At 41.1% G+C, this 72,089-nt stretch overlaps 3 protein-coding genes across 3 annotated transcripts in view; 1 reads left to right on the forward strand and 2 right to left on the reverse strand.

Annotated features, from left to right (window-relative positions):
- Nucleotides 1–2,717: 2,717 nt before the first annotated feature.
- On the reverse strand, nt 2,718–16,521 carry LOC139470106 (serine-rich adhesin for platelets-like). The gene is made up of 4 exons (XM_071252400.1): nt 16,485–16,521; nt 14,136–14,157; nt 7,231–10,742; nt 2,718–7,200 (listed from the first exon to the last, which is right to left on the reverse strand). Exons 3-4 carry the CDS (start codon nt 10,736–10,738, stop codon nt 2,936–2,938), a joined length of 7,773 nt encoding a protein of 2,590 aa, XP_071108501.1. The 5' UTR covers nt 10,739–10,742; nt 14,136–14,157; nt 16,485–16,521; the 3' UTR covers nt 2,718–2,935.
- A 12,512-nt stretch (nt 16,522–29,033) lies between these two features.
- On the forward strand, nt 29,034–51,346 carry LOC139470302 (NK-tumor recognition protein-like). The gene is made up of 10 exons (XM_071252663.1): nt 29,034–29,140; nt 30,843–30,993; nt 32,908–33,125; nt 34,451–34,641; nt 36,431–36,642; nt 38,357–43,782; nt 43,948–44,084; nt 44,352–44,417; nt 46,498–46,583; nt 50,128–51,346. The coding sequence occupies exons 1-10, from the start codon at nt 29,138–29,140 to the stop codon at nt 50,193–50,195; spliced, it is 6,558 nt and encodes a 2,185-aa protein (XP_071108764.1). The 5' UTR covers nt 29,034–29,137; the 3' UTR covers nt 50,196–51,346.
- A 5,726-nt stretch (nt 51,347–57,072) lies between these two features.
- LOC139470025 (solute carrier family 28 member 3-like) overlaps nt 57,073–72,089 on the reverse strand; it is a 15,645-nt gene continuing 628 nt past the window's right edge. The window contains exons 2-11 of the mRNA XM_071252317.1: nt 71,667–71,840; nt 68,746–68,890; nt 67,257–67,448; nt 66,132–66,293; nt 63,963–64,088; nt 62,568–62,698; nt 61,397–61,565; nt 59,798–60,061; nt 58,681–58,861; nt 57,073–57,783 (exon numbers count right to left, since the gene is read on the reverse strand). Of these exons, the coding sequence (XP_071108418.1) occupies nt 57,758–57,783; nt 58,681–58,861; nt 59,798–60,061; nt 61,397–61,565; nt 62,568–62,698; nt 63,963–64,088; nt 66,132–66,293; nt 67,257–67,448; nt 68,746–68,890; nt 71,667–71,840 (1,570 nt within the window). The 3' untranslated portion in view covers nt 57,073–57,757. The remainder of the gene's footprint in view (nt 57,784–58,680; nt 58,862–59,797; nt 60,062–61,396; nt 61,566–62,567; nt 62,699–63,962; nt 64,089–66,131; nt 66,294–67,256; nt 67,449–68,745; nt 68,891–71,666; nt 71,841–72,089) is intronic.

The raw sequence follows: 72,089 nt of genomic DNA on the forward strand, positions 1-72,089 counted from the left end.
ACATATATCGCAACCTACTTCCGAGATATGTATTGTATCGTGAGAAGTGTATCATAACATCTCTACATCACTCCCATCACATATAGAGTATTATAGCTAGTGATAATATGTTCAGTTTTCACACAAATCTAAGAAGTTCATTTGTGGTAAGTTTTGACTGAATATTGTCTTGCATATATTTCATATGACTAAATCAGTATGAGCAAGTTTTCATTCGTTGTAAATATTCTTTGTAAAATTGGAGGTAATAAAATATTCCGTGATTATCATCGCTGTTCAGAAGAACAAAACCATACTTCTCAACTTTTGATAAGGAATATGAGTGTTTGATTGTTCGTTAATGCTGTACTCAACAATATTCCAGCCACATGATGATGGACCAGACAATCAAGTGATAGATATCATGAGCAATGATCCTCTCCATCAAGGGAGTGATGACACGCCTTCAAACAAGTCACCGAGCCCGACAATCTCATTCAAATCAGATCTTAGTTCTCGCTACTGCTAAACAAAGATCTGAGGACATCCCATTACGGGTCACGTCAGACCAACCTTTCAGGAACTTTGACCCACCAATGGAATGACTAACATTCGACATCAGCCAATCAGAAGGCAGCTTAATCGAGCGTTACGGCACGAGTTTCAAACTGGCGACTACGCCTTCGAAACATATTTGGACATATACTCAATTAAAGAATTAAAACTGAACAAATGAACATTCTGGAACGGCTAATAGATGGTCTAGATTGTATGAATACAGACATAAAGCCTAAAACTGTCATTCGGAATACCCTGTGTGTGTTTTTGAGGTTGCACGATCAAACGTCACATTCCAACTGTCACTTTCATGATCTGATTGGTCAGTGCTCTGATTGGTCAGATTAAAGGTCGTTCTGACATGACCTGCAATGGGATGTCCTCAGATCTTCATTTAGCAGTAGCAAGAACTAAGATATGATTTTAATGAGATTGTCAAGCCTGACCACCAGTCCTAAATTGCCTCTAATCAACAGCATAGGTTGCTGGGGACCAAATTCTATCTACGTGGAATCCACTTTGGGGTACAGTAAGGTGAGAAGGGCATGAGTATCCAGGTGCAGGCTGTGAGTGACTTGTTTGAACAAACGGTAGTTGATAATGCCATGCAATATCAACAATTCATATCAACACATAAGTATACATTTCCATAAGAGGTATATGTACTCAATGGAATCAAATGCAATATGGTAGACAAAAATTGAAATCCCAGTCCCAAAACAATTCAACAATAAATATGATAAAGACAGAATAATGTTGTCAATGTAAATGAAAAAGACATACTGAAAACATAATACCCAATCAATAAAAAATGTGTCAACATCAAACACACGAAAGGGCAACAAACCAGAGACCATATACGGCGGTGATCAGTTACTAATTAGCCCTGAGGCCTGTCCTTCAGTACAGTCAAGTCTCGTTTGACCAAAACTCGTTAATCCGACAATCAGCTTTATCCGACACTAATGATGGGAACCGATTAAATCAATGCTATTTAGACCCGTTAATCCAACAGTCTCGCATTCCGACTCCGACACACCTTATTTGCCACAAATTACCGAAATCACTCATTAATCAGTCTCGTTAATCCGACACAGTGATCAGCGTACTCCGTGGTCATCTGCCCGCGAATACACAGCCCGTGTTTTGATGCGAGACGAACGAATCGGCTGGTAGTTACATATTTCAACGGCTGCAGAGATAAACTTACTTAACAATAAACAATTAATGATTTGAATAAAGAAAACAGGATAAATCACATGCTTCTGAATAAGTCATACAGTCCGCAAAGTTTGTTTTGTGTTAAACTTTAGAGGTTGCTTGATTCCGCCAACAATGTAACATAACAATATGAATATTTATTTAATACTTTTTATTACGTGTTTGAAACTTATCTATCGTGTAGTTGTCCGATTTTCGATCACTACTAAATTTTGTTTATCCGACATACTCGTTAATCCGACATAATCATATGCAACCATCGATGTCGGATTAACGGGACCTGACTGTATATGGTCTCTGAACAAACACACAGGGTAGTGTCACCATGCAGTGGTTGCTGCACACTCAATACAGAAGACCCTTGTTAATGTGGACTGTAGGATGTGCAACACTATGAAATTAGCCAAGAAACACCACCTTCTGGAGGATTACTTCTGGGAACCTGAATACAGTAGACCCTTGTTAATCTGGATCCTACCTTCTGAAAGATTGCTTTTCAAATGTCTACAAATTAATTAATCCAGTCAATTTCACTGTGAGTCGCGTGTTATGGTTTTACGCCGCTTTTAGCAATATTCCAGCAATATCACATCGGGGAAAACCAGAAATAGGCTTCACACATTGCACCTATGTCGGGAATCGAACCCGGGTCTTCGGGGTGACGAGCTAGGCTACCCGACCGCCCCAATTTCACTGTGAATGGCATCATTTGGATTCACAAGGTTTTACTGTGAATGTTTTGCTTGCATCCAGCACCATCTTTAACTGACTTTTATAAGATGGTTTTCTTTTCACTTACTTAGTTTATGGACACAGCAACTCAAATGTTCAAATATGTGGAATAAAAATACAATTAGGTTAGTCTTACTTTGCTTTTAACTAATTGCTGATATGGCATTCAGTCAACACAGAAAGAACGGTTACTCTTTTCTTAAAAAATGGGTATGACTTGTATGTAATCTTCCAAAAGCCAGGTTTTCCTGTTTAACAGAGGACTAATTCTTTTATTTCACATCCAAACATGGAAAACAATAAAAAGTAAACTATACTTAAATTATTCAGTCAAATCTATCTATAAATGCTTGGTATGCATCAGGTCATATATGAAAAATCCTGCCAAAAATTATTCAGCTTAACCTTTCGGTAAAATAATAATGATATGCCAAAGTTGACAGTTTTACACTTGGGACTTTTCCGACACTAGAATAACTCTGGGTCCACCTGGGTGTCTCTCAATGACCTTCGCCTTGGCAACAGGGGTTGGGATATTCTCAGACACAAGGATGATCCTATGTCCAGACATCTGTTCCGAATGCAATCCTCTTTCAGAATCAGACAGAGATTGCGCATCTGACTCAGCCATGTTATCAGACACTGACATTCCACCATGTTTAGTTGTGCTTGTCTGTGGCCTGCCAACGGTCAAATCACCATTCAGACACGAAGAAACAGTCTCTTGAACACTTGACACACCATCTGTCTCCGATATTGCCATAGGCTTCAGAACAAAAGCTTCATCTGACAATTGATCGTTGCTTTCTTTTGCATGAGCATTTACAGTGTCCATAGAATGTTGCTCAGACTCAACCTCCTTCTTCTCCTCTTTCTCCTCATTTCGGGGTGGACTCCTCCTGTTCTGTTGTTCCCCCTGTATAACATCTTCATCGGTTGCCGCATCAGGCAGCCCTTCACGTTCTGACACTACAATCACTTGGTGTTGTGATGTCAATTCAACCTGCCCATCCACTGCTTCATTGCTTCTTTGAAAGATGGCTACAGCTCCTGAATCTTGTCCTTTCTCTGCAACCGTGATGACTGTCGGCCCATGCAAACTTGTTGACTCTCTGCGATGGCCATGGTTTGGGTTTGCTGCTCTTGTAACTTCAGGCTCATCAACCTTCTCAGACACTCCTCTCTGGGCCTCTGCAACTGTGATGACTGTCGGCCCATGCAAACTTGTTGACTCTCTGGGATGGCCATGGTTTGGATTCGCTGCTCTTGTAACTTCAGGCTCATCAACCTTCTCAGACACTTCTCTCTGGGCCTCTGCAACTGTGATGACTGTCGGCCCATGCAAACTTGTTGACTGTCTGCGATGACCATGGTTTGGATTTGCTGCTCTTGTAACTTCAGACTCATCAACCTGTTCAGACACTCCTCTCTGGGACTCTGCAACTGTGATGACTGTCTGTCCATGCAAACTTGTTGACTCTCTGCGATGGCCATGGTTTGGGTTTGTTGCTCTTGCATCTTCAGACTCATCAACCTTCTCAGACACTCCTCTCTGGGCCTCTGCAACTGTGATGACTGTCGGTAAATGCAAATCTGTTGACTCTCTGCGATGGCCTTGGTTTAGGTTTGTTGCTCTTGCATCTTCAGACTCATCAACCTTCTCAGACACTCCTCTCTGGGCCTCTGCATCTGTGATGACTGTCGGCCCATGCAAACTTGTTGACTGTCTGTGATGGCCATGGTTTGTAATTGCTGCTCTTGTAACTTCAGACTCATCAACCTGTTCAGACACACCTGTCTGGGCTTCTGTCTCTGTAACACGATTAATATTTGCTTGCAATGGTGTTGCAGTCACAGATGTTTCTTTGTGTTCTGACTGATGGGGGTTCAAGTCCACCTGCTTGTCACTATTCTGACGATTGCTTAATTCAGGCATAATTACTTCTGATTTCAAGATAGCCTTTCTTGTGAATCTTTCTCCATGACTGCCTTGTGGTTCAACAACATTTCCAGCCTCTTTAGGTGCCGAATCCAAAGTAAGAATGTCTTCTTCAGGCAGACCTCCATCAACAAAGGTGACAGTTTTTGTATTTCCTGTTTGTTCAGAAAGTGGGTATCCTTCATTCAAGCAAGTCATACCATCAGCACTCATGTTGATATTTTGAAGCTCAGGGACAATGCTGCAGGCAGGAATGTTCAACTCACATTTGTCCTCAAGACCTGTGACTCCACGTTTAGTTCTGTCTTTCTTATCATCTGGAACCTTGGTCACTCTGTCTGCATCATTACCATTCTCTACATTCCTACTTTCAGGCTCATCATGTTCTTCATTCAACACAAGTTGATAGGATGTTTGTTTGGACTTCCCACTCTTTGTATAGTCAATGTCCACTGGTGAATCATCCACAACATCTATCAAAGCATTCATATTTACATTTCCCAAATAATCAGAAAGTTCTGGATTTTCTAGACTGGGATTGGTACAACTGAGAGAGTTGATTACTTTCATATCTCCTTGTCCTTTATGTGTGTTATTGGCGTTAGGTGGTTCTTCTGAAGGTCCAGATGGGTGTGCAAGTGAACAGTAAGTCTCCTCTTCTACATCACCTTGTGGTTCAACAACATTTGACTCGGTTTGATGATATCCAGTCTCCGTGGTAAAAGTCTCCGATTCAGGAATGTTATTGTTTGTAGGTAATCCACCAACAATGTTTTCAGGCATGACTTCATCCCCTCTTGATGAAGCTATCAGTACCTCTTCTGTTTCAATGATAAAGTCACTACTTCCTCTTGACTCCAAAGAAAGCCTTCTATTTGACAGATCTTTCTGAGGCAGGCCTAAAACTGACAGTGGTCTGAATATGCCTGCAGGACTGGCCCCATCCTCCCTAGAAGCTTCTTCACCATCATCATCAGCAGCAGCATCTACTTCACATACAGGGGACTCTTCATGATGCACTGGAACATTTGTTTTTGTTCGAATTGCTGGAACTTCATCATCAATTTCATCAGAAAACTTAGGATCAAGTTTTTCATCAAAGGTATCTTTTACTGTTTGATTCTGAATGTTGCTATCAAACATTTTATAGCTAAGCCTCCAAATATCAGCTGAAATATTAGCTGGAATCAGTTGGTCAGTCCTCGAGTAATGCTCCTCCAATGTGTCAGTTGTGTTTGTCGTACTCATACCAGTAGTGCTTGATTCAGTGGAATCATTCATCAGTGTATCATTGGAAGTTTGAAGTGTAACAGACTCTTCACTTGAAATAAAGGAATGACCTACTTTACTCTCATCAGGATCATCAAAGGAAAAGAAATTCAAGGACTCCTTAGATATCAAAGTGTTTGGCTTTGGCTTTTCTTCCAACTTGTCATCAGGTAAGCACAGATCATTAGTCTTTGAATTAGTCATAACATCATGATCTTGGAACGAAAGAATTTTTCTTTGACGCGAGGAATCACGATTGATGTCATCAGTGTGTGAGTTTCCAAGGACAGGGGGCACATGTGATACCTCACTATCAACAGATGGTGTGGGCGATAAAACACCCGTAAGAACATCTCCAGTCAGAGCAGCATCTCTGCGTATGACACTTCCTCTACGAGCTGCAACATCTCTTCCATACGGTTGCTTTTCTTCTTCAACATCCTGACCTTCAGAAATGTGAGACACTTGTTCCTGAATCATTTCCTTGACATCATATTTTGCATCCTCACCAACAACAGGTGTATAGATATCTGATGATTCACCTTCTGGCTGTGACTTTTTACCAGGCTTTGATTCTTTAGGGACTATCTCTGCATTTGGTTCCAAACAAACACTTCCGGGAACTACATCTGATTCTTTCTCACACAGTTGAACTATCTGTTCCCCAATCTCTTTCGAACATATCTTATCATTGTCGTCACTTGCAGAACCTCTACTGCACACAGAAGCAGACCTCTCAAGCTTCTTCCAAGGTGGACTTTGAACTGGTCTTGGTGTGTTTGTAGTTTCACCCCTTTCCATACTCAAAGACGACCCAGCGCGGACAGGGTATTCTGTTAGCAAGTCCAGATCGGTTGCCTCCTGACTTAAAGGAGTTTTTGTCTCCTCTGAATCTGTTTTGGGCTCTGTGCTTTGGCTTGTCTCAGTGCCATCATCACATCTATAAACAGTTGTCAGAACTTGACTAGTAATATCCTGATGCTCAGATTGTCCAAACATTTCAGGAACCACTGGTTTCATCTCCTCTTGCAGATCAACTCCAGTCTCTCTTGGCTCATTCTCCATGAAAGTATTCACTTTGTCTGTCAGATCTCCTTGACACTGTGCCTCCATTGTCACATCCATCTGTCCTCTGCTTTCATCGAGGAGAACAGTTCCAGCTTCATTCATGCAACCATTACCCTTTGACGAGTCATCATCTCCCATGGTAACAGGCCCTGCCACTGTGGCACACTGTTCTTCAAACGCCTCCTCCACGGTCATATCAGGCATCTGTCTATGGTGTGCTGAGACTGGTCTTTGTATGGGATTAGGTACCGGATTATTTCGCACACAGTGAGCCGAGACTGGCCTTCTTGGATTGTTTTCCCCTGTACTAGGCTTGACGGGGGCACCAAAATCTAAAACAATATTGATATTGTTTTTGACATTTTCATCTTTTGTGGGTGATGGGCTAACAGTGTTGATCTTGGAAATTGTATCATCCTGGTTAACTCCCTGTTCTTCAAGGTGTCCTGTCTTCTGTCCTTCACCTTCGCACAGAATGGCATCAGTTCCCAGAGTCGTGTCGATCTGTCCTCGACTCTCATCATGACTGATGATATCCTTACAATCACTGGTCTGCATCTGGAAGACCTCATCATCTGAACTCCCTGCCTCAATGTGCAACTCATCAGCCATAGCAGTCATTTGTTTCATGTTAGGATCGCCCATCAACAGTGGCGGAACCTTCACACGACAGGCGGAGATGGGTCTTGGAGGTGATACAGAAGGCCTACGTATGCAGTGAGAAGATACTGGTCCCATTGACACAGTTGGATCTGAATAAAAAACTTCATCATCACTTGGTAAATTCAAAGAGGTTTTCTCATGGGATATTTCTGATTTCATGTTTCTTTGGAAATCATCACCTTTATCACATATCTCATCCGTTTTGAGGACACCTAATTCTTTTTTATCATTCAAGTAATGTTCAGTATCACCTCTCTCTTCTACTCTATCTACAGTAGGTTCTGTGGACTCTTGCAGCTGATTTTTTTCATTGTTGAAATTATCATTAGTGACATAATCAGTTGCATTCTTATTCACTTCCACAACATCTTCAGCATTTCCCTCATCAGTTGATTCCTCAAAAGATGCAACAGTCTCATCATTATGATGGCCTCTAGAAGACACAGCTTGACTCGATCCTTGTAGAGAGGAATCATTCATAACAAATCCTCTAGAAGTTGAACAGGAAGAGTCTGATCTTCGAATTCCTGCTTCTGCTGTGATCTCATGATTTTTGTCTGACTCGGCTCCTTCTGAAACAGCTGTGTCAAATTCTTCTCTGCCCTCATTTGGTTCATACTTTACATCTACCTCACTGTTGTGATGAGTCTCTTGTATTTGATCATTGTCATCCTTTGTGGTATTTAAAGGCTCAATGCTTGCTTCATCCCCACCTCTAGAGGAGATGGTTAGATCATGCTGATTTTTATCCACATTTCCTCTTGATCCAGAATGAGAAGTTTCAAGTCTGTCTTCTGTAATCTTATTTCCATCATTTTCAAGATGAATCTCAGCTTCGGCTGGAGCATCAACGTCTCTGACAATCCTCTTCCCATCTCCAGTACAAGTGCTCAAACTGCATGAGCTTTGTCTGTCTTCAGTGTCCACTGGTCTGTCTAATACCTCACATTTCATTTCATCTTCCAATGTTTCAAGATTCAAAAATTCTTCTTCTCCCCTTGATGGCATTTCTGCTGAAGGGGATGGAACTTTGTCACCACTTCCTCGTGAGCAGGAGGAGGTCCTATCATCAGTAATAGGATTCACATCTGTTGTCACAGCAGTAGGTCTATTCATCATATCAGCTTCATAAACTTCAGCTACTTCAAAGAAATCTTCATCATCCAGAAGATCTTGTGTCAGATCCAACACAGCCGTTTGTTCTGACTTATCACTCTGAGCAGAAGCTGGTCCACCTGAAGGATTCGTCTTCCAGGCAGTTATTCTTGAACCTCTGACACTAGACAGGGTGGCCTGGCTAGTCACAGAATTAGCTCGACTTGTAATGACCTCTTGGTATGTAGGGTTTGTCTCTCCTAGTGCTCTGGTTGCACTACAATATGAAGAAGCATCACTGTTCTTCCTCTTAGCAGGAGCTGCCCCCCTGCACAGCTCTTCATCCACCTCATGCAGCTCATCAGTTTCTTCCCTTGTAAATATCTGCTCAGGTTTGGTGTAAACTTCAGGATCTGTATCCGAGTCAACAAGGGTCTCTCCATCTGATCCTCTCTCCTCTGGAACATGCATGTACTCATTCGTAAACTTCTTGTACCTTGATGAAGAATCGCTTTTGTATGTTTCAGAAAGGTTGTTAAGGAAATTGCCTCTGTATTCTTCCGTCGTTCCATCCATGTCAGAGAAAATTCTATCCCCTCTGGGATCCTCTTCAAAACAAGTCAACTCCACAGCTCCCCGGCATACATCATCAAAACTCTCAGACAAGTTGCTATTCTTTGCATCTTCTCCATCAACTTCAGGATTACTCTTCACTACCTCAATGGCAGTATCAGCTGAAGCTGGCTCTTCCACTGTAACATTCTCCGGTGATACTGTCCAGACCTCAGAGGAGACCACAGATGGTTGATCATTCGTGTCAGGTGATTCGGTCTGTTGTTGATTGTTAGTGTGAAGTGATTCAGTCTCTTGTTGATTGTCAGTGTGAAGTGATTCAGTCGGTTGTTGGTCATTTGTGTTAGATGATTCAGACTCTTTTTGATCTTTTGTTTGAGCTGATTCAAGCTGAGAAGTGTCCACTGTTGCAGTTTGATCTTTGTGACCATCACTGCATGTGTTTTCATGTACAATCTCATCACTCCCTGCAGCTAGTGGGGCATCCTTGTCTCCTCGGGTCTCCCAGAAGCTATCCTCATTAGATTCATTCCCAAGAGTTTTGGGGCTATCATCCAGCTGCTTCTCTGTTCCAGGAGCTCCATGTAGTTCTGTGTCATTCGTGTCCTGGGTCTTCTCAGCCTCACCAGCTCTGTCATAAGCAACATACTCTTCAGAGCTCAAAACATCAGCTCTGTTCTCTGAATCAATTGCACTTCCAACATATCTTCCATTTTGTTCTTCAGAGTCAAACACGGAGTCAGACATATTGTCATCTTTGAAGAGATGGACAGTGCTGTTTGGCAGTGAAGATGCAGCATTATCTTCATCAACAGATTTCAGTGTAACAGTTTCACTTCTGTTTCTGTGCCTTCTCCGGAGGCTTGGGAAGGACTCTTCTGATTCTATGGAAAAGCTTGTTTGACAGATTTTAGTTTTCAGGTCTTGTATCGAGGTTGACCTGTAACTTTCAATGGTTGAGCTTACTCCTATGTTTCTGTTTCGATTCCTGGTATTTTTGTCTTCATAATTCATTTCTGAGTCCACCGACACAGTAGTATCTGAGCCATGCAATGATAACTCCAGGTCTTCATATTTCTTCCTCCTCTTCTTTTTTATCCCATGCCGAGAGGACCTTGGAGTCTGGGTTTCCTGATCAACAAAGGCATCACTGGTGGAGGTAGTAGTGGCATCAGGAGTCATCTGTTCTCGATGTCTTCTAGGAGTTTGTGTGGCAGAGTCTCTTGGTGTCTGAGTGTAGTTGTCAAATCTGGGCAGAAGATCAGTAGTGGAACTAGCTCTGTCTAATTTCAGAGATCTCGGAGAATACAGTTCTTTATCTTCAGCATCGACAAGAAAGGCATTTCTGACTAAAGGCACATATCGATGTTCAGCAAGTCTGGCAGACCCTGGTCTTGCTTGAGACAAAAATGCCTGGATGCAAGGAGGTTCTTGCATGGTGTGTCTCAACTGCTGAGGAGGGGGATGGGGCTGGCGAGTGGATGCTTGGCACAGCGAAGTGGACACGATCTTGTAGGTGGAGGTCAAGTCTGAGTTGAAGGAGGAGGAAGAGTAACGGCTAGACATGGATGAATCGGATGACCGCATGGAATGATTTGACCGAGGACTGACTAGATCCATTGAGCTGATTGGGGGAAGCATGCCTCTGAAAAAACAGAAAGGATGTGTTTAAGGACTAGCCAACAGGTAGGAACATTTCAGTGTTCTTGTACCACAGCAGTGGATTGTATACTTAAGGTGCTTCCTCATGAGTCATAGCCTTGTTTGTTTGCTATTGCCTAACACAACTCTCGGCAATATACCAGCTATTTGATTGCAGGCTGTAATCAAATCTGGACTACAAAATGCAGTGATATCCACTCCATCATGAAACATACAATCAACCAAGTCACCGAGTCTGACCACCCGATCCATTAAGTCGCCCTTTACGATCAGCATAGGTTGCTGGGGACATTATCCTGAATCCCATGTCAGAACAAACCAACTATGTACCTGCACATTGTCGAAGTGAATGTTATTAAACTGCAGACAGAGAAACAGCTGCTACATCAGAATGGCCAGCTAATTTATGTTTGTTTGTTTGTTGTTTAACGCAGCATTCAGCAACAGTCCAGCCATATGATGGCGGTCTGTCAATAATCGAGTCTGGACCAGACAATCCAGTGACTGATATCGATTCACGTAATTCGGATACAATAACATGCATAAACAAAGTCAGCGAGACTGACCACCTGATCCTGTTAGTCGCCTTTTATGACAAGCATAGTCACCTTTTACGGCAAGCATGGGTTGCTGAAGACCTATTCTACCCCGCAATCTTCATGGGTCAATTGGACACTGGACCAAACTGTTGTGTCAGAATGACACCCAATCAGTCAGGTGAAACAATGTATCCACCAAATCCCCATTCTTTTGGGCTCTTATGACAAGTACGACATCTTCATCTTATTCGTTGCTTCTAAGCACTCAGCAATATTCCAGCTACATCACGGCAGCCTGGTAATAATCAGGGCCAGAAAATTGATGTCATATGCAAAAACATATGCAAACATATGTCATATGCAGACAAACAAGTGATTGGTATAACAATGACCCATCGTCGGGATACGATGATGGAGTCAACCAAGTCACCAAACTAACTACCTGATCCATTTAATCACCTCTTGTGACTGGCAAAGGTTGCTGGGGACCAATGCATGATAAATTGTTAATACAGGGATTCATTAAGGATCTTGGCAGTCAAGTTGGGGAAAAGAATCACGTATTTTGCTCAAGTTCTTGTTTCTTACATTCAGAGGTATTTTACCAATGTATTCTCAGCATTGCATTCAAGGCCAATCTCATTAAAATCAGATCCTAGTTTTTGCTACTGCTAAACAAAGATCTGAAGACATCCCATTAGGGGAACGACCTTTTATCCAACCAATCAGTGTGTTGCTTACCAGATTATGAAAGTGACTGTCGGAATGGGATTTCTAATCATGCAGGCTCGAATACTTTAAAATGGGGTATTCCGAACGATAGTTACTGGTTTAACGACTGAATCCTTACATTCTAGACCATCTATTAGTCATTCTAGAATGTTTTTTTGTTCAGGTTTCAAATTTGTCAAAGATGTTTCGAAGCGTAGTCGCCAATATGAAATTTATGCTGTAAAGCACGAGAAAGCTGGTTTCTGATTGGTCATTCCATTGGTCGGTCAAAGTTCTCGCAAGGTCGGCCTGACGTGACCCGTAATGGGATGTCCTCAGATCTTTGTTTAGCGGTAGTGAGAACTACGGTCTGATTTGAATGAGATTGATTCAAGGCAAGACTCTACAACTAAGCATTAAAGCCTCTTCCTCTACATCACGTTTATTGTCCACATTATCAGTAAAGCACGAGTCACTACAAAGCCAGTAACAACAGTTATCACTAGAGTGACATGAATTGGGAACTTTGCAAACATTTGTGCTAATGTGTGGCCGAATATTGGCTTCCGTGAAGGCCTATATAAATCCCTGTAATAAAACATTTTTTCACCATACAGATTCAGATAAATAGCATCTCATGATAACTACACATAGCATATATCAAAGACATTACAAGCAAGGAGTGAGTGAGTGAGTGAGTTGGGTTTAACGCCGCTTTTAACAGTATTCCAGTTATATCACGGCGTGTCGGCTTAATGGGGGAGGAAAGCCCGAAGTGATGCAGGTCTCAGACGTTTATCACTTGGGTGAAACCCACGAGCACGGGTATGGTGCTGACAAACCTAGAAACATATTCGGGGTGAACAGGGATTCGAACCCACAATCATAGGTTTCTGGCATGCCCAAGGGACGAAACTCTGCACAGCGAATTGCGGCACCTTAGACAACTGGGCCACCCGTGCCCCCTACAAGCAGGGAAGCTGCAGCAATACTGAAAGCAGCTAAGTGAAAGCACATGCTCATATAAAAAGTGAAAAATGAAAGTACCATTCTAAATGAAAGCAAAGCAAAGCAAAGCAAAGCAAAGCAAAGCTAGAATGAAAAGCACAATCATAAGCTCAACAAATATTATACATACGTAAATCATGAAATTAATGCATCACCAAATTAATATGAGTGTTGACCCCTGTCCTTGTCATGGAATTAATGAGAGTAACCCTGTATTTTAACTGTATTAAAAAACTTTTCCAAACGACAACACCATTACATACATCTGAAACATTATTTCATTTTTCTTTAAATCTCAAAACATTTACTCATTTTGGGAAAAACCCAACAGAGTGATAAAAAGATGAATGAAAAGATATTGGTTACCCAATGAAAAATGTAATAACCCAACTAAAATAGAAACCTTCAAGTAAAAACTCAATTGCTTAAAAAGTTATCTGGAGCTCGGCGTGGGTGAGCAGTGTTTCGTTTTTGATCATCAGATTATTTGACAAAGTTACTAAAATCAAAGATGCCGTCATCCTCAGCGAATGCCACAACAACTTGACCAACTTGTGTACTCGAACTGACCACACCTGATGTGGACATAGGTCTGTCTAAATCTAGCACTCAATTACATTGTTTAATAGGAGCCATGACAGATTAACTATAGTAACATGAAAAACTTGGGTGGTCCTAAACTTCTTTTGTGTAGTACATGGTATTTTTGGCTCAAATGCAGTACCCCTGACATGACAACAGATAAAAATGTCACTTTAAATCTCATTAAAATCAGATCTTAGTTCTCGTACCGCTAAACAAATCTTTGCTTAGAGGTAGTGAGAACTTAGATCTGATTTTACTGAGATTGATGACACTCTCTGAAAAGATAAAGAGACAATCCCATTTCTCCAATTATTTGATGCTCACTAATTTCATAATTTACAGTATCGCTTAAATAAAAAGAAAATAAATGTTGCCAATAGACCAGATCTACATCTCCGGTTATAATAAGCATAAAGTGAAAATGAAAAAATTATGAATAATCTCTACAAGATTATCCTCATCGAAATTAAACAGCATAGGGTAGACTATGAGTTCTAGGAGCCATGCGTGGTTAGAGGCATGTTGTGTCTTACCTAGCCTCGAGTTTCCTTCACCCTGAAAACATTGTTATCATCACCATTTCAGAGCATAAAACACTTTCTACCTTTTCCATGTCAGACATATTCCTAAACAAAACAAAGCAAAGTCATACTACATAAAGATGTTGACAACACTCATCTCTATTACATATGATAAACATTTATTGATAAACAGACAGTCCAAATGTTTGAATGAAAAGAATATCCAAACCATTCAAAACCATCCCCTATGATGCAGGGTATAATATCTCCATGTAATGATATGTACAATGTTACGTACACTTTACTCATTCCCTATTATAATTTCATTTGGAAAGTTACCATCTCTGTATGTCACATCAGAAACTTTACACAGCAGCGTTCCAGTTTACCAGTAATTAAAAGTAAAATTAGGATTGGGTCGGTAATTTCTGTGACTGGCAGTCCCTGTGGACCGGGAAATTAAGTACCTTATAAATATTTGTTGATCAAAACATCAGTGATATTCAAAGAAGTATATTTTTCGAACGATGTCAGCTTATCTGTTACCCTCAGGGTTTCCCTTTGTCTATTTTTTGTGCAAGGAAATAACATTTTCCTTTGCTTCGAGGTTAAATATATATTTGTAGCCACTTAGTCTAAAAAAAAATAATTTAAATAGAAAATTGTGACTAAACTTTGTGTGAATGACATGTAGATCTAACTAAGTTACTTCAGAGATTACATTGGATATGATATTGAAAGAATTAAAACCAGGTAATTCTCATGGTGTTTTTTTTAAGTTTAAAGTTGGGACTGGCAAAAATTAGTGGGGACTGTAAATTTTTTCAAGTTGCCAGTCCGTCAGAAATGGTGTTTTTCAATGTTTTTTTTGGTTTGTTGTTTAACGCAGCACTCAGCAATATTCCATCTATATGACAGCGGTCTGTGTAAATAATCAAGTCAAGACCAGACAATCCAGTGGTTGATATCATGAGCATCAATCCACGCAGGTTTTTCCATGTGTCCCACGGAGGTAGGGAAGGAGTGCATTGACAAGAAATAAGTCATTATACAATGGAGACATCATACACTACATTATTGAGGATGATTAATACTTCTACTTGAAAACAATTCTTTCACCATGAAGCCCATCCAACAGAGATGAAGTACACGACATTCAAATAGACAACACATACTAGAAATATCACAACACTGCTCTGTGATACTCTGACACAACACTGAAAAGTGTGTTTACCATGTTTACAAAGCATAATACTTAAAACAATGTCTGTTTACAAGATTCAGATTAAGGCTTGCAAAAATAAAAGAATTGGTTCTCAGGCCATGGCTTTTGAGTGAGTGAGTTGGGTTTAACGCTGCTTTTAACAGTATTCCAGTTATATTGCGTCTTGTCAGCTTAATGTAGGAGGAAAGCCCGAAGTGATGCAGGTCTCAGATGTTTACCACTTCGGTGAAACCCACGAGTACGGGTATGGTGCTCCATGGCTTTTGAAAATAAAGTGCGGGTGGGCAGTGGTTTGTTTTTTTCTTAGTTGTTCAAACTAGTATGTAACCAAAAAAACAGTAGTGTAACCAAATACAGCCAACCTGGGAAAGGCCCTCCCAATGTGTATTCCTTGATGAGTAAATTACTGGAATACAGTATTTGACTCCCTTTGGCCTTGGAATATTTAAGGATTTTGGGGTGTTTTTTCTTAAAATGGAAATAAAACGAAATGTGCAGTGAACTTTATGATGATGCGGGCGGTGCCTGAGAACCAAGACTATTACTTTACTTTTTCTCCATAATGCCAAAATCCGTTTTGTCTTTTTTCAGCCAAAAAATTTTGGGGTCTGAATTTATTTTCAGCCAAATAAAAAATGGGGTTAAAGACCAATTTCAGACCAGACCCCATTATTTATTTTGACTGAAAAAGGCAAATAGGATTCCAGACGTCCTGACACATGTATAATAAAGTGTTCACCTTTTGACTTTACACTTCAGATCTGATTGAATGATGAGGATGAACTACATCTATCATAAGTAAAACATCAACCGAAGCCGAAAAAACAATGTGTTGTCATGATAAAAATAAAAATGAATAAGGCACCATCTAATACCATTTAATAATTTACACAAAATTTAGTTTTTTTAAAGATGTATTTCACTGTAAACAAACAGACATTGTCCAAATTAATACAATGCCCCAGGGTGTGAGATTTTCGACTGGCACTTTGACCAAAGGGCACCAGAACACGTAATTTTAATCACAGATTACAATAAGGACTCTTCACATTGATTCCAAATTCTTGATATTTTGAAGATCATATAACCCCAAACCAACATTGGAAGCACTTGTCGTGTATGACAGATATACTCACCGAGTCTTTCCACCGACGGTGTCTCTGTAGTCCTCACTTCTCACTGTTGACACTGACGCCGCAGTTCTCACCGATTGAACAGAGCCCTTCTCCGAGCCTTTCTCAGAAGGTATTGTTGTGCCCTGTGGAGATAGGATGGGCGAGTGAGATGCGATTATCACCTCTTTGAAAATTTAATCTGTTAACACCACTTTGAATACCGTAAATCTTGAAATTAACGGGAGCGAAAAATGCACGTGGTCTTTGCTCACCATTTATATCTCCAAAATGACTATCAACAATAAGACGGCCTCACTGCACACTTTGGAAAGCAGAAATTCCAACTTGAGTATAAACACAAACACGGTTTGCTGAGCAGCAGTTGTAACAAGTACCAAGTACAAGTACCAATGTCATTCAAAGAATAGGAATTACACAATGGGCATCCAGTGAGTTATTACTGCTGGGGTCAAGAGTTCTACCCACTCATGTCAAGCTTGTTGACACCTTCGCATACCAATCAGTGAACTGTTGTTGGTTCAATTATTTTATTGCCTTTGAACTTCCTTAGTGCCAGTCAACAGAGTAAACATATAAACTGTGTGCTGTTTTTTTTGGAAAACACTGTTTATTGTTTTTACGGAAGTGCTCTACTCAGTGCTAATATGTGGTGCTATTTGCTGTTTGATTGGATTAAGGTAAGGATATGTATCATTCCACTGGGGATGTGGTGAGGGGAGTCGCATTGATTTTGAGTCGCATTTTTGGCTAGGGGTCAGCTGTCGTATTAATTTGGAGATGCATTAATTTCCAGATTTACAGTATATTATCTGTAATATCACGGCATGTTAGCTTAATATGGGAAGAAAATATGTGATGCAGGTTGCAGACACTGCCACCCTGATGACAGCCTCAATATATTAACATCCAGGTGAATCTGAAATTCAAGCAGAACCTGGTCTAGGCAAGGGACATAACTCTCCTGCTTCTCCCATCCTTTGTGAAGCAGGAAACAGACAGATGGATTGTTGTTTGTTTGTTTGTTGTTTAACGCCACACTCAGCAATATTCCAGCTATATGACGGCGGTCTGTACATAATCGAGTCTGAACCAGACAATCCAGTGATTGATATCATGAGCATCAATCCTTGCAATGGGATACAATGACATGCATCAACCAAGTCAGCGAGCCTGACTACCTGATCCTGTTAGTCGCCTCCTAAGACAAGCATAGTCGCCTTTTAGGGCAAGCATGGGTTGCTGAAGACGTGTTCTACCCCGGATCTTCACGGGTCTGCTGCATATTAATTTCCATAATCATACATGCAGAAATGGTTTGAATAACGTAAAACTTGACATTTACAATAAGGCCACTGTAGCAGCTATGTTTAAAATCAGATTGGAATTATATGAGCAACTTTAAGAGACACTATAGCTGGGATCTTTCAGACAAAGGCGAGCTCAAGAATTCTTGGTTTTCCTCCTTACCCGTTTCAGCTCTTGAAGTCTCTTGGAGTATTCTTTTCTTCCTGTCTGAAGTCCTGCAAGGAAAGACACATGAAATGACAGCTGGGTAAACACAAAGAATATTGAACTGTGTTAGAATTAAAAAAAGATGAGTTGTTGCTGATATGGGATTCATCTGGACATGCTCAGAGGCCAATATTCTGCTCCATGTCTGCAGCAAATGTCAGTAAACCTTTCCCAATTTGAAATCAAAATTTCCCAATTCCTGTTAATAAAGTTCCAACTAATCAGCTAATGTGACATGTATTTCACAGCACCGATAAAAAGGAAGAGGCTTCAATGCTTAGTTTTACATTATTACATTGATTGCATGTCATAAACTTCTGAATTTAACCAAATAAGAACTTTTATGATACCCATTTTGAACAAAGTAATGATTATTCTTTCCTAATTTATCTGCCAATATATTGGTTCCGTGCAGGTCTAGATAATCTGATTAACCCTGAGAAGGATCACTGAATTAATGTTGCAAAGATGTGATGTTCTAAAGTTTAGTGACGGCCAGCTGATCATGCTGAGTGAGTGAGTTGGGTTTGACGCTGCTTTTAACAGAATTCCGGTTATATCGCAGCGTATCAGCTTTGTTTGGGAGGCAAGCCAGAAGTGATGCAGGTCTCAGGCGTTTACCACTTCGGTGAAACCCACAAGCACGGGTATGGTGCTGACAAACCTCAAATCATAATCGGGGCGAACCGGGATTCGAACCAACAATCATAGATTTCTGATGTGCCCAAGGGACACAACTCTGCACAGCGAATTGCAGCACCTTAGACTACTGGGCAACCTGTGCCCCCCGATCATGCTGAGAGTGACTCCCCACAGATATACTAAATATATCAAGATACAAGTATCTGAGACATGGCGCCATGACCATTTCTGCTTGGATCATGAAGTAGCATCAAAATCGCCTGGAACAACATATATTCAGTTTTGGTGAGGTGAGGTGAAATGGTGTTAAACGTCGCGTCCAAGATTATTGCACTTATATAGCGACTGCATGGACATGTGTGTGTTTGTGCGGCTGCTTGTACAAGTCCGGACTGATGCCGATTTATAGTGCTAGCTCACTGAGATACCATGCCGCAGTCTAACATGAATACCCCACTCAGACACAGTATACTGACTCCAAGGTGACCAGTCCTTGTTTTAGCCCCTTAATGCCGAGCGCCAGACAGGTTAACAACAAGTACCATCTTTTAACGTCTTTTGGTATGACGCGGCCGGGGATCGAACCCCGAACCTTACGCTCTCCAGGCGGACGCTCTACCACTAGACCACGGAGGCGGTCTTATTGAGTTTTGGACTTCTCATGGCTCCACTCATTCACAAGATGTCTGTGGTCCTCTTACCCTCTTTGATGTAATAATCCACATATTTCTTGGTGTGCAGGGCTGACCCAACATGACAGGTGTAGTTTTGGACCTTGCCGTTCTCCGTGACGTGGGGGATGTCCGAGCTGTTAGGTCGGTACCGATGGATGACCTGTAGCTTGTCCAGGGCTTGACCATCCTGGACACAACATCAACAACAACCATCATCTATAAGTCAACAGCTAAAATTGTGAATGTTTTTCTTTGTTGTTTTATGCTGCACTCAGCACTATTCAAGTTATATCAAGGAGGCTGTCTGTAACAGTCTGAACAATCAAACTTGTAAAGTCATATTTACTGTAGTTTGACTGTTATATGCCAACAAAAGTTTTGCGATCAGGAAAACAGAAGACTCAAAGCGACTGGTCAAATTGTTCTATACGTAAAAAATATCCGGCAATAGCGATCAGCTGTACCAAAGTGCAATGCTTATAGTTATTATTATTATAAATATATAAAATAACTAAAATAGCATGAAATTGGAATGTAATATTCCTGATGAAATAATAGTTTCAGATACAATTCTTCTGATCATTGCATCAACGTTCCTTAAAGTTAAAATACTGGGTTATTTTTAACCCAATCACCAATAGATTGGGAGAAAATGGCTCTTCAGCTGATGGCCGTTTCTCATACACACAGTAATCTTAATCTCTGCATATAAAACAACGCCTAGCAGAACAGGATATACAATTTAAATGGGAAATCATAATATATGGTGATATTTTATCTCAAACTTCAAATTTGTATCAACCAAGTTTGTTATCAACTGTTCGTTTACCTGAATTCACTGAAAAGACGTAAAAAGATACTAAAAATAAATACTCTTGAACAAAATACTGAATCACCTTAAGGGGGCGGTGCATTATACTTGGGTGCTCACTATGCTCAAGAAATAATGTAATGAATTGATGGTAGCTATGAATCAAAACTTCAAAATATTATGTGGAGGGTGAATGAGTGAGTGATTTGGGTTTAACGCTGCTTTTAACAGTATTCCAGTTACTGTAAAACAGGAATTTAATGCGACATGAAAATAATGTCAGCTCTTGATTTTAGACATAATTGCGCATTTTAAAAATGCGAGTGCCCATACTGCAGAGAACTACTGCCGTTAAACATGCAGTACATGGTGTCAGTGTGAGGCCACTGGACGACTATTCTGAAGGTACTTACGAAGACATTGCTGGCATATTCAGAGAGACGAACAGCTTCCTTCTTTGCCACAACAGACCGGGATGTTTTCTTCAGCTTGGGAGAGATGGACAGCTTCATATCAGTGGAACTGGAAGTACTGAAACAGAGACATTAACATTGCAAGATCCTTCATAGAGGTTGTTTGTTTGTTTGTTTGTTTGTTTAACGCCGCATTCAGCAATATTCCAGCTATATGACCGTGGGCGCCGCGGTCTGTAAGTAATCGAGTCTGGACCAGACAATCCAGTGATTAACAACATGAGCATCAATCCACGTAGACTAACATTTAGTCTCTGAAATCTTATATTACACAATATCCTTCTCGACTCTTAAAATAAATAAAAAATCCCTATGCTGATTGTGGAATAGAGCTAGCGTGAGCTGGCTAGACATGCTTTTGTATGTATTTCTAGACTATTTTTCTCTCATAAAATAAATATATTCCACGGTCATGGTGCAGGACTACAATCCATGCATTTGGGATTGATGACATGCATCAGCTAAGTATAGCAATATGCTTTGTTTGTTGTTTAATGTCAAACTCAGCAATATTTCAAATATATATATGACAGCGGCCTGTTAATAATCTAGTTTGGACCTGACAATCCTGTGATTGATATTGTGAGCAATAGTCCACACTGACAGGGAATTAGGACACATAATCAATCAAGGCACCGAGTCTGACCACCAGATTCATTTGGTCACCCCTTACAACCAGCAAAGATTGCTGGGGACCGATTCTAACCTATAATCCCCACAGAGTACATCTCTTACGACAAGAAGGAGCTTGCTAGGAGTTAATCTCTCTACTGGCTGGCGACCAGTTATCGCTGTGGACCAATTATCGCCAACCCCTCCTTATAGCATGCACTTGATCGCATCTTGTTTTACTTTTGCTCGATTTCAATAGAAGAGAGAAATATTTATAAAAAAATGATAAACAAATCTGACTCTTGTGAAGAAAAATCACGCATAAACAAACATCCAGCAGCACAATGATGCACATTCAGTTCTGTCATAGCTTACTATCTGTCTGTTATTTCTTCCCTACATTACAATTCTAAAACCTATTTCAGCTATCTTTTCAGAAATGCATAGCCCTGAAAATACCCTAAAAACCATAGTCGACACTGTCGACATAGTGTTGAGGATAAGTTGGTTGGCTATGTGTAGTTGGTTGGTTGGTTTTTTGTTTAATGCCGCACTCAGCAATATTCCAGCTATATGACGGCATATTGGGATCGATGACATGCATCAACCAAGTCAGCGAGCCTGAACACCCGATCCCGTTAGTCGCCTTTTATGACAAGCATAGTCACTTTTTACTGCAAGCATGGGTTGCTGAAGACCTATTCTATCCCGGAATCTTCAGGGGTCCTTCTAAGCATGTGTAGATCGAATTTGGGGGATCTTGGTGTACGTCAGTTTGCAGACAACAAAGCATTTCTCATTACTTGTAAGGAATACAAAAATTGACTGTGATACCAGAGAAAATAGGAAATGTAATTTGTATAACTGAAGCTATGTGTGTGATCATGTGGCCGAGTTGTTTCGACGATGGCAATACCAGGTACAGTTGGTTGAAGGGAAATTTCTGTTTCCACTGTTTTGATTCCCAATTGCCGCGTTATAACCATCTTCCCGAGGCAAGAGAGTTAACTGACTATAAAAGACCAGTTTCCACCCTTGCCGAACTAGGCTCGTATAATGGAGTTACATTTTGGCTGGACTAACGAGTCTATGCATAGTCCAATCAAAATCGCGCAACAAAACCGATTTCGGTCGATTGCAGGATTTGCAAACCATGTGCACCGCCAACTCGTTGTCAACAGTTATTTTCCAAATCTTTTCATGTTTTTAAACAAGGTGCTCACGTGATTTGATGCATTTCGGAATGTAAGACCGGTTTTATCACAATATAGATCTTGATTATCCATCAGATCGTCCTGACTGGGCGCCACCATTTTGTGTGAAGTAAAACCAAAGGAATACGAGAGGTGGAATCTGATTGGTCCATATCTGCTTAGAGGGGACATATATGGTAATAGCCACTGGTGGCGCTAGATCGAGCCCAGTAATTCCAGCCTACTTCGGCAAGGGTGGAAACTGGACTTTTAAAGTCAGCTAACTCTCTTGCTTCGGGAAGATGCTTTATAACAGAAATCTACTAGAACTTTTTCCACAGACAGAAAAACGTGCATTTGCTTATAGTTTCACACAAACCAAAGCTATTGGCACAGCTGACATTGTACACGGAATATTTTAGAAATTACCTGAAAAAAGATAGCGATAACAGGTCAGTGACCAGTACAGGTTTATTTGTGTATTTCAGTTCCACCCTGTCTCGGAGTGGTCGGGTAGCCTAGCGGTTAAAGTGTTCGCTCATCACGCCGAGGACCCGGGTTCGATTTCCAACATGGGTACAACGTGTGAAGCCCATTTCTGGAGTCCCCCGCAGTGATATTCCTGGAATATTGCTAAAAGCGGCATAAAACCAAACTCACTCACTCCACCCTGTCTCACCTCTCATCCTTCTCATCAACAAGCTTCATCCATGTCTCCCTATTCACAACCATCACATCTCTGTCCTTCCCCTTGTCCACCTCTCCCCTCCTGTCCGTATCAGACTGTGGCTTCCATTTGTCTGTGCCACTGCGTGACACGTCAAACTTCTTATCTTTGGCTACTTTTCTTTCCTTGGAAGCGTCTTGTTTTCTGGACTTGTGGTCGACCTTCACCTTTCCATCAGGGCTCTTCCTCCGGAGGCTTCTTCTCTGCGGACTTTTTGAAGGAGGTGCTGGGACTTGGTCGAGGTCCGAGGTCTCCATTACTCTCTGTAGGAGGTCATACTTCTGCTGTAAACGACACAATTGTTTTAGGAGGTCGAAATTAAGGATACAAGTCACGGAAACCTTGTCATAAGTGAATGGGTACCCGGTAGGATGAGATGGCAACATGGTTGTTAACCTTCTAGCCTTTAACAGGCAGCTTGGGTTGTATACTCCCCAGGGAGCTGAGAACGATTCTTGAGTGCACACTGATCCAGTGACCAGGGAAATAATAGCGCTTTGAGCATGGCCCTGAGTGGTGTGGAAATATAATGGCCTATTATCATTATAACTCTAAATCAAGGATTTCAGGGGTAGAAATTGGCACAAGTCCTATAGTCCTTGCCCAATAGTTAAGGTATCATAAAGACTAGTAGATATTCACTACATGTTATCATTAAAGGACTAGTGGATTAAAACTGTTAGTTTCTATTGCTGGATTTTATCAAGGATTCAGAACGAAGCACAATTGGCAAGCAAGTTGGGAAAAATTGATACTTTGTTCAAAATTGTGACTTTTTACAAGTTTTAATTTTGAAAACTGGAGAGAGCCAATAATTGTTGTATGCCTCATTCTGCAATATTATCAATATCAACCTGTAAATAACTGAGCCACTAACAGGCAAACTGGTAGATGATAGCAGAGAATAACATAGGATTTCAAATAAGCAACATTGTAACATGATGGTGAGGTTAGATGAAATTAGGTTTAACGTCCATCCAAGATTATTGCACTTTTTTTAGACGTCCATGCACGTGTGTGTGTGGCTGCTTGTACTAGTCTGGACTGATGCCGATTTATAGTGCAAGCCCACTGAGATACCATGCCGCAGTTTGACATGAACACCCCACTCAGACACAGTATACTGACTCTGAGCCAATCAGTCCTTGTTTTAGCCCCTTAATGCCAAGCTCCAGACAGGGTAAAAACAAGTACCATCTTTTAACATCTTTTTCATATGACGCGGCCGGGGTTCAAACCCCAGACCTTCCGCTCTCCGGGCGGACGCTCTACCACTAGGCCACGGAGGCGGTCACTTGTAACATGTAGAGCAGCAAGTTCAGGGTATAAAACAGCCTACCATTTTCTTCGTGGTTCTGTAACACCCAGCTGGCTGGAACCTTGTCTCCCTTCTCTCCTTATTCATGTACACCTCCCTATAGTGAACACAGACAACATTCCTGTCTTAAACGGTCGAACTCAAACAATACACCAAAGTTAGGGCTGTAAAGTGACAAGGTCTCAGACAGATTTGTTTTATCAAGTGTGCCACAGGATACAAGTATGAAGGTCCTAAGGATTTCAAGAGAATAGAATACTTTTGATCAACCTTCATACTCAGTGACTGTCACTTCAACATGAACTAGATAATCAGCAGCTGGAATCTAGAATGTTCGCCTCCCAGTGAATGTCACTTCAACATGAACTAGATAATCACCAGCCGGATTCTAGAATGTTCGCCTCCCAGTGAATGTCACTTCAACATAAGCTAGATAATCAGCAGCTAGAATCTAGAATGTTCGCCTTCATCCTTTTCGTTGCGATTCATAACATTCTATTCAATTTCTTAATCATAAATAAGTAAATTTTACAAAAATTGCATATTTATATATTTATCCCATCTCACACTATGCATTTCTTCTTATTCCTCAATCCTGATCTGGAAACGTCCTAGAACAGCGTCTCCAGCTTAAAAAAAAACAACCCACCCCAACACATTCCACACATCACTAAATCACCAAAGACTGTATCAGATCACCAAAAACATCCTTCCATGATGGCTGAGAGAGAGAGCAATTACCGTGCAACGCCAAGATGGAAGCCACTGCTCTCGTCTCATGAGAAGAAACTGGGGGGTTGTAGAAGGGGAGCAATGAGGTCGTCAAGTTGGAACAGGTGAACGGTCAGTTCTTTAAGTAGAATAAATTCTGGATCCTTGTCTGTAACGAGCTCTGGACCAAGGGCAAAGATGCTGTCAAGTGTCCGACCAATAACGATCTGAGAAATCAGAAGGGCTCTGGTATCTTCATCTTCCCAAAGCAAGGGAGTTAACTGACTATAAAAGTCCAGTTTCCACCCTTGCCGAACTAGGCTGGTATTATGGAGTTACATTTTGGCTGGGCTAACGAGTCTATGCATTGTCCAATCAAATTCGGGCACCGAAATCCGGTTTTTAAAATGTCGTGCAGATTTCTGTCGATTGCAGGATTTGCAAAGCATGTGCACCGCCAACTCGTTGTCAACAGATATTTTCCAAGTCTTTTCATGTTTTTAATCAAGGTGCTCACGTGATTTGATGCACTTCGCTATGTAAGACCCGTTTTATCACAATATAGATCTTGATTATCAATCAGATCGTTTTGACTAGGCGCCACCATTTTGTTTGAAACAAATGCAAGTGATATGAGAGGTGGAATCTGATTGGTCCATAGGTGAGGCTTAGAAAGAACATAACTTGTAATAACCACTGGTGGCGGTACAGTCGAGCCCAGTAATTCCAGCCAGCAAGGTTGGAAACTGGACTTATAGTCAGGAAGATGTGTTATCTTTGGACAAAGGAAAATCCCTTTGATTATGGTGGTCAGAGGAATCCCGGCAGTCAAAAGAAGTTGAACGAGTCCGGGAGCTAAGTCAAACAACATCCTCCCAACGGTCTCGTGACTGCCGTCGGTCTGGAGAACTTTGACGATACGATGCATGAAACTGACAACCTTGAGAAGTCTGTCGATCCTGATAGAAATGTTGATCTGAAGAAGAATGACGATCTTGTGACTGATGACAATCAGTGTATCGAGCTGGTGAAGTCAGCGGTTGAGTTCTTGATCAGATGATGTGTCGATGTGTCGATGTGTTGATCTGTCGATGTATCAATATGTTGATAAAAAGAAGAGTGGAGATCCCTCAGGGTTTGATCTGTTGAAATGTCGATCTGCCGATCCTCAGAGGTACAATCTGGCGAAATGTTGACATGGTAGTCCATCAAAAGAACAGCAACTTGTCAATAATGGTGAAGCATGTCGATCTGGCAATCCGTCGATCTCTCTGTCGTTTACGCTCTATTGAAGGATGACGATCTCCGTCGATAATCCCTTGCTCAAGAAAGATCATCCTGTTGGTCAGTAGGGCTGTCGCCATTAGAAAGCCTGAGAGGTGAATCTACATGCTCAGAGTGCTGCCGGGAGCAATGATGTTCAGATTCACGAGCTGGGAGGAGGAAAAGGCAACCCTCTGCTGACAGCTGAGACTTTCCCAACACTGTCCCCTTCAAGGGCGTGGTCCGCACAGAGGCGGGAAGGTCGGCAAGTCAAAAATGAGCCGGGAGCAAGTCCTCCTCAGTGGAAAGTTATGCAACCCATTGCCGAAATAGACGTTTCTTTTTACTTTTTGCAAGAAGATGAAGGCAGTCACATGGGACAACACAATATGTTTGGGTTTCTTTGCGGACGAAGGACCATGGTCGGAAACTTTACACAAACGCCTTGCACCAATGATCCACCGTATGTTTTGAACACTTGAGAGAAGGTAAGTTTTGAAAGACGATTCAGACAGGTTAACACACTGCTGACATATTGTGTATCAATATCACACACTCCACGACAATCACAACAAAAAGGAAGTGGGTCAAGTGGAGAAAACAGTCTGAGCAGAGGGGGGCGTGAAGACTCAATATCATATCATATGTTCATGGCAATGGTAGACAGAAGTGATTTCCTTGTAAAACCAAAAATCAAAAAGTATTTTCTTTTAGGTAAAAGTCTTTAACACCAGGCGATAGAATTGAGAATGAGGCTGCTGGATATGTCAGGTGATGAGAATGCAGGGGTTGTGTCGCATGGGATTTGCAGTGTTGACTTTGTGATGTATGGGATGTGTAGGGGTGGGTTGTTTTGTTAAAAGCCAGAAATTCTGTTCTAGGACATATCCACACCTGTATCGAAGAATAAGAAGAAATGCATAGTGTGAGATAGGATAAGTTTGAACATTTGAACTATGGAAGTAATTGTTCGCACAGTGAAACCAAAGCTTGACCATGTTTACTGAAATAGCTTGTCTGGTTATTAATGATATGATAAAAATCCATTTGACCACCCTTTTCTTTTCCCCAACGATATGGGAACAGTTACTGTTATACAATTGCATCCAACATTTAACAAGCTGCAAAAAAGAACTTTCTGTATGGGAAAATAGAAATCAAAATAATGTAAACAATTGGACAATTAACATGATAAAGAAAGATCTTGTATAACGATGAACTAATAAACTGACTACTGGAATCATGAGGACAGGGTGTAGCTACATTTTCAAGACTCTACAGAAGAACCACGAGCTTCAGAAAAAATGTCTTAAATCAGTTTGGCAAACCCTTTGAAAAAGGACGTAACAATAGACTTGACAAACCCAATAAATGACATTTTTTTCATACGATATCAAAGACCAAGATCGCAGTTCTTTTTAAAACAAGCCTTGCACAATATTTTTTATGTTGATGGTATTAGATTAACGGCTACGCCTTACAATACTGGCCCATAAATCTGCATTAAGTGAGGTAGGGTCATTACATTCCAGATAATAGCAGGGTGAGTGTGTATATATATATATATATATATACCCCATTGTTAGGCAGCAGTCAAATGTGTGATTATGGTAGCATTTGTTGTAGTGACAAATGACTGGTCGTCAGGAAGTTATTGGTTCATAAAGTCTGCACTTGTTCCATTGATAATCTGTTAGATTGAAATTGTATTTTTTTATAGTTAAGAAATGTTATGGAATACTTCAGGTCATAATAAAAAGAAAGAAATCGCCAGAATCTAGATCAAAATTCACACGTATTTTTTTCCAGAGTTGCATTATTTCCATTTTCTTAATTATAGATAAATATATATTTTTAAGGAGGACCGTACATATACATCGTGACGTGCTGTAATTAGAATTTAGTAAGGACGACCATTCATTAAAATCGCTATCATGTCTTTTAAATTCCTTTTTCAGTCACCAAACAGGTGCGTGAATTCGAAAAGAACAAAATTCAACAGACACTTTCGAAATACTTTCAAACAAAAGAATAGAATCACCGCTAACTGACGATGCAGTGGGAAGCAGGAAAAGGAAAACAGTCACCGATGAACTTCAATACATGAGAGAAAAACATGAAGAGGTTTTCGACATGGCCATTTAGCCTAGTTGATACTCACAGCTTCCTAGCAACAAGGTTTGCCACGTCTTTCAGATCTCCTGGAGTGAATGTCATCTTGATTTTTTGCTTCTTTCTAAACTTCCACTTTATGTTTTTGCTTTTTCCACATGACTAGCGCTATTTCCCGTTTATTTTATGAGGGAAACGTTTTGTTAAACAAGGTTTGACATTTCCACGACGACAGAAGACGCCATGTTGTGACCTACAAATCACGTGACTAAATCTGAGCGCAAATATAAATCATTTACTGTAAATAAATTACTTGACCCTAGTATCCGCTAATATTTGTATAAATATCATCTGTGATATGAATTGTAAATTTTAAGATGAAAATAATATTTATCGAATAATAACTTGGCTCTGTATGTAACTGAGTAAACCACGATATGAGGGATGGGGCGTTTGCGCATTTCAGCTGTAGAACTGCTAGATTCTGGGCGGCAGATTCAAGTAAAATGGCGGTGTTCGATGTCCGTTACGAAGGAATGCCGTGATCGGTTGTATTCCCGATCGTTGAACTGTTAAAGCATCGGATTTTTAACAACATAACAAAAATGGTTTGTGGTCCATCTAACATAGATTCATTTACAATTAGCGGTTTGGACGCTTATTAGCCTGATCGAGGGAGTCTCCGTGGTGACTGACAACGTTCGAATCGTGGACAATGTTTTGAATTGAAAAGTGAAATGTCAACACGTTAGTTACTGAGATCTTCAGTGATCATAAGTTTCAATCGGTGTCAAACGAACGACTGATTTAAATGTAATCATTGGTTTGAAATTTATATTTTGTACATTTTCCAATTATCTTCAAGTAAATTGTCAACTATAGAATAAAAATCAGAATTGTTTTGCTGTGGAAGTCCATTTGCATACAAATCGCATCTCACCTATCCATGTCTTTCTATTTCATACAAGGATCAGTTACTTTTGAACATCATGTCAACTCTGCAGTAATATTTCAGCTTAATTCATGGTTAATAATGCTTTTGGGGTCATTATTAACATAGTGACACGCTAAAGAATGTACACCAGGTAGTCAGGACGCAATACAAAGGATGCAGGAGAAAATGGCCCCAGACAATTTGGAGAAAATAGACCCCAATTTCTGTGAAAATGACCACAAATTTTGAAGAAAATGGACCCAGATATTCGAGAAACAAAACTAACATATCTGTATTGACTTATTTTATTTATTGTTTAGACATTTAGTGTACTTATTGAGAGGGTATTCTGGAATTTCACATGGTTTCCAAGTCTATCTCCAATTCTAACTCCAACATAATGGATGGCACTGCACTCAGTCAGTATTCATGAAACTGTCATCTTCCCAATACTGGATCATGTCTGTACAGTGTGACAGCAACTCCAGGTTCACATACTTTGTGAATCCATCCCTGACAAGAGTCACAGGAAAAAACCTTCTGATTTCATATAAAGTATTTTTTTCGAGGTAGCAAGTGGGAAAAAAACAAAATCATGCCAATATTTTAGATAGCCAAAAGCATTTGAAATTATCTTTTATCAAAAAACTATTGTAACATGTACATATCATTGCACTGGTCCTGGAATTGTATATTAGTGGAAACTGTACTTGATTTTTGTTATTTGTGCCTTGAACAATGATGCAATTTATGTTACTAGATTATGTACATGATGTAGGTATATCCTTGCTTATCCAATGAGCATTGTCAACTGAAATAAAATACTAATTACATTAACATGATTAATATTTTTGTATTTCCGTTCATTGTCGACTTTAGGAGGATTTATTTGCAAGTACAGTTATTAGCATGATCCTAGATCAACTGTTATTTATTTTTGTGTCTACATACATGTAGCAATAGAATTTACTCGCCACAAGATATTTTAGTCAAGGTAGTCATTTGGCTACCTCTGTTATCCCTACATGATAATGCAGCTGTCTGATGTGGTTTGTGGTGTTATAACAGTTATTACTTTCAGGGGGGCACGGGTGGCCCAGTTGTCTAAGGGGCGCAATTCGCTTTGCAGAGTTGCGTCCCTTGGGCACGCCAGAAACCTATGATTGTGTGTTCGAATCCCGGTTCGCCCCGATTATGTTTCTAGGTTTGTCAGCACCATACCCATGCTCGTGGGTTTCACCGAAGTGGTAAACGTCTGAGACCTGCATCATTTCGGGCTTTCCTCCCACATTAAGCTGACATGCTGTGATATAACTGGAATACTGTTAAAAATGGCGTTAAAACCAACTCACTCCCTCACTCACTATTACTTTCAGGACACATCGGATGACAACATGGGTGGTGCCCGGGAAGATGGCGGTGACAAACGTTTGAAACTGAAGAGAATCAAGAAAAAGAAGTCTAAGTTTGACCTGAACCTCTCGACAAATAACAAGATGTCCTTCTCAGCCAGAATGAATATTACAGGTATTCTGTGAAATTTGTATTGACTTTGTTAGTTAATCAGTGTCTAAATTAAAGATGTGTCCTTGAACTTTTCTGCTGATGTGTTTAAATTTGAGATAGGAACTATGATCAAGATATTTTATTGGTAAATCAGTGTAAAGTAACATGATAAACAGGATCAATAAATCTTATTATTTTCTTAGCCTCGAACATGTAAAAAAAGAAAGGATGCATTTACACAAATCATTGAAAATTTAAGGTGCTTATACTTATATTTAAGATATGGCCTACTTGACTTGAGGAAACATGTTTTTAATTGTTGAAGGGTAGTGTAGTGGTTAACAACGTATTGTTGACGTAATGGTTGTGATTGTTGCTATACCAGCCCCTGTGGGGATTCAAAGTTGAACATGGTTCACAGCAACCTACGGTGTTCACAATAGGCGACTACATAGATAGAGTGGTCAGACTAGGTGACGTGGTTGATAGTGTTAGTGTTCCCGCTGGCTTTTGAAACTGCCAGTTCTTGTAGACTGGCAACTCAAAATTACCATTCCCCGTAAATTTTTGCCAGTCTTAACTTTCAACAAATAAAAAAACGTATGAAAATTATTTGGTTTTAATCCAAATCAACATTATGTTCAGTGCAAAGATGTCATGTCTGAAGTAACTTAGTGAGATCTATACATCATTCACAAAAACTTCAGTCACAATTTTCTCTTCATTTTCTTTTTATATTTTGAGACGAAGTTGCTACAAATGGATATTTAACCTAGAAATAGACAAAGGTAAACCATGATGGTAACAGAAACACAGCTGACTTTGTTTGAAAAAAGTACTCATATGAATATCACCGATGTTTTGTTCAATGACAAAGATTTATAACATGTATAAGGTACTTTTTTTGCCGGTCCACAGGGACTTGCAGCCACATGAATTACTGGTCCAAGCCTGATTAAAAAAATGGTAATTACCGGTAAACAGGAACCAGTGTGTCAACCAGTGTGTCAACCCCCTGACAGCGGGGATTGCTGTTCATAATAGCAATCACTGGATTGTCTGATTCAGACTGAATTATTTGAGGCTGCCATCACATGGCTGGAATATTGCTATTATAATGTACCGTATTTGACGTAATAAGCGCCCACGGCGATATTTGCTAATATATTGTCTAGTGAACAATGCCAATTAGCACCCCTTCCGATTGATCAATGTACATTATTCGCGTATATTATGTACTCGTGTGTTATATGCACCCTTAATTATGGGCATATAAATTCTGGAAAAATGTATCTCTCGTATATAAACATTTCAGGCTGTCACCATAAACCACGAATTATCTTTCAACTCTTTCTGTCTTTTTCACCAAAATAATATTCCAATAAGAGACCCCTATTTCTAATTTTGAGAGCACCCTGGGCGCTTCTTGCGTCGAATACGGTACCTGTGATAGTGGGTTTCACCAAAATGGTGGACATTTGCAGCCTACATCACTTTGTGCTTTCCCCCAACTCACTGACTTGATAATTATCATGACTATACACCCCATGTAGATTCAGGTTAGAATTAGCCCCAGCAACCCATGCTTGCCGTAAGAGGTTTAACGAGATTGGGTGGTCAGGCTCGATGATTTGGTTGATGCATGTCATTGATCCCAATTGTGTGGATCGATGCTCATGATGTTAATCACTGGATAGTCTGGTCCAGACTCTATTATTTACAGAACGCCGTCATATAGCTGGAATATTGCTGAGTCTGGTGTTAAACAACAACTATCAGGATTGGGTGGTCAAGGCTTGCTGACTTGGTCAATGCTCATAATATCAATCGAAAGGATTGTCTGGTCCAGACTTGATTATCTAAGACCATCTTCATACAGCTGGAATATTGCATAGCTCGGCGTTATTCCAATAAACAACTGTTTATTATACACAGCAGCCAACTCGTCTGTGGTCAAGGCGTCCCTCCGAGCAAACAACAAGGCATTGGCCCAGTCGCTGGAGAAGGTTCGTCAGGACCTCCGTGTGTCGTACGAGGTGAACAACGAGATGAAGAAGGAGTTCCAGGACCTCCAGTTGCGCCTCATGAACCTGGAGCGAGTTGCAGGACTGAAGGACGACAGTCTGGAGAAGGAGGTCCAGCGCAGGATGGAGGTAACCATAGTAACATGACGGGGAGCATTCGGATCAACATGATGCTGTGAATAGGATGTTCAGGGTTAGAAATACATTGTTATTTTCACCAGTCCACAAAAAGAGTTGACATCTACCTAATGGTAAATGTGGAAGTCCATATGTAAAAGTCACTTGTCCTTCCTGAATTTTACCAGCCTAAGACGAGTGGACATATGTTAATTTCGAACCCTGATATACTGCATCACTTCTCTTTGTCTGTACCCCATGTTGTTTGTCTGTACCCCATGTTGATATACAATGTGCTTAGGACCTTGTATCATCTGGGGGCTCGGGTGGCCCAGTTGTCTTCGCTGTGTAGAGTTGCCTCCCTTGGGCACGCCAGAAACCTATGATTTTGGGTTCGAATCCCGGTTCGCCCCGATTATGTTTCTAGGTTTGTCAGCACCATACCCGTGCTTGTGGGTTTCACCGAAGTGGTAAACGTCCAAGACCTGCATCACTTCGGGCTTTCCTCCCACATTAAGCTGACATGCTGTGATATAACTGAAATACTGTTAAAAGCGGCGTTAAACCCATCTCACTTACTCACTCTTGTGTCATCTTACTGACAATATGTTTTTGGATATGTTTAACATAGTTATCATTTAGGAAATAAACAAGTGGGAGTTGTTTATCGTACAATAAAACACTGCAGAATATACCATGAGCATGGTACATTAGTTAAACGTTCATCTATCAATAACAGTAAAATATGTCGACTGAAATAGAGTGAAGAATGAAACAAGTTCCGCTATAGTCCCTTTGATGATTGTGTAGGAACTAGAACCGATCGAAAGATATGTTGTCAAATACGTAGCATTCCTGTGACATGCTGTTATGGAGCCATGATCTATCAGTTTATGGCCAGCTGTCTTTAAGTCCATCCCACTGACGACCGCCTCCGTGGTCTAGTAGTAGAGCTTCCGCGCGGAGAGCGGAAGGTCCAGGGTTCGATCCCCGGCCGCGTCATACCAAAAGACGTTAAAAGATGGTACTTGTTGTTACCCTGTCTGGCGCTAGGCATTAAGGGGCTTAAGGACTGGTCTGCTCAGGGTCAGTATACTGACTCATCATGTTCATGTTAAACTGCGGCATGGTATCTCAGTGAGCTAGCACTATAAATCGGCATCAGTCCGGACTAGAACAAGCAGCCACACGGGCACGCACGTGCATGCACGTCGCTTGGACGTGACGTTAAACCTCATTTCACCTCACCTCACCTCACCTCACCTCACCTCACCTCACCTCACCTTAATTCTCCGTCAAGATCTTGTGGGGAGTTTATATCCATAACCTGCTTGCAGGATAAGACTCAGCAGCTGAAGTACATCCTGAGCAAAGTGAGTGTCCATCTCCTGGATGCTGGCAGCTGTCTGCAGGATGCCCTTGACAAGTGTATGGACCCCAGTCGGCTGTCCGTGGCCTCCAGCGCCCGCAACTCCTCCCTAGGCACATCTGATGATGCCTTCTCTCCCATCAACAGTGGAGCCACAAGGTCAGACCCCAGATAAGCTGCATGTTTGTGTACATTACGTAAACTAAATCACCTGTGTACCGATACAGCGATACAGTATTGTATCTCGATACAAAGGCCACGTTACAATGCATTGATTTACAACCTCTGTGTCATGTGTATCTCGATGCATACGATATGTCTATTATAAGTTATATTTGTCGAAAAACATGTCAATAATATCAGATTTAAAATGCTGAATGGAACTGTTCAACAACCAGCTATAATAGTATTATATACACAATTTTAAGAACAAATTATTCCGGATTGTGATTCACTAGCAAAAAGAAACAAATAACAATTTGTGAAACATAATTGCTCTATCGGAACGAATCATATCGCATCCATAGTATGGGGCTATGTATCATACCACAACCCCTCCATATCTTTACATATGAATAAATAACCATACCAAATTAATGTGCAGTTGCTTGCCTACAAGTACAACATGAAGAAAGTTGATAATCCAGTCGTGTTACAACACTGCAGAATAATCTAAGTAGCTTTTTCAATTTACATGCACACATCTTACTGACTGAATGCTCATCTTCCCCAGGCAAGAATGTCCACTAGAATTTTTATCAAAGTCTTGTTTCCACCCTTGCCACATCAAGTCCTTTCCTGTGCTCAAACCTGTGAAGATCCAGGTTAGCATGGATAGAACAGGTCTTCAGCAACCCATGCTTGCCGTCAAAGGCGACTATGCTTGTTGAAAGAGGCGACTAACGGGATCGGGTGGTCAGGCTCGCTGACTTGGTTGATGCATGTCATCGTATCCCAATTGCGTGGATCAATGCTCATGATATTGACCACTGGATTTTCTGGTCCAGACCACTGTCATATAGCCGGAATATTGCTGAATGCGGCGTTAAACAAACAAACAAACCAAATTATACATGTGTCACTGGGGGAGACTCATGTTCAACATTCATTGATACACTCCTACACTTTATGCCCTCTTACTTTTAGCTTTTGAAGTTTACAGCTAATAATAGATAGAAGTTTATCTCACTGTATGTAGATGTTGGGGGGGGGGGTGTCAAACATTAGTTCAAAAGTTGTCAAGTACATTTTAAAACTGAGTGCATAAGATAGATCAGTGTTTGAAACCATGTCTGCCTCCTGGTGAAATAGTATGTTGATGCTCAACAAAATGGCTAAATGCAGGAATTTACTTTTTCATCATTTGTACTATGAATATGTTCATCTCAGGACTATCGGAAACCATTGGCTGGAATATTGCTGAATGTTCTGTAAACAAGAAACGCAGAAAAGCATCTACTAAATGATGAGGGTCTTCTTGTTAAACAGGTGATAGCATTCTAATCAATGTCTGATTCCTTTAACATGTTCAAGTTTACACAGTGGCCCAGTCGTCTGAGGTGCTGCGATTCGTTATGCAGAGTTGCGTCCCTTGTGCACGCCAGAAACCCATATCTGTGCTCGTGGGTTTCACCGAAGTGGTAAACGTCTGAGACCTGCATCACTTCCGGCTTTCCACCCACATTAAGCTGACAGTCTGCGATATAACTGGAATACTGTTAAAAGCGGCGTTAAACCCACTCACTCACTCACTCACTCACACACACACACACACACTCTCACACTCTCACTCACTCACTCACTCACTCACTCACTCACTCAAACAAACAACACAAGATTGTAAAACATTAATATGACATATGATGTATGTATTCATCATGCAAGCCCATATTAACATTACTCTACTCTGTGGCCATAGCTCACAAAATAAAATCCAACTGTGTTTCAGCTCGATCTACTACAATCCGAACACATTTTCTCGTGTGTCAGTCACCCGACCCCAGCCCGTGGAGACCGTGGACCCCACCCCCATGGAGGCTGACGCCCTACAGCTGCAGGGTGTGGACACTGTCCGCCAGGTGCAGGAAATGACCATGATTCTGGAACAGTCTGTGCTGGGGGAGGCCAACCTCAAGGACGAGTGTCAAGACCTCCCTGCTGGTGAGTCCGCTGTGGTCAACACTGATCAAGGCTTTGATATTGCAGACCAGGGTTAGCTCGGGGCTGGTACAATTTTATGTGGGCTAGTACAAATTACTCGATTTCCCCGACGTTTTGCCATTACAGGGCCATTTTACCTTTACTCAATCCGGGGTAGAATAGGTCTTCAGCAACCAATGCTTGCCGTAAAAGGCAACTTTGCTTGTCGTAAAAGGCGACTAACGGGATCGGGTAGTCGGGCTTGCTGACTTGGTTGATGCATGCCATCGTATCTCAATTCCATGGATCGATGCTCATGATGTCAATCACTGGATTGTCTTGTCCAGACTCGATTATTTACAGACCACCGTCATATAGCTGGAATATTGCTGAGTGCGCTGTTAAACAACAAAGAAACAAACAAATAGTAAAGCTTTTGAGTTAAGTTCTATCCCTGCCACCTCAGTGGTTGAAGGTTTGATCCCTGGCTACATCATGCCAAAAGATGGTACTTGTTGTTACCCTGCCTGGTGTTCACCAATAGTTTTGCTCGGATGTAGTATTCTGAATTAAATATCCATGTTAAGCTGAGGCATGGTATCTCAATGGGCTTACACTATAAAGACAGCATCAGCCCGGACCATGAATGGTCATTGCTATATTAGTGCAATAATATTAATGTGACGATAAACCTCATGTCAACTCAGCTTTGCCAGTTTCCTGTTCAACTTTGCAATCTCTAGCCCCTCATCAATTAGTTATTACCACAAAAGTGAACTTTAAAAATGGATTCCAGATCTCAAACACCACAACTATTGTTTCTTATCGGGGCAGTGTTTTGTTGGGTTTTTTTATTGTTGTTTATTGTTGTTTGGTGTTTTTTTCAAAATAAGGCTCCAACATGGGTACCAAAGTTATTACCAAACATTTAGTCAGGTCAGTGCAAAATTAGTCAGATGGAGGTAAATCCCCAACTGTGTTAAACAGGTGTTTAATGTACTACTCAGACTTCTTTAGGTAATCTTGATGGGTGCTCTCCTCCTTCTGACCCCGCCATCAAAATGTCCACAAATCTCATCTTCTCGAGGCAAGAGAGTTATAAAAGTCCAGTTTCCACCCTTGCCGAACTAGGCTGGAATTACTGGGCTCAATCGTAGCGCCACCAGTGGCTATTACCAGTTTTGTCTCTTCTAAGCCTCTCCTATGGACCAATCAGATTTCACCTCTCGTATCACTTGCGTTTGCTTCACACAAAATGGTGGCGCCCGGTCAAGACAATCTGATCGATAATCAAGATCTATATTTTTGATAAAACGGGTTTTACATCGTGAAATGCATGAAATCACGCAAGCACCTTCATTAAAAACATGAAAAGATTTGGAAAATATCTGCTGACAGTGAGTTGGCGGGGCATATGCTTTGCAAATCCTGCAATCGACCGAAATCTGCACGAAAGTTTCCGAACCGGATTTCGATTTCATTGCATGATTTTGATTGGACTATGCATAGACTCGTTAGTCCAGCCAAAATGTAACTCCATAATACCCGCCTAGTTCGGCAAGGGTGGAAACGTGACTTTTATAGTCAGTTAACTCCCTTGCCTCGGGAAGATGACAAATCTATGACTTGCAGCTCTTTGGGCTATCAGTCTGTGTCTGTTCGTAATATGACACAGCAAAGGAGTAACACATAAAGCATGGATGTCTCAGGAAATATTTTTTTCTCACTTTTTCAGTTTCAGAAGATCCAATGATAACTGAGACTGAATCTGAGGATAAAGGTTCCTCCAGCATCACGGATAAACTCTCACCCAAATTCATCATTGAAGAAGCCCAAAGAAACGGGCGTTCTAAAAGCAGGCAAAAGGCAGTGTCCAATTCTAACAAAGATTTTATCAAGAGCCCTGAAGCATCAAGTATGAAGACTTCGGAGCTCAAAAGAGATCGCCGGGGAACATTTGTCGTTCCTGCTCCCCCGCCCCAACTAGAAGCTGCGCCTACGGAAGACAGTAGTAAACAGGATCGAAGAGGTACATTCGTTGTAAACAAACCTTTACTAGAAAACGAAGAAAAGCCAAAGAAGGACCCGAAGAGAGAGACATTTGTCTTGAGCAGAAGCCCAGCAGCCCCAGCTCAGTTGATTAAATCTGTGAAGACAGATCAGGAAGTATTCAAAGTCCCTCTCCCCGTTTGTGATCCTGATGATGTCACTGTGTATCTGAACAGTGATATGGAGCTGACAGAGGTGATTAACATAGAACAGATTTCTGTGGCCAGACCAGCCGACATTCTGCCTCCTGAAGATGAGAATCCTAAATCTGAAGTGAAGGATAAGACCAAAACTGGGAGTGGAAAACCAACACAGACCATCGAGAAATCAAAATCTAAGATTGCTAAATCAACCTCTCTTACATCAATATCAGCCAAAGAGAAGAAGGATGTCAAATTGTCCAAGAGTGATTCTGATATTAGTAAGGAGTCAGATGACTCCAGCAAACCTGCTGTTGTCCTTCAGCTGCGGAAACCAGGCAAGATTGTTTTTACTGCGTCACGGAAAGATTACGATGGTAGCAGGAAAGCTATTCCATCCAGGTTGCCCTCAAGGCCGAGAACTAAAAGTAAGAAGGAAATGAAAGATATCAAGGACTCCATCGCTGCAAACTATCCTTCACCAAAGAACATCTTTGACTTCCATGACAAGACACCTGTCCATCTTGCAGAGAAGAGTAGGGTCCAGCCATCGGTCTATGATATCTCCATAAATGACTCGACTGTCCAGCCATCAGTGGACAAGCCTGAAGGGAAAGATAATCAGATAAATGGAGAAACTACAAAGAAAGGTGACCAAAAATGTGATTCTGTAAGTGTCACTTATAACATGCCTTTGAAAGGGAGCCCAGATGAGAAGAAAGTTGGCGCTAGAAGTCGATCAAGGAGCCGGGGACCTACTTCCAGGTCAAAGAGTCGGAGTAGAAAGCCGACTTCAGATCCTGAAGTTGAAGGTGAGCCTGACAAAGAAGGATCGACAGGTCGACGTGGGAGGTCACGCAGTCGGGCCAGGAAAGAAGATGCAGGTCATGAAGAGATGGATGTTGATGAAGGAGATGAGAAGTGTAATGGTAGAGGTCGGTCCAGGTCAAGAGGTCTGATGACAAGGTCAAGGTCACAAAGTAGAAAACGACAGCCTGCTGATGAGGATGTTGAAATGATTGATGCAAATAGTGAAACCATGCCAGACCAAAAGGAGGAAGGTGGTTTGGGAGAAAAGGTTCAGACATCTGGGAGGGGGAAAGGCCAGTCAGTTTCAGAAGATGCCAAAGAGGGTCCAGATGCACAGATGTCAAACACGGAAGCTGGAGAGGTTCTTGAAAGAGCACATGAGAAGCCAAAGAACTCTAAGATGGCAAATAATGAAACTGAATCAATACAACCTGTTTGTGTAATAGATTCTTCTAAAGCAACATTTGTATCCTCACGAAATGGCAGAAGCAAGAAGCGCAAACCAGAGGATCAGACAGAAGAGTCCGCAAAATGTAAAGAGGATGAGAATGACAAACAGGAATTGGGAGACAAAAGTAGCAAGTGTTTGGCTGCAGAATCCAAAGATGCAGATCCAGAGTCAATACAACCTGTAGGCAGGGCTTCACGAGCTGCCAAGACTAAAGCCAAACATATCAACAAACTCCAGGCTGATGGGTGCAGTGACGATGAAGCTGAGTCTGTTACAGATAAGAAGAAGAAGGCTGTGGAATCAGATGGTGATTGGCAGGATGATGAGGCAGAAATGGACGAAAGCCTCACTATGATTGGTGACTTACAGCCTGTGTCATCACGAGATTTTATTGCAAAACTCAGCTCGTCTAGACCTGCGGTTAAGACATCAGAGGAGGAAGAGGACACTGTAGAAATTCAACCAATTAGGAAATCCTCGAGAAGCATAGGCAGAAGGCAGAGGTTACCGTCGGAGTCTGACGATGAGGTGATTCCTCCAACACAGACCAAGTCAGATGATGCCAAGAGGAGTGTGGCCTCTGCAACAGATGAAGAACTGGAAGATGATGATGTCGGGAACAAGACCAAAGTGGTACCAGCAACAGATGATGAAGGCAATAGTGAAGAGGATGCAGTGATGAAGAAGACAGACAAGCTTCAGAAGAAGAAAGAAACTTCGGCCCTGAAGCAACCCGATGTTGGTCAAAAGAGTGACGTAGAAAAGGAGACATTGAAAAATGATATCAGAGATGATGCTAAAAGTCGGAATGGGAAGCCAACACAGGAGGATGCTGCTACATCAGTTAGTGCACATCAGTTACCCGTGAAGGGAAAGCCTGAACCATCAAAGGGCAGATCTATGGAACTGAAGAAGGTTGAAAGACAACAGACTAAAAGTAAGAAATATGATGTAAAGGATCTCCTCCAAGCATTCACTGAATTTGATGATCCTGACCACAGTTTGCGGTTAAACGCAACCTGTAGAAACGACAGTGTTGTAATAGCAGAATCGATCAAGAATTATTCTGCTTCTGCTGATAAGAGTGCTAAAGTCATTGTGCCTTTGGATGAGATGGAAGATCCTGGGGAGGAAGAGGAAGTTTATCATCTTCCTCTCAAAGGCAGCCCAAAAGAAAGTGGAAAAGGAAGAGGTCAGTCCAGGTCAAAAGGTCGTAGTCGTAGCAAGAAGAGGACTGAATCTGAAGACTTTGATTTCAAGCAGAACAGCAGAGAAGGAAAGAAGGACAAAAAGAATGGATCTAAAAATGTTGAAAGTGGGACGTATTCATTACCTTTGAAAGGAAGCCCTGATGAAACGAAGAGAAAAGAATCCAGATCACGAAGTAAGTCAAGATCAAGAGTAGAGAGAGGTGGTCAACGCAAGAACTATATTGAAGTAGATTCTGATGATGAAGAACAGCCAGGAGACTCAAGCAGCATTTCTAGAACTAAGGTTGACAAAGGTAAAAATGTTGAAATTGAGACATTATCTTTAAAAGGAAATCCAGAGGAACCTAAGAAAAAAGACACAAAATCTCAGAGCAGGTCCAAAGTAGAGAAAGAACGCAGTCAACGCAAGAACTATATTGAAGCAGATTCTGATGATGAAGATGAAATAGAATTAAGAAAACCAAGCAGCATTGATTCTACAGCTGACAAAGCTAAACAATTAAAGGTAAAAGAGACAAGCAAACATTCTAAAGATGTTCATGAGCCTGGCAACAAGGCAGAAAGTGAGACTTATTCGTTACCTTTGAAAGGGAGTCCAGATGTAGCAAAAAGGAAAGACTCAAGATCTAGAAGCAAGTCACGGTCAAGAGTAGAGAGAGGTAAAGTTCAGCGCAAGAAGTATACTGAAGTAGATTCTGAAGATGAAGTAGAGTTAGAAGAATCAAGTGGATGTTCTGGAAAGATTGAACAACCCAGCAATAAGTCAAGTAGTGAGACTTATTCATTACCTTTGAAAGGGAGTCCAGATGTCCCAAAAAAGAAAGACTCAAGATCTCGGAGCAAGTCACGGTCAAGAGTAGAGAGAGGTAAAGTTCAGCGCAAGAATTATACTGAAGTAGATTCTGATAATGAAGATGAAATACAATTGAAAGAATCAAGCAGCATTTCTGATTCTAAGGTTGATAAACAAAAGAAAAATGGAGAAGAAAGTGGGACATATTCCTTGCCTTTAAAAGGAAGTCCAGATGAATCAAAGAAAAAGGACTCAAGGTCTCGGAGCAGGTCAAGGTCAAGAGTAGAGAGAGGTAAAGGTCAACGCAAGAAGTACATTGAAGTAGATTCTGATGATGAAGATGAAGTAGAGTTAAAAGAAACAAGTGGATGTTCTGGAAAGATTGAACAACCCAGCAATAAGTCAAGTAGTGAGACGTATTCATTACCTTTGAAAGGGAGTCCAGATGTCCCCAAAAAGAAGGACTCAAGATCCCGAAGCAAGTCACGGTCAAGAGTAGAGAGAGGTAAAGTTCAGCACAAGAATTATACTGAAGTAGATTCTGATAATGAAGATGAAATACAATTGAAAGAATCAAGCAGCATTTCTGATTCTAAGGTTGATAAACAAAAGAAAAATGGAGAAGAAAGTGGGACATATTCCTTGCCTTTAAAAGGAAGTCCAGATGAATCAAAGAAAAAGGACTCAAGGTCTCGGAGCAGGTCAAGGTCAAGAGTAGAGAGAGGTAAAGGTCAACGCAAGAAGTACATTGAAGTAGATTCTGATGATGAAGATGAAGTAGAGTTAAAAGAAACAAGTGGATGTTCTGGAAAGATTGAACAACCCAGCAATAAGTCAAGTAGTGAGACGTATTCATTACCTTTGAAAGGGAGTCCAGATGTCCCCAAAAAGAAGGACTCAAGATCCCGAAGCAAGTCACGGTCAAGAGTAGAGAGAGGTAAAGTTCAGCACAAGAATTATACTGAAGTAGATTCTGATAATGAAGATGAAATACAATTGAAAGAATCAAGCAGCATTTCTGATTCTAAGGTTGATAAACAAAAGAAAAATGGAGAAGAAAGTGGGACATATTCCTTGCCTTTAAAAGGAAGTCCAGATGAATCAAAGAAAAAGGACTCAAGGTCTCGGAGCAGGTCAAGGTCAAGAGTAGAGAGAGGTAAAGGTCAACGCAAGAAGTACATTGAAGTAGATTCTGATGATGAAGATGAAGTAGAGTTAAAAGAAACAAGTGGATGTTCTGGAAAGATTGAACAACCCAGCAATAAGTCAAGTAGTGAGACGTATTCATTACCTTTGAAAGGGAGTCCAGATGTCCCAAAAAAGAAAGACTCAAGATCTCGAAGCAAGTCACGGTCAAGGGTAGAGAAAGATCGCAGTCAAAGTAGAAAACGTGGAGTTGACAATGCAGCAACACCCGAAAGAAACAAAGGGAATGACTCAAAATCCCATTCAAGACGAGAAAGTCTTCAGATCACATTTGATGCCGAGCCCCCAGAAGATAGTGGTAAGAGGAGTGTTAAGAAACTACAAAAAAGAAAATCAGATGAGGAGATCTCTCAGACCCCGACTGAGGAGAAGACAAAAACAGATAAGAAGACAAATCCATCATCTGGAAGTAAAAGTGCCAAGTCAACAGGGAAGAAATCAGCCAAGAAAAAGTTAGAGGTGGCAGCTGACAAACCTGCCCGCAGCAAAGAAAGCCAACAGGTTAGTGTGCAGTGTAATTAGTGTTCTTCCACGACATTGATGAATGCTTGATTCTGATTGGTCAAAAAGAGGTTTCCTTTTTGTAACATGTGTGAAGCCCATTTCTGGTGTCACCCACCATGATATTGCCGGAATATTGTCTTCATCACTTGTTCATGGTTCTAGGCTGAGCTGAAGATGATGTTCAATGAGCTGAAGCGCAAGTTGTCCATGCTTCCCAACCCTGCGGAGAGGATGTCACTCGCGGGGACGGAGAAGGAGAATGGAGATTTGAAGAGGAAGAGAGAGTCCGAGGAAATCGGGTAAAATCCTCCTCGATTTCAACCAAGAATACTGACATGTCTAGTTCGTCCTTGACTGGGGGTACTGTCCCTCTATCATAAACATGAACATTTTTACATCTCTTCTGGTAATATTTAGGAGGGCTAAAGTTGCAACTGTGTGTTATGATTGCAGCAATGGTTACTGATAGTGTCTAAAAATGCTGAAAATAATTCAAAACATGGCAGCTGTATTGAATGTGTTGTATGTTTACTTCCTACAACAACCCATGTTTACTTCCCCTGCAGGGAGGGAGGTATGAAGAGGTCATGCAGAACTGGTGCAGTCAGTTACAAGGAACCTTCAATGAACGCGTGAGTACAACTTTGTCCACATGTGCAACATTTTCTTTATAAGAAAACTAATTCAATACCATAATTCTTAATTGTGTTGCAAGACATGTAATGCTTTCTATCCTGGAGTTGTTTGGCGCCGAGTCTCCTGAAAGTCTGTTGTCATGATCAGATGTAGCTACAGCAGGGGGCACGGGTGGCCCAGTCGTCTAAGGCGCCGCGATTCGCTGTGCAGAGTTGCGTCTCTTGGGCACGCCAGAAACCTATGATTGTGGGTTCGAATCCCGGTTTGCCCCAATTATGTTTCTAGGTTTGTCAGCACCATACCCGCGCTCGTGGGTTTCATTGGTGTGGTAAACGTCCGAGACCTGCATCACTTTGGGCTTTCCTCCCACATTAAGCCGACACGCCGCGATATAACTGGAATACTGTTAAAAGCGGCGTTAAACCCAACTCACTCACTCACTCATGTAGCTACAGCAACTTGTGTTATTGTTTATTCCAGAGCGCAATCTCATTTAAATCAGATCTTAGTTCTCGCTATCGCTAAACAAAGATCTGAGGACATCCCATTACGGGTCACGTCAGACCAACCTTGCACGAAACTTTGACCGACCAATGGACTGACCAATCAGAAGGCAGCTTTCTCGTGCTTTACGGCACAAATTTCAAATTGGCGACTATGCTTCGAAACATATTTTGACAAATTCTCGATTACAAATTTGAAAGCTGCACAAAAAGGACATTCTGGAATGGCTAATGGATGGTCTAGATAGTAAGGATTCAGTCGTTAAACCTTTAACTATCATTCAGAATACCCCATGTTTAAGTTTTCGAGATTCATGATTAGAAATCACATTCCGACTGTCACTTTCATAATCTTGTAAGCGATGCACTGATTGGTCAGATGAAAGGTAGTTCTGACGTGATCCTTAATGGGATGTCTTCAGATCTTTGTTTAGCGTTAGCTAGAACTAAGCTCTGATTTTAATGAGATTGTCCAGAGGGCAAGTGGAAACCATATTTGACTAGTCCTCAGAGTTTGTAGCTAGGTCTTGAACAAGACAGTGATCTTTTACTGTGTTGACATTTTCTGTCAGTTTTCTTCACTTCCAATTTGTAGCAAAATTGAAGCATTGAGAATTGGTTCACGATTATAGCCTTCCAATTGAAGCATTGAGAATTGGTTCAGGATTATAGCCTTCCAATTGAAGCATTGAGAATTGGTTCACGATTATAGCCTTCCAATGGAAGCATTGAGAATTAGTTCAGGATTATAGCCTTCCAATTGAAGCATTGAGAATTGGTTCAGGATTATAGCCTTCCAATTGAAGCATTGAGAATTGGTTCAGGATTATAGCCTTCCAATTGAAGCATTGAGAATTGGTTCAGGATTATAGCCTTCCAATGCTGTATCAGCACAATTTAGTAGTCTGGGCTAGCGGACTAGCCTGAGTTAAAGGTTGGATAGTAGCTGTTGTGTTGATATGATTCTGTTTTAGTTCTGGGAATACTGATATCCCTGTTGTCTGAGGCTCAGCACCTGGGCCCACTTGCACAAAGCAATCTTAGCGCTAAGATGATCGTAACTCCCATACTTTAACATAGGCTTACAATAGTCATAGCGCTAAGATCGCTTTGTGCAAGTGGGCCCTGGACAAGATCAATTCCTTTGAGTTTCGTTGTGCCAAGATAATGTGGTTGAAGCACCAAATCCCTGAATCACCCTGATTATCCTTGTTTATCATCTTCACCAGCACTAAACCTGTTTGACTGTTTCTTCACCAGCACTAAACCTGTTTGACTGTTTCTTCACCAATGTTGTAAACTAAACTAATAAAACTTAAGACGATACAAAATCAATTATATCACATTAATGCAGCACAACCCTGCCTACTCTGCCTACTTTCAACCAATCAGGAAACAGTTCTCCATAAGTAGGTGTGGCTTATTTTATTCAAATTGCTTGGTTAGCTAATCAAATGCCATGGAATCATCTCCATTTTTTATTTTATTTTTTTTTTATATAAAAAATTATTTGTTTATTTTATAAACAATGGAAGTACTGTTCTGTTAAATGTAATTTGCTTTTGTGTTTCAGGAAGCTTCGTCGAGGGGATCCAGGCACATCCCACTACTGCACAAGCTCATCACTGAAGCTGTTCAAATCTCCCAAGGCAGCTAAAAGTAAGTCGCATGCATTTCAGGGATTAATTAAGCAGGGTTCACTCTAGGAATGTTCTGACATATGCCCTTTTTGTGAAAATTTCATATGTTCCAGAGGTATACCCACACATGCCCATACAGCAGAATGTTAAAATGTCCCATTGTATTTGAAAATGTGGACCTTTTTGTTTCTCAAATGTTGTGGCTAAAAGCGTAAGGCCCCACCCAAGAATTATCCCTGATTACGTACCATTTGTTTGCACTCATTGTTCCACTGTTGTCACAAAATAGCAGGTAGAAAATATGCATAGTCTGCTAGTAGGCCATGAACATTAGACAAAAATAACAACTTTGAAAAAATAGTAGAAAGCTGAAATTTTGTCTGGAGACCTTCAGACATTCATACTGATGTTCCTGGCACAAAGTTGGCATTTTCAATAAATAATACTTCAAATGCTTTTAAAAGAAATCCTAATTATAGCACGAGGTTGAATCAAGTAGTGTGGGAAAGCTTATAAAAAGAGCTTTCATTTGATATATTGCATGATATCATGAATGTAACACTATAAATTTCATATCATTTTACAAAATAATGGCAGCCATTTTTTTAAATGCCGCCATTGGCAATTTGGGGAACTTTGTGCCAGGGGCAAGGTCTCCAGAAAAATTCAGCTTTCTACTATTTCTTTTCCAGATTATACCTAATGATCTTGGCCTACAGTGTAAAACCTATATGTTTTATTCCTGTGATTTGAACTTTGACACTGTTTTGACTTTTGATGCTATCATGGTCTTCTGGTGTCGGGGTCTTCATGTGGGGATTGCAGGTTAGCCTCGGTTCCCAGCAACCATTGCTGTTCATTAGTGGTCTTAATGGGTCGGGTCGTCAGACCTCATTGATAGTGTGTCATGTACGTATTCAGTGTGGATCGTTGCTCACAACATCAATCACTAGATCGGTGCTGTACCCTGACGATGTTGAATGTTGTTCATGATATCAATCACTGGATCGTCTAGTCCAGAGTTGATTATTTACAAGCTGCCATCATTTAGCTGAATATTGCTAATAATCTTGGACGCAACGTGAAACACCATTTCACCTCTACATTTTCCTTCTCCAACCACTCCTTCAAGCTAATCCTGGTAATTTCGTTATAAACACTGCTCTGGCAAAAATAGGGTTTCACATTGAACAGTTACTCCAGTTGTTAACACAGATGACAAACGATTTGTACCTCTAGGAACACTTTCAGATAGGACCCGTGAAGATCCGGGGTAGAATAGTTCTTTAGCAACCCATGCTTGCCGTAAAAGGCAACTAACAGGATCGGGTGGTCAGGCTCGCTGACTTGATTGATGCATGTCATCGATCCCAATTGCGTGGATCGATGCTCATGATGTCAATCACTGGATTGTCTGGTCCAGACTCGATTATTTACAGACCGCTGTCATATAGTTGGAATATTGCTGAGTGCGGCCTTAAGCAAACAAAACAAAAACTTTCATAAAGGAAGTGTGATCATGTTATATGTCTGAGTCATTGTTCCTACTGCAGCGGGAGTCCCAAAGAAAAGAGTTAAGAAGGAATATGATGGTGACCAAATCTGTTAATGTTTGTTTTCGTTTCATTATGTTCATGTTGGTGCAAAACTCTGCATGTTTTCATGTCCTCTAATCCTGTCACAAGTAACCATCATTCCCCATCCTCATCATTTCCTCAAATCGTCTGCAGTTTGGTATTTACCCAAAAGATGAATCCTTTTGTCAGATCATCTTCGGTTTAGTGTATTATTTGTCCATTGTGTTATAAATACCCTGCACGTTTTCGCCACCATTGCTTCATTTTGACATCATCATCTCCATCCCTTTCTCCTCTGAAACGTTGGTGTTAATAGACTCGTGAAGATCCGGGATCACTGGATTGTCTGGTCCAGATTCGATTATTTACAGACCGCCGTCATATAGCTGGAATATTACTGAGTGCGATAAACAACAACAACATTTATATTCTTCACTTATCCAGGGACTAGCATCTGCTCAAATGTGAGCACACATTACTGTCAAATAAAATCCATAGGAGTGTCGTCTTTATTAAGAAATCTTTGCAAATAATAAGTTCTTACAAATATTTTTAGGTACGGGGTATGTAAATGCACATGACTGCATATTCATGGTTGCAAAAAATACAGTGATCGCTTGCTTCAACGCTACTTTTTGGGTGCAAATAATTAATGAGCGTTATAGACAGTAAGCCTTTTAACCCAGGTGGAGTTGTTTTTTGGTAAATATTTGATTCTAGTGACCACGAATTACAAATTCAATTCATGAAGGGATATGGTTCGATTCACCGAATAGGTGAGAGGATCGTAACAGCTCTACTGGATACACATTTCTGTGTTGTGTTAAACCCTGATTTTGGTCTTTCCTCCAGCATTAAACTGACACAGTGATATAACTGGAATACTGTTCAGAGAACAAGGAATTGTGAAACAACTGAATGACAGTACATTAGATGCACTCCTGCTTGTTAGTCTAATATCAGGCTTTAAGCTTAAGTCTGTAAAAAAAAATGAATAAAAGAATTGGTTCTCAGGCAATGACTTTTGAAAATATAGTGCAGGCACCCTTTTTGTTGTTTTGTTGCTTGTTCAAACTAGTATGTAACCAAATAAACAGTGTGTACCATCAACCTTATTTTTAATTAATAAGATAATTTCATTTTATTTTTAAATCGAAGTAAAACCAAAACATGTAGCAGACTTTATGCGGGCAGTGCATGAAAACCAAGACTTTTATTTTTATTTTTTTCAGCCTAATGTTTACTTTTTATCATGATTGCGTTGAATGTTTGAGTTATACTTGCATGGTTACAGTGAACAATTTATTCACATTTCTGTATTTGCACTTTTGACTAACCATTACTGTATCTTTCACCTGGTACCGGGTAATTCTTATTATAAAGTGCAGTGTGGTTCAGTTTGTATTAGAAGTTTCACAGATTGAAATATCTGGAACCAGTGTAACAGACTGAAGCTTTCGCTTCAGACAGTCTTTCATTGTGGAAGTTACAGCCAAGGCTAGTTCTTCCCCATCCCTGGCCAGGACTCTCTATTATTCAAAAAGTTCACTATTACATTTAGCATGTTCAGTTAGATGTGGATACTTGTACCTTTTTCTTTTCTAATCCAAATAATGTATATAGGCTTTTTTCAATTGTTTAAGTGAAGTTCTGGGGTAGAATAGGTCTTCAGCAACCCATGCTTGCTGTAAAAGGCGACTATGCTTGTCGTAAGAAGCGACTAACGGAATCGGGTGGTCAGGCTCGCTGGCTTGGTTCATGTATCACATCCCAATAGCGTGGATCTGCTGATAATATCAATCACTGGATTGTCTGGTCCAGACTTGATTATTTACAGACTGATGTCATATTGCAGAGTGTGGCGTTAAACAACAAACAAACACACTTTTGCTACTGTTTTGTCAATTTCATAAACTGAACAATTCAAATTGTGATACCTTTCTGTCAAATTTTGGTTAATAATGGTTACATGTTTATTCCTTCCAGATGAAAGAGACGGTCTTGGAGTCAGCGTTCTTGACAATATTTCCAACACAGTGGATAGCAGTAATTGACAGATCGGCAGTACTCACGAGGACCTGGCCAGTCGTTCTGCCTCATAGGGGGACTTGAAGTAGAAGCTGATGAATGAAACACTGTAAAACATTCAAAGACGTGTCTGTGTACCTGGGTTACATCTCGGAATCTAAATCACCTGGAGGGTGTTTCACTAAATTGGTAAAACGTGTGAGACCGGCATCACTTGTGACTTTCCTCCCACACCAAGCTGACACATTGTGATGTAACTGGGATACTGTTCAAAGTGGCATAACTAGAAGGTTCCATTGTTGCTGGCTTGATTTGTAACTGTCCCTTCATGGAGAACTTGTTGAGATGTCCCTGGTTGGAATCCAGACTTATTTATCAAATCTTTTAGTTGTGCTTCAATCTAATTAAAATCAATTCTTAGTTCTCGCAACCGCTAAACAAAGATCTGAGGACATCCCATTGCAGGTCATGTCAGATCAACCTTTCATCTGACCGATCAGACCATCGCTTATCAGATGATCATAAAAGTGACAGTTGGAATGTGATTTTGGATCATGAAACCTCGAAAAAACACAGGGTATTTTGAACGACAGTTATGGGTTTTATGTCTGTATTCATACAATCTAGACCAGCTATTAGCCGTTCCAGAATGTTCTTTTGTTCAGTTTTTATTTTTAAATTGAGTATATGTCAAAATATGTTTCAAAGTGTAGTTGCCAGTTTGAAACCTGTGTCGTAAAGCTCAATTAAGCTGCCTTCTGATTGGCTATTGTCAACTTCTTGTTAGTCATTCCACTGGTCAGTCAAAGGTCGCAAAAGGTCGGTCTTACTTGTCCCGAAATGGGATGTCCTTAGATCTTTGTTTTGCATTACAAGAACAAGGATCTGATTTTAATGAGATTGAGTTGTGCTTCTATCTGCTGGTGAGGTTACTGTTGTTAATGAACTTCTGATTCATCCATCCTAACATGTGACCATGATCTATAAATAGTGCTCAAGTTTTGCAGAGAGGAGTATCTACAAGAGTATGTACAGTACTATTTAACCCTACGTAGTGATTCTTTTATATCTTTGAGCCCTTATTTATCATTTTATTATAAATTGATTTTTTACCACTTCTCCAAAACTGAAAGGATGAACACGAAACTTTGGGAGGATGATTATCATGAAGATAGAGTTCTTGAACCCAACAATACAGAAACTGGGGTAGAATAGGTCTTCAGCAACCCATTCTTGCTGTAAAAGGCGACTATGCTTGTCTTAAGAGGCGACTAACAGGATCGGGTGGTCAGGCTTGCTGACTTGGTTAATTCATGTCATCGTATCCCAATTGCTTGGATCGATGCTCATGATGTGAAATCACTGGATTTTCTGGTCCAGACTCGATTATTTACAGACCACTATCATATGGCTGGAATATTGCTGAGTGAATCGTTAAAAAATAAACAAACAAACAAACAGAAAGCTAGGCTACAGACCTGAAAGGGGTAACCTGAACATACAATAGATTTGAGTTCATATTTCTAAGGGCCTGAGACCCCGTGTACAGTAAAAAAAGTATTTTGCAATTTATTTTCGTACAATTTTCCATGTTGTGCCTGTCATGTGTACATACTTATGATTATATATAGTTGTATCAGTTTGTTTTATACTCGTATTAAGCATTGTATCACGTGCACTGAATGTTCCTGGAGTCATTACTGTCATCTTCCCGAGGCAAGGGAGTTAACTGACTATAAAAGTCCTGTTTCCACCCTTGCCGAACTAGGCTGGTATTATGGAGTTACATTTTGGCTGGACTAACAAGTCTATGCATAGTCCAATCAAAATCATGCAATGAAATCGACATCCGGTTCATAAACTGTCATTCAGATTTCGGTCGATTGCAGGATTTGCAAAAAGTGCACCACCAACTCGTCCACAGATATTTTCCATGTTTTTAATCAAGATGCTTACGTAATTTAATGCACTTCGCTACTAAGACCAGTTTTATCACAACAGATCTTGATTATCAATCAGATCGTCTTGACTAGGCGCTGCGATCAAGCCCAGGAATTTCAGCCTAGTTCGGCAAGGGTGGAAACTGGACTTTTATAGTCAGTTAACTCCCTTGCCTTGGGGAAAATGTACTCTCGTATCCGGCACACCTAATGATGGTAGCACTACAAGTAATGTAAGACTGTGTAGGAGACAGACTGGTCTTAGCACTAAGAGCTTACTGTGTTGTGGCTAGACATGTAGGCAGAGAAGAAGGTATAGCATGTTTTTATCCTTATGGTTTTGACAACTTTTTATGTAATATTTATATGCATTATTGTATTTATTCTGTATAGTAATCATATTTTTATGTTCATCTTTGTCAGCATCACTTATAACTGTTGATGAAGACTTGTATGGTTATGGTAGTCAGATAATGTTTAGGGCCTAGTTCCACAAAGTGACTAACAGTGTAGTGGATAGAGTGCCTGGAGAGCAGGTCAGTGGTTCCATCCATCCACATACCAAAAGGCATTAAAACAGCGATAGAAAATGGCACTAGTCCTATAGTCCTTGCCAAATTTTCCAAAAAGTTAACGTATCATAGGGGGCACGGGTGGCCCAGTTGTCTTAGGCGCCGCGATTCGCTGTGCAGAGTTGCGTCCCTTGGGCACACCAGAAACCTATGATTGTGGGTTCGAATCCCAGTTCGCTCTGATTATGTTTCTAGGTTTATCAGCACCATACCCGTGCTCGTGGGTTTCACCGAATTGGTAAAAGTCTGAGACCTGGATCATTTAGGGCTTTCCTCCCACAAGCTGACACACCGTGATATAACTGGAATACTGTTGAAAGCGGTGTTAAACCAACTCACTCACTAATGTGTCATAAGGACTAGTAGAAATTTGCCATTTTTAAGTGGACTAAAAATGTTAGTTTCTATCGCTGTAGAAAATGGTACTTGTTGGTATGCTGTGCCTGAGCAGGGTTTTCATGTTAAACTGTAGGATGGTATCACCGTGGGCTGGCACTATAAGACTGGTATTAGTCCGGGCGAGTACAAGCAGCCACACACGTCACAATAGAAGTGGAATAATCTTTAGCACAATGTTAAGCCCATTTCACCTGATAGATTATTAGTCTATGTAAGATTATTAGTCTATGTAAGATTATTAGTCTATGTAAGATCATTACCGATAGTCTATGTAAGATTGCTACCTGGAACAAAGTCCTAAGCAGAGAGTTACACAGTGTGTTCAGTTCTGTTTGGGAGCCAGTTGACTGCACCTATGGCAAGGTGGATTAGATTTCTTGAACACCAGCATGGATTTGAGTATGGTACAGCAAAGATTATGCTCAGCTCTCCTCCACGAACTGAAATGGTGTCCCTTTTTATTTTCTTATAAAGTGCTTTTGGATAACGGTGTATTATATGTTGTATTTTAACAGTGAATATTCAAAGGATGCTTAGCAATCAGTTGTGTATTGAAATGGAAAGCTTTGGTTTATTTCAAGTACTTTTCATTCATTCATTCATTCATTCATTCATTCATTCATTTTGTATGTGTGTAAACTCAATTCATCAGTCCTATATCAAATCAAGTGGATATTCGAAATATCTTCCATATATAGCTAAATAGAGAATCTCACCCTCGTGTCTTTTGATATCAAATATATCAACACTCGTTGATAAAATTGGTAAAACTCTGAGGGTTGAGTTGATAAAAGTGTTGATATATTTGATATCCAAAGACACGAGGGTGAGATTTTATTTATCATCCAACATCATTCTTCCACATTTTTTCCCGTTTCTAGACAGTAATAAGCAGTGTCTTAAATGTAAAAAGTACTGCTAACAGCTTCAGTAGCAGAGCCGTTAGTAATGTCATTTGTTTGTGACGTCATGGTAACCAAGACGAGCAACTTTGTTATTTTTGTGCCAGGCTTTTTTCTTTTTTTTTAAAGCATAATTATTTTTGTCAAGAATTTTCAGCGACAATATATTTTTTAGATAAAATCCTAGTCCCCGACCCACCCCGGAATATCAAATGGTCAACCCCTTACCATGTCTGACATTAGTTTCCTGCAGTACTGGGGTCACGGGTGGCCCACTCGTCTAAGGCGTCGCGATTTGCTGTGCAGAGTTGCGTCCCTTGTGCGCCAGAAACCTATGATTGTGGGTTCGAATCCCAGTTCGCCCCGATTATGTTTCTAGGTTTGTCAGCACCATACCCGTGCTCGTGGGGACAATTGAAATGATGTTGACCTTTTTATGAACATGTAAGGATCACAGCAGCTATTAGCATATTTTATCAATTGAGATTGTCTTTACTTTCCTTTATCCTCCTCTTCTGTCTTCACTGTCCACCCTTTCTATTCCAATGTTGAACATATGTATGTATCGGTGAATGTAGCTTACTGTGAATGTCTGTCAGAACACTGTGTCAGGCTAATAAATGGTAGACTAGCAAGTCTGTGTTTTTACTTATTATCCCCCACCACAATTAGAAGAGGGATATCGGAATGGGTGCTGTCTGTCTGTCCGTCACGTTTCGTTTCTGGAGCAGAACCTAAAAACCATGAGAGCTATCTGATTGGTTTGTTGGTTGGTTGTTTAACGCCGCACTCAGCAATATTCCAGCTATATGACGGCGGTCTGTAAATAATCGAATCTGGACCAGACAATCAAGTGATTAATATGAGCATCAATCCACGCATTTGGAATCGACCAAGTCAGCGAGCCTGACCACCCGATCCGTTTAGTCGCCTTTTACGGCAAGCATGGGTTGCTGAAGACCTATTCTAACCCTGATCTTTGAGAGCTATTTGAACCAAACTTTGCACACAGATATGTCCAGTGGTGAACTATTGCCTTTTGATAATTTGGGATTTTTTTTTTTTAAAAATTTCGACTTTCCATAGCAACAACTTTGACTTCGGGGCTAATGAGTTGCACACAACCCGACATGTCATATTGGCGGGGATATAAGTATTTCATGCGGATATATGTATTTCATGCTTGTTTCTTATTGGGATATTTTGGCATCAGGTTGTGTATGATTTAATCCGGTTTGGGGACTTGTCCCTGTGAATGATATAAGTACTTTGAAACTTCACCTGGGGTGTTGAGGAAGCCAAGTGTTTAATGGGGTGGATCGTCTGGAGAGATCATTTTCGCCCATGCTATCAGTCACTGGCTTGTTTGGTCCAGACACTCTTATAGCATGTGGTCATGTAGTCATTATGTTGCCCACATAGAGCTTACTTTCTCACGTTTCTAGAAGCACCACTCTAACTTCTACTGATTTGACCAGCAGAAATTTGAACAATCAGTCAATCTGGTCTTGTACTGAAAACCCAGATTACAATCCTTGGTTTGTCAGCATCATACCTGGGGCCATGGGTTTCCGCGAGGTGGTGTGTATCTAAGACCTGCATCTCTTTTCTCCCTTTGTAACTGAAATTCTGCTCAAAGAAGGGTTAAACCTACTCTTTCAAGAGGAATATTTCTCCTGCAGCCCTTGTGCTCAGAATACTTCATGACATTGCGGGAATTCATCGGCATGCTTATCGTTGCCCATGCGTTCAACCAACCACCCGATTAACAGGTTCTTACTGCTGGGTATGTTACCTCTTGTTCTGCAATTGTGCAGTATACATATTGATCTTCCATTTGGTATTTAATGTATTTTAACCATTTAATGACAGAATATTGTCAAGTTTTACAGAAATAGTGCATTTTAGTTAAGAAAAGTAAAACCTGACGAATGTACATTTATTGATCATGATTCTTTGCAACGTTGAGTCATGCGCTCTTTATTCCAGATAGATCAGATGAGTTCATACATTTGACGGAAATATAACGCAAAAATGTCTACAAAATGTGAAAATACAAATCTTCCAAGCCTTTATATTGGTAAAAACCTCAAACATGAACATTTGATTTGATATACAAATACATTTTGACATAGAGCATCTGTGTTGATGGTGAACGTATACCAGATGAAAGATCCTTTTGACATGAGACTAGCATTGTCTGGGACCTGTGAAGATCCTGGGTAGAATAGGTCTTCAGCAACCCATGTCTGCTGAAAGAGGCGACTAACGGGATCGGGTGGCAAGGCTCGCTGACTTGGTTGATGCATGTCATCGTATCCTAATTGTGTAGATCGATGCTCATGATGTCAATCACTGGATTGTCTGGTCCAGACTACCGTCATATAGCTGGAATATTGTGTGCTAGTGCGGCGTTAAACAACAAACAAACAAAGGATTGTCTCCGAGCACGTCACCATGAATCATTTGCCGCTATGGGATACGTGAAATATCAGAAGGCACCTGAGGAGGGAGGGCACTCCTCAACATTACATGGCTTGGGATAGGATATAAATACAAATTCCCGATAAAGTAAGGACATGTCAATGATCATCTTCCCGAGGCAAGGGAGTTAACCGACTTTAAAAGTCCAGTTTCCGAACTAGCCCGGAATTCCTGGATGGTAGCGCCACCAGTGGTTATTACGAGTTATGTCCCTTCTAAGCCTCTCCTATGGACCAATCAGATTCCACCTCTCGCATCACTTGCATTTGTTTCAAACAAAATGGCGGCGCACAGTCAAGACAATCTGATGGATAATCAAGATCTACTATGTGATAAAACGGGTCTATCATCGCGAAGTGCATGAAATCACATGAGCATCTTGATCAAAAACATGAAAAGACTTGGAAAATATCTGTTAACAACGAGTTGGCGGTGCACATGCTTTGCAAATCCTGCAATCGACCGAAATCTGCATGACAGTTAACTAACCGGATTTCGATTTCGTTGCGCGATTTTGATTGGACTATGCATAGACTCGTTACAGAATGTAACTCCATAATACCAGCCTAGTTCGGCAAGGGTGGAAACTGAACTTATATAGTCAGTTAACTCTGTTGCCTCGGGATGCTGGTCAATGATAGATAACGACGATTTGACTATAGCTGCATTTGTAGAAAAGGACATAAGAACCTTGTGCGAAGACAGCAAACCACGAATGGCTATTATTGAGTGGTCAAACCAACGTTCATGTACCGATTGTGTATCATCCAACGTAACTTTATGCTGCCACAGTACGGATGAAGATGTGAAACAGCTGTTCATGCATTATGCATATGGCCTTAAGGAAGGTAAACTACTCAAAAGAAGTTAAGGACCACCCGATTCCTTCATATACCTGTAGTTAATATGGCATGGCACAAGATACGAAATTTGGATTTTGAATCAAGATTGATGGTGCTTCCGATTGGAGATTTGTTCTATTTAAGTATGTGACAATGTCTCCGGTGGTGTCGGGGTCAGATATGGTGATGGGCATACCGTATTACCTCAGTTGAGAAACCGCGGCATTAAAAAAATGGTTTATTTTAGACCCGGCCTGTATTCCTTTCTTTCTGACACCGGAAGTGACGTGAGGGCTGGCTTAGTTTAGTAACTTTATAGTCTTTGAAAGCAATGGTGAGAAATTACTAGATGACCCGACTCTCACTTTTAAACATTTTCACTATCGTTATGCCCATTTCGTTTGTCCCAACCGATGGTTCGAGTCTGTGTGGTGGCATCACAATACAGCTTAAAGTTCACCACTGTAGAAAAGGCCTGTAACCAAAAAACAGATGTCACTCAAGGCATGAAAGTTGAATTCAATTATTGCATACACATTCTCTAAAAATGTGTCATCTAGCATGTCAAGTTGTGCATTGTTTATGTTTTAACAGACCCGTGAAGATCCGGGGTAGAATAGGTCTTCATCAACCCATGCTTGCCGTAAAAGGCGACAATGCTTGACGTAAGTGGCGACTTATGGGATCGGGTGGTCAGGCTTGCTGACTTGGTTGATGCATGTCATCGTATCCCATTTGCGTGGATCGATGCTCATGATGTCAGTCACTGTAGTGTCTGGTCCAGACTCGATTATTTACAGACCGACGTCATATAGCTGGAATATTGCTGAGTGTGGCATTAAACAACAAACACACTGTGTCTGAGAAGTGTTTTGTCTGTGGCATTTTTATCAGAGTACTGCGTTTCTGAAACTACAGTAGAGTACGTTTATAATGAACACGCTTATAACGAACTGACAGATATAAGGAACTGATTTTTTTGTCCCGACTGTTTGCTATAGTTATGATGTATATATGCTTATAACGAACTACGGTTATAACAAACTAAAGTTAGTGGTCCCTTCGAGTTCGTTATAACCGTAGTTTACTGTATTGCACTGCCGTGACTTTATTTTCTATCTTAGTAATGCATATATATTCAAATTAAAAGGACAAAACCCTTTTCATAATCATAAGAAATTTCTGCTAAAAGCAGCTATTGTACAACTCCAACTATATCATGAGCATGTGTTAATGAATCACTCTCAAATAGTGATGGTACCGGGTGTTCACGTAGTATATTATTTCCTGATCCCAAACACATGCAAAGACAAGTCAATTGTTCACCTGAAAAAAAGTTCACGGGAACATCTAGTTACGAAGAGGTACGCACCTGCAATGCACGCCGTCAAAAAGCAGGCCACGTTGCCTGCAATCATGGCCCTCAGAGCTAAGGCTGTTAGATCTGACTTTCTAGACGGAGCCATGGCTCCTAATCCGCCAATCTGGATCCCCATGGAGCCGAGATTGCTAAACCCACACAAGGCATACGTTGCGATAACCTGAGACCGGGGCTTTGGGAATAAAAGAAAACAGTGTCACATTCTGTTCATTTTTCTGCAATTTATAAAATAAAATCTCCCTATTGTTCGTCGTGCATAAAACAAGAGATAAATCATGGAAAAAACGTTATTAATGTATTGCATTGTCGTGTAATATCCAATAAAATAGTAACTGCAGGCACGGCTAGAAATGTGGCCTAGGGTCAGTGCCAGGATCCGCTGAGTTTGACCCATGAAGATTTTGGGGTAGAATAGGTCTTCAGCAACCCATGCTTGCCGTAATAGGCGACTTTGCTTGTCGTAAGAGACGACTAACGGGATCGGGTGGTCAGGCTCGCTGACTTGGGTGAAGCATGTTTTTGCACCCTAATTGTGTGGATCGATGCTCATGATGTCAATCACTAGAATTCAGACTCGATAATTTACAGACCGCCGTCATGTAGCTGGAAAACTGCTGACTGCAGCGTTAAACAACAAACAAACCATACACTGCTAATGGGTTTGAAGCTGCTTTTAACAGTAATCCAGTTATGTCGGTTGAAACCCACGAGCACGGGTATGGTGCTAACAAACCCAGAAACATAATCGGGGCGAACCGGGATTCGAACCCACAACCATAGGTTTCTGGCGTGCCCAAGAGACGCAACTCTGCACAGCCTTAGACGACTGGGCCACCCGTGCCCCCCTTAATGTGGGAGGAAAGCCCTCAGTGATTTAGGTCTTGGACGTTTAGCTCTTTGGTGAAACCCACGAGCACGGATATGCTACAGACAAACCGAGAAACATAACTGGGATTCGAACCACGATCATAGTTTTCTGGCGTGCCGAGGGGAACGCATCTCTGCACAGCGAATTGAGGCGCCGGGCCACGCGTCCTATATGAAGAAGTCATTACAAAGTGGAAATTGAGTTTACAATGTAAACATAGCGTTATTTATTAATTCTTACCAGCATAATTCCTCCAACTAATGTTGTGCCCCAATCCGTCAAGTATATGTCATCATTGGATTTGGTTACCCACGTGGCGTTGGGCAGTGACGCTGTGTAGTTGTCAAATATGTGGCCGTTATCTATCAGCTTCCCCATCTCAATGTACGCCACGAACTCATTGGTAAATGTCTTGAAGCCAATCAGCCTGGCCATGCGGCGACAGTCCACGGGGTCAATACCCATGACAAAACTGATTGGGTAGAACACATAGGAGCAGATCAGCTGTGGGAAAGAATAAACACACTTTGTATCAAAGACATGTGGCTAGTTGTCATGGAAACCCGGTTCGGTACAGATGCTATATTTTTAATCTTTCATTGACATTTGTCATGTGAGTGAGCTACTGGTTTCAGCCATCTTCTCGAGGCAAGGGCATTAACTGAATTTAAAGTCCAGTTTCCACCCTTGCCCAGCTCGGATGGAATACCTGGGCTCGATCGTAGCGCCACCAGTGGCTATATAGAGAATACGACACTCATTCTCGTTAGATACCATTTTTACAAAACGACTTTCTATGGTATCTGACCGAGCGAAAGAGGACACTGATGGCACAACCGGATCATTACAAGTAAGTCTAGATATCTGTGCAGATAGTTTAAACTGACTTCATTTCACCACGCTTATCCTTTTACGTTAAATCAAATTGGAAGTTGCGAAAGTGGTCGGTTGCATCACGCTCATAGGGACCCTCGGACTAATGAACGGTAGTCGAACATTGTAAATGGATATAGCTCGATTATTATAATGTCTGTGGAAGCTCAATGCATAACTTATATAGGATGCAAACCGAATTTAACGCGTGTGACTATCTTGTTTGGTTTAATAAAGTGTTTGTTAATATCCCTCGCTCACATGAGATTGCTTCAGTTCCACCTTGTAGTTGTAAAATGAATGACGTCTCGCGATTTTTTATGAATGAAAAAAGTAGTCCCGGTGTGACAGAGGTCACGGTTATCCAATCAAAACGAATAAAATAAGGTCAGCCTTGTACGATACACGTGTCATATGGAAACATTTGATTGAAATTCGAGGTCACTAGATCTTGCTTAGGGATCGACCATTTAGTTTGGGGGGTTTTGTGAGACACAGACGTTTGTTCGGTTTTGGTACCCACATCACATCCGGACATTTTATTTCATTTTGTAAAACTTGAGGCAAATTGATAATCCCTCACCCCCCACAAACAAAAAAACAACAAGAAAAACAGAAACACACACAGAGAAACAAAACAGTCTTTAGAGGAAGGTCGTTAAAAAAGTCATTAAAAGGACGTTGGGATGGGGGTCGGGGGATGTGGTGGTCATCCATCATACGCATTAGGACAATTATCTTCAGTGCATCACTGCATCAAACACCAATGACACGGCCCAACGGCATGGATCTTTGCTAAAGAAGAGTATCACTAGATTATCTGGTTCAGACGCGATAATTTACAGGATGCCCTAAAATAGATGGATTTTTTGCCGATTGCGTCGTGAAAAACAAAACAAAAGGGACGAGCGCTCGTGTTATACATGTGAGCGAATTAGGCAGAGTCTCGTGTGGAGATATACATACTGGGAAGGTCAGATCTTCAATGCCGACTCTGTCTCCCAGAAATATCAATGACGCGTCGACGAGTTGGAGCAACGCCAGGAACGCCATGACGTTGACAGCGACGTTGGCAACAAGACTGATTGAGACAGACGCCCCGTTGGACGCTGCCTCGATGACGTTATTTGGGGTGCTGGGGGAGACAAAGTGTTTTTATCAAGTTAGGAGAGAGAGGCTTAAGTGATGCAGTTAATCGACGTTTACCATTTTGGTGAAACCTACGGAATGGTGCTGAAATGGGTAAGTCTTGCAAAGGAGTGAGTGAGTATGGTTTTACGCCGCTTTTAGCAATATTCCAGCAATATCACGGCGGGGGACACCAGAAATGGGCTTTACACATTGTACTCACGTCGGAAATCGAACCCGGGTCTTCGGCGTGACGAGCAAACGCTTTAACCACTAGGCTACCCGACCGCCCCCTTTCAAAGGAAATTTATGACCCAAAGACGGAAAACAAGGAAAACAAAATTGATTAAAGACGGAGTATTATGAAACTAGCCCATCTGCAGTGTTGCTCCCCAGACACGAGTCAGCTGATAGGTATTCACGGTGACATCTCCGTTATTGCACAAATCGTACCACCTTGGTGCCACCATCTTGGCTGTGTTTCATCACTCAAGTAAACGCGGCCTCTCATTAAAAGATGCTTGGACATCTTCCACAAATTCAAAAATGCTTTTCCATTTTAACCAATCTGACATATTTCTTATAAGGGGCGGTCGGGTAGCCCAGTGGTTAAGCTTTCGCTCGTCACGCCGAAGACCCGGGTTCGATTCCGGCATTGGTACAACGTGTGAAGCCCATTTCTGGGCTCTTATCCCACCTCGTCCTATGGATATGTTTTTGGTTCAATGTGTTTCTATGGTGGCGGTCATCTTCGGAAACAAGTGAGTGAGTGAGTATGGTTTTACGCCGCTTTTAGCAATATTCCAGCAATATCACGGCGGGGGACACCAGAAATGGGCTTCACACATTGTACCCATGTCGGGAATCGAACCCGTGTCTTCGGCGGGACAAGCGAACGCTTTACCCATTAGGCTACCCGACCGCCCCTTCGGGAACAAGAAATATATGAATTGTAAGAACCACTTGTACACATCTCTGGGTCTTTAATGCATGTAGTGTGAGGACCTACTCCATCTGCAGCTTGTACACATCATCTGGGTCGATGTCCGACTCCTCCGTCTCGGGGTAGGTCAGTTTGGAGATGGCCAGAGCGGCCGGAGCGGACATCACGGACGCCGCGAGGAGATGGTTGGCCTTCACCTTGAGAAGATAAGAGCGAAACATATATTCATTATTAAAATACAACATACAAAATAACAGTAACCAGGAAATATCCTGAATTACATGTGCGAATTTGTGTTTTGCTGATTAGAATACTTGCGATCATTGAGTGACTGTATGATACACGTAGACATGTAATAATTTCCTCATGACCTTATATAATAAACGGAAGAAAAGAAGTAATATTGAAACGTTTGCCATTTACCAACTACATATCATAAGTTATGGCGTCTTTAGTTGCCGCATACGGTGTCCTATTAGGTTAGCAGAAACATATATGAGCCGGGCCAAATATTTTTCTGCTAACCTAATATGACCGCTGAAGACACCATAACGAATTTATTGTCATGTCAAAACGTAGACTAACATCTAGTCTCTGAAATGAACATATCGTACAAAAAAAACTAGTTGTTCAATTATCTTAATAAAAAAAGGGAGCCTCAGAGACTCTCTTCACTGCAGTAATCTAGACTTGCCAAACATTATAGACTTGCATGGGCTGTATTTGATATATATTTGTATCACGGTCTGTAAGACAGACTAGTCAAAACGTACAACCAGCACTAACGACAGGACCAGTACATATGTTTCCGATACAACGCTTTAATGTTAAAACATAAACGTTAACAATGGTATATAACGTACTAAAGGTGAATGATTAAACAAGTATTATAGCTAAAATGGATAGAATTTTCATAAAAACGTAGCATCCATCTTGGCAAGATAATTCCCGCCAAAATTTTGACGGTCTGTTAAAAACTTCGATGAGTGTAAACAGCCCAACTTGGACCAAGAAAACGTGGCCAAAGTTTTCTTTGACTAAATTTTTTATCAAAGTTTTTGATAGTATAACGGGGGCTCTAGTGACCTCCGTTGTAAGCTTTTTTTATCAATAAAGTCACGAACGTGGTTTCTTTAACATTAATGTCTTTGCGCATCACAATTAATGATATTAAAACACAAAAACGAATAACGAATTTCTGTACCAGAATTTTCATTTGAAAGATGTGAGGTTGGTGTTTGAAAATCCAAGATGGCTGTCACTGACGGTATACGACTCATATTAAGTCAGTAACAACCATCTTGGATTAGTACTGACGGTATACGGGCTCATATGGGGTCAGTAGTTCTGCTCTCTGATTGGTCAATCTCACTTTGAGGCATACTAAAGATCCTTACACATGTGTGACGTTCATAGAGCTGTATGACGTGAAAGTTATAGAAGGCAACCCTGTCAGCTCACCCCGTACGTGACGTACGCGCCAAGAACACTCCCGGATACGGTGGCGAAACCCCCGGTCATGACGGCGTGTAACTCTGACTTCGTCATCAACGGCAAAAATGGACGTATCATAAGAGGGCACTCGGTCTGAAATTAAAATAATCTAACAATCAAAAGTTGCAAAAGAATGTAAGAAGAAAATTGAAATACTAACAGGACAGTGAAACTAACATCACTGTCCAGGGAACCACAGGTCAACAACATATCTTGAAACCAAGACAACATCACTGGAAACCAAGACAACATCACTGGAAACCAAGACACCAACAACATCACTGGAAACCAAGACAACAACAACATCACTGGAAACCAAGACAACATCACTGCAAACAAAGACAACATCACTGGAAACAAAGACAACATCACTGCAAACAAAGACAACATCACTGGAAACAAAGACAACATCACTGAAAACCACGACGACATTACTGGAAACCAAGACAACATCACTTGAAACAAAGACAACATCACTGCAAACCAAGACAACATCACTTGTTACCAAGACAACATCACATGAAACCAAGATAACATCACTAGAAACCAAGACAATATCTCTAGAAACCAAGACAACATCCGTGGAAACCAAGACAACATTACTTGAAACCAAGACAAGGTCACTGGAAATCAAGATAACATCACTAGAAACCAAGACAACATCACTGGAAACCATGACAGCATCTCTGGAAACCATGACAACATTACTGGAAACCAAGACAACATCACTGGAAACAAGGACAATATTACTGGAAACCAAGACAACATCACTTGAAACCAAGACAAGGTCACTGGAAATCAAGATAACATCACTAGAAACAAAGACAACATCACTGGAAACCAAGACAACATCTCTGGAAACCACGACAACATCACTGGAAACCATGACAGCATCTCTGGAAACCATGACAACATCACTGGAAACCAAGACAACATCACTGGAAACAAAGACAATATTACTGGAAACCAAGACAACATCACAGGTAACAAAGACAACATCACTGCAACTAAGACAACATCTCTGGAAACAAAGACAACATCACTGGAAACCAAGACAACATCTCTGGAAACCAAGACAACATCACTGGAAACCATGACAGCATCTCTGGAAACCATGACAACATCACTGGAAACCAAGACAACATCACTGGAAACCAAGACAAGGTCACTGGAAACCAAGACAACATCTCTCGAAACCATGACAACAACACTGGAAACCAAGACAACATCACTGGAAACCATGACAACATCTCTAGAAACCAAGACAACATCACTGGAAACCAAGACAACATCTCTCGAAACCATGACAACAACACTGGAAACCAAGACAACATCACTGGAAACCATGACAACATCTCTAGAAACCAAGACAACATCACTGGAAACCAAGACAACATCTCTAGAAACCATGACAACATTACTGGAAACCAAACTGACTTCATTCCAAGAATATTTGGACATTAGGATTGCTGTCGTTATGTTTTATTTTAGATTGGCCTGTTTTGGATTGTTGTGTCTGTGCGCATGTATGATGTGTATATCAAGATTCATCATATAATTGATAAGTTATCAATGATCAGCTTGTTATAACAATCCAATAAATATCTCCAGGTTAATTTTAATAAGCGTCATACATCAATGCGATGTCTACTCACTTGAAAAACTATTGAATAATGTTCTGCAAACTTTAGGTATTGGTTTGAGTGTTTATGTACAAGCATGGCTGCACGTTATCTGGCATGCTATAATAAATGGAGTGGTTCACTCAGGCAAGGTAATCAGTGAATGAAAACGCTACCCAAACTTTGGTTATTTTTAGAATGGCATTATTTGATAAAGATAGTATTTCACTCGTATGTTTCCGTGTCGTATGATTTTTAAAATGTCTCTCACCATTCCCGCGAAGATGTTACCCGCAGCGTTGAGAGACTCTGTAGCTATATATTACCTAAACTTTGATTATTTTTAAAATGGCATTGTTTGATAAAGATAGTATTTTTTTAAATGTCTCTCACCATTCCTGCGAAGATGTTACCCGCAGCGTTGAGAGACTCTGTAGCTATATATTACCTTAACTTTGATTAGTTATAAAATGGCATTGTTTGATAAAGATAGTATTTTTTTAATGTCTCTCACCATTCCAGCGAAGATGTTACCCGCAGCGTTGAGAGACTCTGTAGCCTTCGTGTCGAGGCAGATTGACAGGAACTTGCCCAGTATCCGGATGATGTACTGCATCGCTCCGAGGTAATACAGGACCGCGATAAGCGAGCTGAAGTACACGATGACCGGCAGAACCTGCGGAAACAAGGGTCAGGGATTCATGTTCTGACGATCCAGTTAGTTTAGGATACAAATAACTCAAAGTTTCAAGGGGCGGTCGGGTAGCCTTGTGGTTAAAGCGTTCGCACGTCACGCCGAAGACCCGGGTTCGATTCCTGACATGAGTACAATGTGTGAAGCCCATTTCAGGTGTCCGCCGCCGTGATATAGATGGAATATTGTTAAAAGCGGCTAAAACCATACTCACTCACTCATAAATACAGTGGAAATTAACTAACTCGATATATCGCTAAAGCCCAATGAACTGTAATTTATTTGCTTTAAAACTGGGTCAGAAAATACCAAAACCAGAATGTGAAAGACTTTCCAGAGAATCCTCTTAAGAACTATGTGTTTAAGAACGTTAATTCGGAATATCATTATTATTGTTATTATTGTTTAAATACAAACTTGTATTAGAGAAAAACAATTACCCAGTTAAATACAAACCTGCTGGGCAAAAGAAAGTATACACCCATTTTTTTATTGTTGTCAAAAATGAAGCAAACGAGATATGATTATTCGATGGTGATGTATTTAATACGTGTATCATAGTCGTGTCCTGGACCGTAAGCTTGCAGTATTTCGGCAACTCTGGTAACATTTTGATAACGTTTGTATTTTTTGGTCAAATCCGATTTTCTAGTGTATGCTTTCTTTTGCCAGGCAATGTATATTGTGAAACTGCGCTACGTGATGGGAGATTAACCCTACTTGCCTGTGCAGTGGGATATACCGAAGCATTAATTACTTTGAAGGCAAACATGTGTTCTTCATAGCTGTCCCCAAACACGTTCGTAATTTTTGGTCAAATCCAATTTTTCAAAATGTATGCTTTCTTTTGCCAGGCAATGTATATTGTGGAACTGCGCTACGTGATGGGAGATTAATTATAAGCCTACTGGCTGGTGCAGTGGGGTATGCCGAAGCGTTAATTACCTTGAAGGCAAACATGTGGTCTTCATAGTTGTCCCCGAACACAAACTTGGCCCCTGTGTTGGAATAACCAAGGACTTCCGTCATCCTGTTTCCCAGCCATTCAAAGGCGCCGTACCCCCACGTGGTCTTCAGTATGAGACAGGCGAATATATACTGGATCGCCATCCCCCAAAACACAGGGTGCCAGTTCACCTGTGAAAATGGAAGAAGTGTAAAATCTATGGTAAAATATTTTCTGTCGAGGATTTTTGGAAGAAATTATCGTTAGACTTGCTTGATGCATATAATCGTATCCCAACTGCGTAGAACGATGCTCATGATATTAGTCACTGGGTTGTATGGTCCTGACTCACTTATTTACACGTAGCTTGAATATTGCGGCGTTAAACAACAAACAAACTAACAACCCCTGCTACAATACTATCAATGGTCTCGTTAAGCTATACTACTCAAAAGAAGTTAAGAACAACCTGATTATTTCATACGACTATATTTACTCTATCACGCCACGACAGATTAACTATAGAAAAATGAAAGAATAGGGTGGTCCTAAACTTCTTTTGAGTAGTATACATTTGATCTGACAGTATTCTTTAAGAAACTCAACCCAAAATAGTTGGCAAAATCCATCTTCCCGAGGCAAGGGCATTAACTAACTATAAATGTCCAGTTTTCACCCTTGCCGGACTAGGCTTGAATTTCGTGGCTCGATTAGTGGCTATCACGAGTTATGTCCCTTCTATGTCTCTCAGACCAATCAGATTCCACCACTGATATCACTTACATTTGCTTCAAACAAAATGGCGGCGCCCAATTAAGACGATCTGATCGATAATCAATACCTATACTGTAATGAAATAGGTCATACCTCACGAAGTGCATCAACTCACATGTGCACTTTGATTAAAAACATGAAAAGATTTGGAAAATATCTGTCGACGGCCAGTTGACGGTACACATGCTTTGCAAATCCTGCAGTCGATCGAAATCTGCTCGTTGGACTCCATGTTGTTTACGAACCGGATGTCTAGTTGTCTACGCAATTTTGATTAGACTATGCATAGTCTTGTTGGCCTAGCCAAAATATAACCCCGACATTCCAACCTTTAGCAAGGGTTGAATCTGGACATTTATAGTCATTTGACGCTGCTTTGAACATTATAGCAGTTATATCACGGCGTTTCAGCTTAATGTGGAAGGGCATCCCGAAGACGCTTACCACTTTGACTGACAAACCTAGAAACATAATCGAGGCGAACCGGCATTCGAACTCACAATCATAGGTTTCTGGCGTGCCCAAGGGACGCAACTCTGCACAGCGAATCGCGGCGTTTTAGACGACTGGTCCACCCTTGCACTGATTCATGTATGACGTTTTTGCAGGGGTTTTAACCATTAAACCATTATAATTTAATCAAAGAAGTAATTAGAGTCATCTTAGAAATTCGCGATCGGATTTCTGTGGCACAACAGTTCAACAGGCGCCTACCCTCGCGGGGTCCGTGCTGGTGATGTACATGATGAAGATGAAGGATGCGATGCCAATCAGGGACATGAGGTTCCTCGGCTGGGTCCTCCCGATTTCCAGGCCCGTGAACACCCCGATAAATATAGCCGCGGACACGTAGAGGAACCTGGAACATACACAGTGAGTGCGTGAGGGAAGGACGGACACGTAGAGGAACCTGGAACATACACAGTGAGAGAGGGAAGGAAGGAAGGACGGACACGTAGAGGAACCTGGAACATACACAGTGAGTGAGGGAAGGAAGGAAGGACGGACACGTTGAGGAACCTGGAACATACACAGTGAGAGAGGGAAGGAAGGAAGGAAGGACGGACACGTAGAGGAACCTGGAACATACACAGTGAGAGAGGGAAGGAAGGAAGGACGGACACGTAGAGGAACCTGGAACATACACAGTGAGAGAGGGAAGGAAGGAAGGACGGACACGCAGAGGAACCTGGAACATACACAGTGAGAGAGGGAAGGAAGGAAGGACGGACACGTAGAGGAACCTGGAACATACACAGTGACTGAGGGAAGGAAGGAAGGAAGGACGGACGGGCATGTGCCTGAGCCTGGAACATACACAGTGAGAGAGGGAAGGAAGGAAGGACGGACACGTAGAGGAACCTGGAACATACACAGTGAGTGAGAGAGGGAAGGAAGGAAGGACGGACACGTAGAGGAACCTGGAACATACACAGTGAGAGAGGGAAGGAAGGAAGGACGGACACGTAGAGGAACCTGGAACATACACAGTGATTGAGGGAAGGAAGGTAGGACGGACGGGCACGTGCCTGAGCCTGGAACATACACAGTGAGTGAGTGAGTGAGGGAAGGAAGGGCGGACGGACAGAGAGGAACCTGGAACATACAAAATGAGGGGGGGGGGGGGGGAGGAAGGGCGAAGGGAGGAACCTGGAACATACACAGTGAGTGGGGTAAGGAAGGGAGGAGAGAGGTGGGAATGGGGGGTTGGAGGGGGACCTAGCTATTGCATTGCCAGGTAATTGGAAACAAATGTGAGTGCGTGCGTCAGTTTGGTTTTAAAAAGGTTGTTAAATGAGATTCAAAGCCCTGACATTTTCTGGAACACGAATTACACCTTTTACTAAATACCCTTCCTTCTCAACCACAAATATTCCACACTGAATTCCACAATGGCATCCATATAACTTAACAATCATGTGAAATCCCTTTTCTGCTTGTCTCGAACTTCAGATTCCCGATTTCGAGTTATATTCAAATTTAAGTTCATATATACCACTTTTTTCAAACCTTGAGTGATTCTCAGCCGGTGAAATGTAGAAATAGCATTTTTTGAAAAAATAACTCGGAGGAATTTAATAAAGTGTATTACTCTGTCAATATGTACGACTAGTCAGTCACGTGACTGCATTGCCCCACATTTGCTGAGACCAGGAAGTTCATGTGCTGATATCTCATATATCAGAGACGCTTACACACGGTGTATGTAAATCACGCACAGGTAACGGTAAGGCCGAGAACGGAACCTGTTGTTTCTCGTTTATTCCGGCGAAATCTCAATAATAATAGTCCATTTGTTTGGTGCATATTTCTCAAATGCCCACGAGTGAGTGAGATGGGTTTTACGCCGCTTTTAACAGTATCCAGTTATATTGCGGCGTGTCAGCATAATGTGGGAGTAAAGCCCGAAGTGATGCAGGTCTCAGACGTTTACCACTTCGGTGAAACCCACCAACACGGGTATGGTGCTGACAAACCTAGAAACATAATTGGGGCGAACCGGTATTCGAACCGACAATCATAGGTTTCTGGTGTGCCCAAGGGAGGTAACTCTCCCACGTCACGGGTATGGTGCTGACAAACATAACCAGGACGAATCCGGGGTTCGAACCCATGGTGATAGGCTTCTGGCCCACCCAAGGGACACAACTCTGCATAGCAAAAGCGCGCCTCAAACAGTGCTACCCGTGCCCCCATATACCACAACAGCATGACATCTGGTTTGACAACAAACTACCGTAGAATTACAATGGAAATGTCTAACACCCATTAATATGGCTTCGGAATGAACAGAAATATACATCCACGAGACAACATAAAATCGACTGTTTACAAAATAAGTTTACAAGCAATAGGTATGGGATTTTTTAGTTATTGTTGGAATGAACGGTGCAGTTGCGTTTTCAGATTTATTATTGAGAATTCTACCATACTCGGATTGGTCCAAACTACGGTGGCCCATAAGGGACATGGAGTCTGCTTTTCCATATTTTGATATTTCACTTACTTTTATCGTAACCTTTTGCAAATTAACACGATTTGTCTTACAAATATGTGATAAATCATGTGTAAAGAAGATATTGAATCGCTGAAAAGAGAAACGAAAATGTCAAAAACTAAAATGAAAATGTCAAAAACAAAAACGAAAATGACAAAAACGAAAATGAAAATGTCAAAAACAAAAGCGAAAATGTCAAAAACTAAAAGAAAATACAGAAAACTATTTCCACCGCGGTGGAAATAGTTTTCAGTTGTTTCATTTTAGTTTTTGTCATTTTCGTTTTGGTTTTTGTCATTTCCATTTTATTTTTTGACATTTTCGCTTCACATTTCAGCGACTCAATAGCTACTTGAAAGTACATTTTCTATGTTTTCGGTTGTTTTTTTATGTACATGATTTATCACATATTTGTATGACAAATTGTGTTAATTTGCAAAAGGTTACGATAAAAGTAAGTGAAACATCAAAATATTGAAAAAGAGACTCCATGTCCCTTATGGGCCAACGTACCAAATAGATTTTTTCAAATCGCAATTATCACACGTTTCCAAAATCATGGTCATGACCCTTATAAAGTAGTCATACGCAGTGAAAACTCCAAATTTCGGAACTCGAAAGTTATTTTCCAACTTACCATCTGAGAGAGATGCCAAATATTCGGCATCTATTCCTGCCGTGGTATTGCACACAACCTCTGTAGCAGCTGTTGATGACGTTCATGACGTAGCTTCCCCCTAAGCCCCACAGCAGGATGAAAGCCCCGAGCACCGTGACCACCATCAGCCTGTAGGACCCCTCGTCACCAAACCTGGAATAACACAGAGCGGTAGTGTGCGAGTGAATGCTGATTTATGCCGCTGGGGTGTGTTTAAAAGAATGCTGAATAATGCCACAATACGGCGACATTACTGAAACACAACACTGACTCTCCTGGAATACATCACTGAAATACCTGTAATACATCATTGACTCAACTGTAATACATCACTGACTCACCTGTAATGCATCACTGACTCACCTGTAATACATCATTGACTCACCTGGAATACATCATTGA

This window comes from Haliotis cracherodii, unplaced genomic scaffold (genome assembly GCF_022045235.1).
Source record: "Haliotis cracherodii isolate W230 unplaced genomic scaffold, xgHalCrac1.p SCAF_20, whole genome shotgun sequence".
NCBI lineage: Eukaryota > Metazoa > Mollusca > Gastropoda > Lepetellida > Haliotidae > Haliotis > Haliotis cracherodii.

Bases quoted from the DNA above. Each gene is read 5' to 3' on its own strand.
- LOC139470302 (XM_071252663.1), top strand. The intron at 44,085-44,351 runs GTAAAATCCTCC...CTTCCCCTGCAG, and splicing joins AGAGAGTCCGAGGAAATCGG to GGAGGGAGGTATGAAGAGGT. The intron at 44,418-46,497 runs GTGAGTACAACT...TTTGTGTTTCAG, and splicing joins AAGGAACCTTCAATGAACGC to GAAGCTTCGTCGAGGGGATC.
- LOC139470106 (XM_071252400.1), bottom strand. From the start codon at position 10,738: ATGCTTCCCCCAATCAGCTCAATGGATCTAGTCAGTCCTCGGTCAAAT. The intron at 7,201-7,230 runs GTGAAGGACAGA...GACACCTTGAAG, and splicing joins TGATGCCATTCTGTGCGAAG to AACAGGGAGTTAACCAGGAT.